The sequence below is a fragment of the Anolis sagrei genome, chromosome 6 (genome assembly GCF_037176765.1).
Source record: "Anolis sagrei isolate rAnoSag1 chromosome 6, rAnoSag1.mat, whole genome shotgun sequence".
Lineage (NCBI taxonomy): Eukaryota > Metazoa > Chordata > Lepidosauria > Squamata > Dactyloidae > Anolis > Anolis sagrei.
Window position 1 is genome coordinate 13,838,946 of NC_090026.1, and position 53,498 is coordinate 13,892,443.

Here is a 53,498-nt window from a genome sequence, read left to right on the forward strand (position 1 = left end):
CTGGAGGGGGCCTTGTGGTCTTCCCTTGTATCTGAGAGGCCCTCCAGGTTCCACCGGTCAGGCTCATGGCCTAACAAACTAGAAGTTATCAGATCTGTCCTGTTCTGGAAGCTGTGTAGTCATACTCTCTTGGCCCCGGAGCAAGGCACAGACACACTACTGGAAGTATAACTCTTCATTACGTGGCCAACTGTCTGGTTTGGGGTGGGAATCCTAGCTTCCCACCCCAAACTTCAGGCTTGTGTTTTCACCTCATGCTAGGCCATATGTTGGGCTCTTCCTGGAAGAGACTGTTTGCTTTGCTAGCACAGGTGGTGCCATTTTCCACAGTGTTTGAGAGGGCTTGGTAGGTATTGCTTGCTCAGGCTCATAGTCTAACCTCCTGAAAGGCACAGTCACACTCTCTTAGCCAGAGTGTAAGATACATACACTCAGATTAAAAATGCATCTTCATTATATTATTTATATTCATTATGGGGGATATCTTTGCAGTGTCTTTTAGGGCTGTGCTTTTGTCTTATGCCAAGCTTCTTCCATTTGGGGCAGCAGTTCTCAACCAAGGGGGTTGTTTGGCCATTTCAGAGGGGTTGCGAGGCCGCCTCCTTTGGCCCCACTCCCTTCATCTCCTAAGAATGGCTGCCTCCCTTGCCTGGCTTTTGCCATGGGGTCGCAAGGCAGGTGAGGAAGGCTTTACAAAAAGCCTGGCCTTTCATGAAGCCTCCCTCGCCTGCCTCACACTCTCGCCGGCCAGCAAGGGTGCGGGCTCCTTCACTCAAGGCCTGGCCTTGTGCAAAGTCTTCCTCGCCTGCCTCGTGCTCTCGCCAGCCAGCACACTGCACTTATCTATGCACACTGCACTGATCTTATTTGTAGTGCAAAAGACACTTAAAGACAATATAATAAAATGAAGAGCAATTTTAACAAATGTAAACTTATAAGTATTTCAATGGGAAGTGTGGGTCTGCTTTTGGCTGATGAAATAGGATTGTTGTTGTTGTTGTTGTTGTGTGCTTTCAAGTCGTTTCAGACTTAGGTTGACCCTGAGCAAGGGCCGGGTAAATGACCTTGGAGGGCCACATCTGGCCCCTGGGCCTTAGTTTGAGGACCCCTGCTCCAGAGTGTCAACTGAAGTTTATCAATGGAGCCTGGTTTCTGTCAAAGTGTATTGACACAGTTTTCAAGAGTTTCCAACAGACGTGGTATTCCTTTGTAACGATAAATTACCAATTAGCAGTCATTTTCAGTTATTTTAAGACTTGAAACTTTGTAACTAAAATAGAAGATAGATTGAACTAAGTCTATATAAAAATATAGAATGAACCATACCATTTAAATTATTTTGTGTTATGGAACTACTCTAAACAAAGTTTCAACCCCTCCCGCCATCCAAATTTGTTTTTCTGTCTATGACCCTGTCTGGAAAGCTGTATGATTTCTGCCCCGGTCATCAAGAAATGAGAATAATGGATTCTAGTTATCGCAGAAGGTATATGGTTCTGTTATCTGAGTGATTTAGAGAACAAATACAACTTCAATATACATTAAAGGAGCTCCAGGACAATATAATTTACAATTCACAGGAACCCAAGGTAATCACAATTCATGTCATCATAAAATGAACCTTTGTTCATATTATTTTTCCAAGGAATTTCTGATTGACACGTATTAAACACACATTAAAGCAATGCCAATACTTCAAGGTTCATCTCTGATTCCCTACCTTTCTGTTATTTAGAAGCAAGAAACCTTCAATTTCCTATGAAATTTACACTAGGGTTGTGCTTTTGGGGTAAACCTTGCCCCGTTTCGTGTCCTGATTTTTGTTGGGGCCCCCGATCCCTTTTATAGGACTCTCCCAAAATTGGAAGGAGAGATATTTGTTTTGGAAGCTCCACTTCCTGGTGCGTGCTTTAAGGAAGCTTCCATTCTTCTTACCTGCTACCTGCTGTTTGAACTCTAGAGTAGGAGGCACCTGGTTGTAGGCACTGGCAGGCGCATGCAGTTTCTGGGTCTGCCTGTACACCACGCCAGACACACACTTTTCTTGGAAAGAGAGTTTGTATGTGGTGTGGCGTGCAGCCAGGCCCAGAAAGCAGACGTGCCTGCCAGTGCCTGCAGCTGAGTGCCTCTTACTCTAGAGTAAGAGGCGCTCAGCTGCAGGTGCACTATGGGCCTGCCTGCACACCCCACCACACACGTACTCTCTTTCCAAGGCGAAGAGGCTTTTGGGTCAAGCAGATTTTCATGTGGGGAAGGGGCTTCCCATTTCATGCTCCCAAAGAAATGGAAGACACAAAAGAAACTGTAGAAACAGTAGGAACGAATTCCGTGCACAAACTGCAGCATCTGAATCTCCTCAGTATAGAAAGTGCAACAACAGGTGGAAACTGAGTCCCTTCTACACTGTCTTTATAGCCCAGGGTACGATCCCAGATTATCTTCTTATCCCAGATTATATAGCAGCGGAGAATCATATAATTCAGTTCAAAGCAGATAATCTGGGATCAGATCCTGGGACATAAGGTCAGTGTAGAAGGGGCCTAAAGCTGGTTCTATATTGCAATATAAAATCTAGATTATCTGCTTTGATCTGGATTATATGGCAGTGCAGACTCATATAAACGATTTTAAAGCAGATAATGTGGATTATCCGTTTTGATAATCTGGATTATATGGCAGTGTAGATCCAACCGGAGAGAATACAAGCTACCATGTTTCTGGGTTATCTGTTTGCCATCTGCCTTTCAGAGACTCAGGACTCATTGGGTTTGGATCCTATTGCTTCATCATCATCATCATCATCATCATCATCATCATCATCATATCATCATAATTTATACCCCACTTTTTCCTCCTATAAAACTCATCAAAACCAATGCAATGCAATTTAAAACCTAAAATATCCAAACAATAAAACAGAATTAAATATGAATGGTAGTAAAAAAAACCCCAGTTAAAATCCTTGAAATTTATTAAAAACGTATTCAGAAGTAAAAACCACTGCACCCCCTGACTTGATCTTTAAATCCTCCTTCTTTAAAAACCTGCCTGAATAAAAAGAAGGATTCCACCCATTGAATCCAATGCTGAACAGGGAGTTAATATTTAGGTTATTTCCATTTGTCTGATGGAAATGAATAATAGTGTTTGTCTATTCTCAAATGAGTTAGATGGTTATTTTAGCACCCCCAGTATTGTAAGTCTTCTACATTCATCTGCAGTACCTTCTGTAGAACTAGCCTGAAGGTCATTTCATAACTATGTCTCTCATTGCGTCTCCATAAATCAAAAACTTCAACTGGAATTCGGAATCTGAGTTACAAGAGTTATGCATTCATAACATATTCACATTCAAAAAGGCTGTGTGTTCACTATGATAGTGTTGTCCCTAAGATGCACTTTCCCCCTTCATAAACTGAAAGCCTACCTTGCTGTTTATCCTTTTTGGGCTGCCCTCAATTACATATTTTCTATTGCTATCTCATCCAGGGTTTTATTATTTTACCTCGTCCATTCAGCCTGCCCATTCTGTTCAATTTTATATTGTGTTAATTTGCTTTATGTATTTTATTTTGCTACTGTATATATTTTATTCTGATATAATTTTTGTTGTTTGCATTCTGTATGTTATCTTGCTGTATTGTACCTTTGGGCTTGGCCTCATGTTAGCCGTCCTGAGTCCCCTTTGGGGAGATGGTGGTAGGGTATAAATAAAGTTTATTATTTTATTATTATCATCATGACACTTGCTCATATGGTAAACATTCCCAATCCTGCTTTCTCAGGCATCAGCCACTGCAAGTGAAGAAGGTCTATTCTTCTGTCAGTCGGGGCTGATGTTTCCATCCCCCTTCTACCAGTGATTTTCAATGGGTATACATGCCAAGTTTTGACAGTGTGCTGAGTGAATTAGAACCAGACATCCTGAGGAGTGAAGTTGAATGGGCCTTAAGAAGCATTGCTAACAACAAGGCAGCAGGAGATGACGGGATCCCAGCTGAACCGTTTAAAATCTTGAAACATAATGCTGTCAAGGTGATGCATGCCATATGTCAGCAAATATGGAAAACACAAGAATGGCCATCAGACTGGAAAAAATCAACTTATATCCCCATACCAAAAAAGGGAAATGCTAAAGACTGCTCAAACTTCCATACAATGGCCCCTATTTCTCATGCCAGGAAGGTAATGCTCAAGATCCTGCAAGGAAGAGTCCAGCAATACAGGGAACGAGAGTTGTCAGATGTACAAGCTGGGTTTAGAAAAGGCAGAGGAGCAAGAGACCAGATTGCCAATATCCACTGGCTAATGGAGAAAGGCAGGGAGTATCAGAAAAACATCTATTTCTGTTACATTGACTATTCTAAAGCCTTTGACTGTGTGGATCATAATAAATTGTGGCAAGTTCTTGGTGGGATGGGCATACCAAATCACCTTGTCTCTCCTGAGGAATCTGTACAAGGACCAAGTAACAACAGTAAGAACTGACCATGGAACAACAGACTGGTTCAAGATTGGGAAAGGCGTACGGCAGGGTTGTATACTCTCACCCAGCCTATTCAACTTGTATGCAAAACAAGTGTGGGGCTTGAGGAATACAAGGCAAGGCTGGGGTGAAAATTGCTGGAAGAAACATTAACAACCTTATATATGCAGATGACACCACTTTGATGGCCGAAAGCGAAAAGGAGCCGAGGTGCCTTCTAATCAAGGTGAAAGAAGAAAGCGCAAAAGCTGGGTTGCAGTTAAACATACAAAAACCAAGATTATGGCAACAAGAATGATTGACAACTGGAAAATAGAGGGAGAAAACGTGGAGGAAGTGACAGACTTTGTATTTCTAGGTGCAAAGATTACTGCAGATGCAGACTGTGGCCAGGAAATCAGAAGACGCTTACTTCTTGGGAGAGCAATGTCCAGTCTCAAGAAAATAGTAAAGAGTAGAGACATCAGACTGTCAACCAAGATCCGTATAGTTAAAGCAATGGTATTCCCCATCGTCACCTACGGATGTGAGAGCTGGACCATAGGGAAGGCTGAGTGAAGGAAGATAGATTCTTTTGAACTGTGATGTTGGAGGAAAGTTCTGAGATTGCCTTGGACAGCGAGAAGATCCAACCAGTCCATACTTCAAGAAATAAAGCCTGACTGCTCATTGGAGGGAAGAATAGTAGAGGCCAAGATGAAGTACTTTGGCCACATCATGAGAAGAAAGGGAAAGCTTAGAGAAGACAATGATGGTGGGGAAAATGGAAGGAAAAAGGAAGAGGGGCCGACCAAGGGCAAGAGGGATGGATGGCATCCTTGAAGTGACTGGATTGACCTTGAAGGAGAAGTGGTGACGGCCGACAGGGAGCCCTGGCGTGGACTGGTCCATGAAGTCATGAAGAGTCAACAATGACTGAACAAATGAACAACAACAACAACACATGCCAAGTTTGGTCCAGATTCATCTTTCTTTGGGTTCATATTGTGCTCTGGAGGTAGGTGAACTACAACTCCTATAAATCCCTCCAAGGAAATCCAGTACTTTTTGTTGATCATGGGGGTTTTCAGTGCCAAGTTAGTTCTAGATCCATTGTTGGTGGAGTTCAGAGTGCTCTTAGATTGCAAGTGAACTATCCATCCCAGTACCTACAATTCCTATAAATCATTGTGAATTCTCCCCAAACCTCTCTAGTACGCTCAGTTGCTGATCAATTGCTCTGTTCGTTATGGGCCATAGACAAGAATAGGAAAGGGTTGTGGGAGAGGCAGTGGGTGAGACCATGCAAATTTTCACACCAATGAAGAGAGTAAGGAACACTGGGATGTCTGTGCTGGAGGAAAAACAGAAAATGTAGGATGAAATTGTCTCCGTATGAAAGCCTTCACCTGGGTGTTGGGCAGTATGTTGTATGTGGAGGACATTCGCAGGGCTCTTGGACTTGTGCATGGCCCTCTCTATAACCTGCAATGTCATTGGAGAGAGGGCCATTGGTGTTTCCGGTGTAGTGGGAGCTACAGCTATTTGGGGAAGTGGGAGCTTGTCTGTGTTCCAGAAAATCCTTATAGGGTTCAGAAATGGAAGCCGAGGTCAATCATTATTCCTTTCCCCACAGTAACAGTGTTTCGTACATCCGGACAGTTTTGTTCCAAGATATTCATGGCAGTTTGCTTTCCTTATCGTCTGGATGATTCAGAAATATGAATTACATATGAACTACAAAATCAACACAGGATATGGATTTACACTCCATTATCTGTTTAATGAGATAAATCATATTTACAACGTCACTTGCTGCCAAGAAATTCATGGCGGTGTTTGCTTTCCTTATCATCTGGGTAATTCTGGGCAATTCAGCTGTCTGAGTCTGGGGAACCAAGAAGTGAACACAAAGCCTGAGTCAGGGAGAAGACAACCGCAGTGCAAAGCTCTCAGTTTAGAAGCCTTACTGCAGATGCCTCCAAACTCTCAGATTTTGTTCAGAACCATCTTATGAGATGAAAAGAAACAGTTCCTCCATGTGAGCAGGACTCAGTCGTTGGAGTGACAGTCCCCTGATTAGAATGTATTTATTTGTTTTATGATGGTTTATTGTTCCTGTAATTTACATTGCTGTAAACTGTTCTAAGTCCCCTTGGGGAGATGATGATGATGATGATGATGATGATGATGATGATGAGTAATAGTTCTGGGTGGTCCCAGTGGTGATCGGCACACTGTGTGCAGTGCGTAAAAACCTTGTCCTGCACTTAAACACAATTGGTGCTGACAAAATTAGCGTCTGTGAGCTGCAAAAGACCACCCATCATCCTCTCCTGCCTTCCTTCTCTCTTTCCTTCTGCCTTCCCTCCCTCTTTCTCCCTCCCTCTTTCCTTCCCTTCCACCCTTTTGTCCTTCCTCCCCTCCCCTCCCCTCTTTTTCTTTTTCCTTCCTTCCTTCCTTCCTTCCTTCCTTCCTTCCTTCCTTCCTTCCTTCCTTCCTTCTTTCCTTCCTCCCTCTTTTGATTTTCCTCCCTCCCTCCCCTTCCATCCTTCTCTCTTTCCTTCCTCCTTTCTTCCTGGGGGATGTTTAGCTGGGAGAAGAGAGGATAGGGAACATGAGAACCATGTTTTCAAGATTTAAAGGGTGTTCCATTGAGGAGAGGAGGAGGGTGAAAACCGATTTTCTGCTGCTCTAGAGACCAAGGCACAAGGGAGCAATGGTTTTGCTTAGCCCACATTGGACTAGTTTCCTTGCCAGAAGGTCATGGGGGACCTTGTCGAAGGCCTTACTGAAATCCAGATACGCTACATCCACAGCATTCCCCGCATCTACCCAGCTTGTAACTCTATCGAAAAAAAGATATCAGATTAGTCTGGCATGACTTGTTTTTGATAAATCCATGATGACTATTAGCGATGACCGCATTTGTTTCTAAGTGTTTGCAGACCACTTCCTTAACAATCTTTTCCAGAATCTTGCCTGGTATCGACGTGAGGCTGACCGGATGGTAATTGTTTAGGTCATCCTTTTTTCCCTTTTTGAAGATTGGGACCACATTGGCCCTCCTCCAATCTGCTGGAACTTCTCCTGTTCTCCAAGAACTCTCAAAGATGATTGCCAATGGTTCCGAAATGACTTCCGCTAGTTCCTTGGCTAGTTCCTTCCGCTAGTTCCAACTACACTCTTGGGTGTAGTTGATCTGGCCCTGGGGACTTGAACTCATTTAGAGCGGCCAGGTATTCCTGGATGACTTGTTTCCCAATGTGGGGTTGGATGTCCTCTAATCCCTCATCCACTCCATCTTGCTGAGGTTGAAGATGACTTTCTTTTTGTGAGAAGACCGAGGCAAAGAAGGCATTAAGTAGTTCTGCCTTTTCCCCATCCCCTGTCAGCATTGCCCCATCTTCTCCTCAAAGAAGCCCTATCGCCTCCTTGTTTTTCCTTTTTCTACTGACGTAAGAAAAGAAGCCCCTTTTATTGTTTTTAATGTCCCTGGCAAGCCTGAGCTCGTTTTGTGCTTTAGCCTTGCGGACCTTTTCCCTACAGCTCTAAGATTCTATCTCAGGATTAGGCAATACAGGGTCTAACAAATACACTTTTTCTCTCCCATCCACCATCTCATCCTGACGAAATGCCAATACTTTTGGGATCCAAACATTTCCTGTCTTTCCTTCACTTTCTGCCTCCGAAAGAGAAGAGGAAGGGGAGGAAAGGGCAGGGAGGGGGCTTGGGGAAACCCTCTTCCTCCTGACCTGCCCACCCTACTCCAGCCCACCATTTGGCCCCCAAGTTAGAAAGTTTGCCCACACTTGCCCTAGATGAAGTGTGTAGTAGGCTTGGGTAACCACGGAAATTTTTTTTTTTTAGGGGGCCCTTGCGTTTCGTTTTTTAAAAGAATTCCAAAATTTTCCTTTTAAAAAGTTCGAAATATATGAAATTTCGTAAAATTACGAATCGATTCGTTAATGGCGGACGCGATTGCACAATATGCAAAAAAAACCCTCCAAATGGGACAGGGGGAACTTCTGAAGCTTCCCTCTCCCTCTGTTGTTGACTGTTGGTGTGATAATTTATTTTTTATCACTGATAAAACAAACAACAACTATAAAACTTGCACCAGACACACGGAAATAATTACGAAACAATTTCGAAACAATTTCGAAACAATACGAAATAAATTGGAAAAATTGTTTCGTTTTTTAATTACTCCTCACAGTAGTCCTGCATGGCTCAATATTGGATCGTAAGCTAATTTAAATACGAATTAATAATGAATTATGAAATTAACGAACGAAACCCCCCAAGCCTAGTGTGTAGATGAAGTTTTATAATACTAAGTAAGAAATGGGGAGAGAAAGGGGTGAATCTTGCCTTTCACATTAGGATTAGGCAAGAGCCAACTGCCACAACCTCTCCTGGCTTGTGTGTCTTTCCTTGTTTATAAATTCAGCCATCTTGACCTAAGGTTCTAGGGTCACATGGCTATGTGTCTTAGTTGTCACTAAGGAAATGTTGAAATGTGTGACTTCATATTTTAAAAAGGCGTCTCTCTAGTCCAAAACTACTTTGAGTTCACAAAAATGTGACAGGCTTGCTCTTCTGTGACTGCTAGCAGGTCCTGGGGAGACATTTGGGAGTAATGGTTTTTTATGACTTTGTGGGTACTGCTCTGCATGGGTTTCCAAAATAGATAGCACTTTCTGATAGCGCTTATATGATGCATTTTCTCCACCTATGATTAACCCAAGTTAATCATAGTTCCCTTCCTCAGAAAAGGAGCCTTTGTACATCGTCCCTTCCAAAGAATTCAGAATAGACCATAAAATACCCTATTATCTGTATGTTATTTGCATAGTTTAGAGCATATACATAACTGCAGGAATAGTAATAAAAGATTAGATAGGCACCCAACCTCACACCCCTTTCCCATTAATGTAGGAAAAATATTTTTTTCTGCACGCAAGGTTATTTGCTCTGTGGCAATTTTCGTGTTCTGCGTCGTCTGAATCTCCTTTGCCAAAAAGGGGGCACAGAGGCCAAAGTGTAGGAATGATTTTATTCATGCAAATCAACAAAATATCTCAGGATACTTTTGACTATGTACTAACAAGGAGTGTAGAGTCATTTCTGTCCAAGGTACTATGATAGGGAAGCTTCATCTGGGTTTAACAGAGCAGGCTAAACCGCTGTGCTGCAGAAAAATCCTGCAGATCAGAAAGTCAACAGTTTGAGCCCGGGTCGGAGTGAGTACCTGCCGTTAGCCCCAGCTCACTTGCCCACTTAGCAGGTCAAAAGCAGAAAATTGAGTAGATAAAATAGGTCCTGCTTTTAGTGAGTAATTTTAGTTTTTAGTGAAGTAATAAAGGTGCCCTCAAGGACATTGACTGGATTAAAGCTCCTGGGCATCGAAGATGGAGCAGCAGCACCCCTGGTGGCTGGAGTTGAGCACAGCCTCCAAGATGCCGGAAATAAGATGGGAAAAATCACCTTTACTTTTGTTTTGTGTTGTGTGTCCTTGTTAACTGCACAATTGGCAATGAATGTTTGCCATAATGCATGTTCTCTAAAGCTGACATGGGCGGGCTATAAATACTGTAAGTAAATAAATAATAGAATTGACTCAGGAGGCTTCAAATGGTTTGATAGTCAATTTAGAATCACAGAAGGGCAAGAAAAAAATGCTGAGAGACCTCCAAAATATTTTGTTATTAACAGTCCTGCTCTGGTCTTGCAAATTTGGAGTTATGGCTTCATTTATTGGGTCAACTCCATGCTCCTATTACTATGTGTAGCTTCAGCCTTTCCTTTTGCAGTTGATGGAAACAGTGGCTGAACACTCACCTACAGTTGCATCATTAGACATATCACTACTTATACTTACCCTTTGCTATTCCTCAGTGGTTGGTTGAGTACCTTCTGACCCAAGAGGTCTTATCTTCTAGCAGTACCTCTTCTTTTTTTTTGACTTGTCTCTGCTTTCATAGGATTTTGAGGTACTGTTTTTTTTGCACAGTACTAACAAAAACTCCATTCTGAAAGACAGTATGACCCTATAGTGTAGTGATTTGAGCATTGGAGAGGGATACCAGGAAACAAAGGTCTTACTGCAGGCATATCAGTTCTACACTCCAGGCTGGAATACAGTTTGGCAGCCCAGTAAGTGGGGACTGTGCACCTGGTAAATGGGGACTGACCCCAGACTACCTGGGAGTCAGTCCCCACAGGCCCAATACCCCATTAGACCCTGGCCTTTTAGGAAGGCCCTGGTCTAATGGAGTATTTAATTAACATGGAATAACCACGGTTATACTGAATTAATTTACTGGATGTCTCCGATAAAAGTCAGACAGATCCCGCATTTTGGGGCCTGTCTGGAAAGGCCCTCAGTTGTCATCAGCGAAAAGTTGGAGGGGTGACTTCATATATTTTTAAAAGGCAGTTCCTTGGCTCAAATATTCCTAGAAACCCAACTAAATGTGGCAGAATTTCCATCCTGTGAGTATTAGGGGGTATTGGGTGACATTTTGGTAGAATTTTGTTCTGATGGCATTTAAATAAAAGGTTTTTGGGGTATTACTCTCCTTTGGATTCGAAAATGTCATTGGTCTCTACTAAACATGTCAGAAGCAACTTGAGAAACTACAAATTGCTTCTGGTGTGAGAAAATTGGCCGTCTGCAGAGACATTGCCCATGAAATGCCAGGATGTGTTACCATCCTGTGAGAGGCTTCTCTAATGTCCCTTATGAGAAGCTGGAGCTGACAGATGAGAGCTCACCCCATCTTGCGGATTTGAACCACTGACCTTCAGGTAAGCAGTTCAGCCGGCACAAAGGTTTAACCCACTGTACCACCAGGGCTCCTAATGGCATGGTAGAAAGCTTCCTTTTTCCCACCCCTGATATATATATAGACAGGAACCCATGTTAACCATAGTTCAATTTCTCAGAAGCCCTGTTTACATATTTCTTTTCCAAATAATTCAAGATAGACCATGTGGTTCTCTGCTTTTTGCGTAGTTTAGCACATATAAATAATATGCAGTAAGGTAAACAGAACAGCTCTCACACTTTCTCATTTATCATATTGTCAGTGTTTCAACAAAATGTCGTTCTGTATACAAGGCCACTTGTTCTCTGTGCCAATATTTGATTTCTGTATTGTCAGACTCTGCTTTGCCAAGAAGGAGACACAGAGGCCAAAATGTGGGAATGATTTTAATCATGCAAATCAACAAAAACATCTAAGGCTACTTTCAGATATATGCTAACAAGAAGCCAAGATCTCATATATTTATTTATTGGGGTTTTTTGGGGAAAAGTTGAAATAATGACTGATTAGTCAATCAATCTGTTATCAAGAATTTTGATTATTTTAAACACAGGAAATCAATTATCACCTTTAATTTTCATCAGAACTATTTCCAGAAAGCAAGACATTAACATAAAATTGCGTGTTGCTATTTCTACATAAAATAAGCCCTTTCACCTAGATACTGTATTTTTCTAACCTTCCGACAGTGTGTTTTAAATTTTTACGAGTCTTCAAGACAAAAATTCCAATTCTATCTAAAATGCATATTTTTCTCTTCATTTTTTTATTCTAAGCAGCTGCTGCTCCTCTGTTTTGCTTTTGAGTGTCTCAAAGAACGTAATGCATAATATGCCTTTCTCTGTGTATGTTATGTTTTCTAATCTCTAAAGTGTTTTCCAGAAGCAGCACAAAGGATCATCTTGCCCAGCTTCCATTTCTACCAAGCACAGCGCTATCAAATCTGTTAATTGCTATCAGTGGCACGACATATTTCTCTGTTCCAAAACAACACTGTTGTGAGTGCTGTATAAGCCAATTTGTATATTTCCCACAGGGCAGGAATCCTTGTGATTGAATACTGGACCTATTTTGAGAAATCGCAGGTCACAGGTTTGAATTTGGGGAGAGGCGGATGAGCTCCCTCTATCAGTTCCAGCTCCTCATGTGGAGAAGAAGCCTCCCACATGAGAGAAGCCTCCCACAAGGATGATAAAAACATCAAATCATCCGGGCGTCCCCTGGGCAAACGTCCTTGCAGACGGCCAATTCTCTCACACCAGAAGGGACTTGCAGTTTCTCAAGTCGCTCCTGACACGACCAGAATTTTGAGAGATGAACCAAAGTTTCTTACAAGGCTGTGGGGAAAGTGAACTCTTTCTTGTTTTTATTGTATCTTCAGGGTGGATGAGAACCTATTTGCAGGTTGATTCTTCACTACTACGCACTATTTGGTGCGGATTTTGTAGTGGCCAATTTGTCTTGTATAAGAAAGTTTGGGGATTTATGATGTGTGCAAAATGCGGTTTTATGATGTATACTTTTCCTTCTAGAGCAGCGTTTCTCAACCTGGGGGTCAGGACCCCTGGGGGGGGGGTGAGGGGTGTCAGAGTGGTCAGCAAAGACAATCAGAAACCACAATATTTTCTGTTGGTCATAGGGGTTCTGTGTGGGAAGTTTGGGCCAATTCTATCATTGGTAGGGTTCAGAATGTTCTTTGATTGTAGGTGAACATAAATCCCAGCAACTACAACTCCCAGATGTCAAGATCTATTTTCCTCAAACTCCACCAGTGTTCACATTTGGGCATATTGAGTATCCATTCTAAGTTTGGTCCAGATCCATCATTGTTTGAGTCCACAAACTCTCTCTGGATGTAGGTGAACTACAACTTCAGAACTCAAGGTCAATGCCCACCAAACCCTTCCAGTATTTTCTGTTGGCCATGGAAGTTCTGTGTGCCAAATTTGGTTCAATTTCATCACTGGTAGAGTTCAGAATGTTCTTTGATTGTAGGTGAACTATAAATCCCAGCAACTACAATTCCCAGATGACATAATCAATCTCCCGCTCCAATCCCACCCATACTCAAATTTGGGCGTATCAGGTATTTGTGCCAAATTTGATCCAGTGAATGAAAATACATCCTGCCTATCGGATATTTACATTACAATTCTTAACAGTAGCAAAATTCCAGTTATGAAGTAGCAATGAAAATAATTTTATGGTTGAGGGTCACCACAACATGAGTAAGTGTATTAAGGGGTATGAGTATGTGTATTAAGGGGTCGCGGTATTAGGAAGATTGAGAAACACTGCTCTAGCGTTCATGCTTGCATATGTATGCTTTCGGTTTCTTGCAAACAGCATCAATCCATCCTTTATGTTCTGTGATGGGAAAGAAAACAGTTTCCAATCAAATATCTCAAAATACCTCAATATTCAAATTGATTTTAAACAGATGCGTCTTCACTTCTCAATTTGTTTAATATGCTTTTAATCTACCATATTTCTTTGATTCTAAGATGCTATGAATTGTAAGATACACTTATTTCAGTACCATAAGCAGAAAAATGCTTTGTTTGTATATATATTTAAAAGAGCACACATGATTCTAAGATGCATCCTGGTTTTACAGGTGTTTATGGGGGGAGGAGTGCATCTTAAAACTGAAGAGATGAAGCATTTGCATTATATTTTTGAATGGTTTTTAACTTCTGCAGATAAATAGAGATAGATAGATAGATAGATAGATAGATAGATAGATAGGATGCCCGACCGCTGGACTGGGATACCTGAGAGATCTACCTAACTTCATGACTGCATTTCTGTCTATGCACCTGCACAATCACATTGGTCATCGGGGGGTGGACCTCCTTTTGCTCCCACCTCTGTTGCAAGTGCAACTTGTGGGGATGAGGGAGAGGGCCTTCTCTGTGGTAGCCCCTAGACTTTGGAACTCACTACCTGGTGATATTAGGCAAGCACTCACTTTGGCAGCATTCAGGGAGAGCCTAAAACTGTTCCAGTGTGCCTTCGAGGATTGAACAACAAGTCTCCTATCTTGACCAACTCAGTATATAATGTCTCTCATCCTTCAGTGAATTAAATCCCATTGTTTGTCCCATCCGAACTTCCCACCAGATACATTGCCCTACTCATCCATCTCACCCAGTGTTTTAAAATTCTATTTGTTGTATTTGACCCTGGCCACTTGGTTCAATCTTTTGTTATTTATGTTATACTCTGTGTCAGTTTGTATTATCTTCTTTGATTTATTGTACTTTATTTTATGTATTATCTTATGCTTTTTTGTTGTATTATTTTGCTCTGTTGTAATTTGTTGGGCTTGGCCACCCCGAGTCCCCTTGGGGAGATAGAGGAGGGGTAGAAATAAAGATTATTATTATTATTATTATTATTATTATTATTATTATTATATTCCAGCTCAAAGCAGGAAATGTGAGATTTTATTCAGCTGTATGGAAGGGCCTCAGTCCATGATTTCTTGTGACACAGTAGTCACCATGAAGGCTGTCACATACATAACACTATGTAACCCATTTTTGGTTCTGGGTTGTGAATGTTATGTCCTAATTGGTTCTATCATAAAAACACCGAAAAGGTTCATTATATCACATAAACTTTGTTTTTGCAGAACATCCTGCAGCACATCTTGCTATAGTTTTCCAATGAATATATCATCAAGTCTCAACCAATTTAACATAGTTTGTGGCAGCCACAAAAAAGAAGTTTCTGGAGTATAACAACTACTTTCAAAGTAAGCATTGGACCATTAAACAGGAAATAACACTTTCAAACCAGGAACAGATTCCCCCCCCCCCCCCCCCGAATTTTGTTAAATAGTGTAATCCAGAGAATTAACCATAAAGCAAACCCCGGATTAGCTTCTCAGGGGACACACAAGACAGGAGTCTCATACCAGGGTGACAAATCAGAGCAAGCAGACTCTTTCTTTACTTGCTCAGCTGTTCCAATAGGAATGGGAGCTTTGCCTGCTTTCCACCAGCATGTTGCTCTGTCCTTGACAAGAGAGAATCCTCTTGAATTCTGGCTTGTTGTGATGTTGGATGTGGCTATAGTAGGCATGTGTACACATCCAAATAATTGTTTACTTCCTTAAAAGATTGGTGCCTTTTGCAAGAGAAAACCCTGGCAGCTACTGACCCTAATATCAAATGGATGCTGTATTTTCTCCTGCTTTTAGTTTGGAGTTATCCAGAATATTGGACCCTGCCAGCAGACTATATTCAGCACCTTGGACAGATGCTTCAAAATTCAGATTAAGTTCCACTAAGATTTTCACCACCAATTTTGTCTGGCAGAGCGAGGGAGACAACAATAAATCACTCTCCATTTGGTCTCAACTCAACTCTTTCTCTTACATCTGTTCTCTTTGCAGAGAATGCCATTACTATTACTGTATTCCTTAAGACTATGCGAGTTCCTATCAGGGGCTCACCTGTTGAGGCTCTTAGGGCTACGCAGTATTCAGAATTCCACAGATTGTTGGGTTCCCCCCGCATCCAGTTACTGTAGTTATATGTTGATTCATCGGACCACCTCCAGATCCCAGTCTATAATAACAGGGAAAATAGATTAGAACACAAGATCCACTGAGTGAAGTGTTTTGTTACCAAGGTCACGTGTTTTGATCTTCACACACAAGTTGTGCTGGTACGGCTGTACCAGGAGCTCCAACTTCTTTTCCTTTCTATTGAGTGTTTGCATGTATTCCAAAGTTCCATGCATTTTGCAATAAGGTGGCTTCCTTAGTTTGCAATAATAGGGCCAATGACCCATCAATTATCATTATGTTCTTTAGTTCAGCCCCTTTTTCTGGGTTTAGGAGGGGAAAAGGGGACCTCTAGTTCAGTTCACTCAGAGAAGCCTTTCGTACAGAATGTGAATCAGTTCCACCTGTAGAAAACTTCGTCTTTTACAGCTTTTCTGGGGAGGGGGGGATCCAGTCCCACAGCTCTACAGAGAACTACAGCATAGCCTTTGTTGGGAAATTTAGTTCCACAACTCTACAGTCAGCCTTCGCTGAGAATTGAAAGCCTTCTTTCCTCTTGGAAATCTACTAAAGGACTCTGTTTGGTAAGGACCACTCACGGCAGCCATAATGCAATTTGGACTGGGTCTAGGGGCCCATGCCAGCAGAGCATAAGTTAGATTGCCCAGTTTTGGCCAAGGGGTCAAGGATTTCCCTTGCAGAAGGAAGAAACAGTTTATGAAGAAGGTTGCCTGTCCCTTGTGGGCAAGATTTAAGCAAGCCACCAGTTGATTCAAAGCCTTGAAGTATTTGTTTGATTTATTGAAGATTTAAGCAACAATAAAAACTTTGTTGAACTTTCTAAGTCTTTAAAAGAACTTTGTGTGAGGAAATCCAGAAGGCCTCTCAGCCGAGGCACTCCCGGCATCCCGTTGGGCATTCAGAAAACACGTCCTATCTACAGACTCTTTACAGGCCCAGCGCATGACAGCACACAAGTCATGAAGGCAGTACCATTTCCCTCATTTGTCTCCAAAGTTATTAAGCTATATAGGGGCCTTCCACACAGCCATATAACCCAGAATATCGAGACAGAAAATCCCACAATATCTGAACTGGATTATCTGAGTCCACACTGCCATATATTACAGTTCAAAGCAACTAATGTGGGATTTTATTCAGTTGTGTTTGAAGGGGTCATAGAGGGAGACTTTCTTGGAAAATGAGTACAGTTTGACCCCCACATTCACTAGTTTCCTTTTCATGGATTTGATTATTCACATGTTTGTAGCTGTTCATTAACTAGCTTGACTGACTTGCCCCAGACCTTCTGCTCTCCCCTGCCTGTCCTTCTGGAAATAAGGGAGTTACACATTGGGGCTTGATTTCAATATCCAGGGAGGCCAAGACTTACATGGCGAGTGTCATGGAGTCCAATCCAGACATCCACTTGGTTTTCTTTCTTGTAAGCAGAGATGTGCTTGGATACAATGAGGGTTTCTGTCCAAGTAAGTATAGATGCAAGGTGGGTCCCACGGCCATAGCTTTGACAGTCAATCTGGGGGGGAAACACACAAAGTATAGTATTGCCCTTGACAATTCCATCACACACAAGCTATCACTTCCAGTCTTACCTCAGCTTCGTGCCAACTCAGCAACTTGTGGAAAAACCCATAGCAGTTGCCCTGATATTGCAGCCATCCCCTTGCACAGGTATCAGCTTCTGTGGCTATTAGATAGGAAGAAAAGATCGAAAGAAAGGGGGTTCAGGGAGGTGATATATTTTGAGAAAAGGGCATTGTCTCTGGAGCCTCCAATTATCCAATTATCCCTTGTAGAGAGAAATAAGGAGACTCAATTTATGGGGTAAGGGATTACATAGGGGGTTTCCCACTCTTTTCCCTAACCTCCAGCTGGTCTCTTTTGAACCCTTACCTTTACATCCCTATAAAGGTAAGTTTTCTTCTGGCATCGAGATGCAAGAACAGAACACACTACAGCTATTGGTTTTGCTATTTGTTTAGTACAGGAAGCCTCTGCTTATCTGAGGGTTAGGGACTGGACTGGGGACATGACTGCTGTCAGAAAAAAAGAATTGGTTGAAAAGTGAAACCCAAAGTGTTTTGTTAGCTTGCAAGTGCAAGAATAAACACTGGATGGCACCAAGTTGACAAGCACCATGATAAAAAGCAACTGGAATGCTTCACAGGGGACTAAAGGGTGGAACATGGCTATAATACAGATCTGTCAAAATAACAACAACAACAACTTGGGAAGTGTCCAATGTGTGATCCAATACAACACCCAGCAGAGTGATCTTGTCTTCTGTGGACTCATCTTGTTGTGTTTCAAATAATAATAATAATAATAATAATAATAATAATAATAATGTGGCAAACAGACTACAAGCAGACAGACTACAAGCAGAGGCATAACACCGTTGGTCAGATGACTCATTGGAACTTGTGCCAGAAATACCATCTGCCTGCGACAAAAAACTGGTGGGATCACAAGCCAGAAAAAGTTACAGAAAATGAACATGTCAAGCTACTCTGGGACTTCCGAATTCAGGCAGAGTTTTGGAGTACAGTACTCCTGACCTCACAATTGTGTTAAAACACAAAGTATAGATCGTCGAGGTTGCAATGCCAGGTGACAGCAGGATTGAAGAGAAACAACTGGAAAAGCTGACACGATATGAGGATTTAAAGATCGAACTGCAAAGACTCTGGCACAAACCAGATGATGATTGGCACACTGGGTGCAGTGCCTAAAGACCTTGGCCTGCACTTAAACATAATCGACACTGAAAAAATTACCATCTGCCAGCTGCAGAAGGCCACCTTACTGGAATTTGCACGCATTATTTGCCGATACATCATACAGTCCTAGACACTTGGGAAGTGTCCGATGTGTGATCCAGTACAACAGCCAGCAGAGTGATCTTGTCTGCTGTGGACTCATCTTGTTGAGTTTCAAATAACAATAACAATAACAATAATAATAATTATTATTATTTAAAATTATTTATAATCTGCCCTATCTCCTCGAGGGGACTCGGGGTGGATTCCAACATAACAATGGCAAACATTCAATGCCTACATAAAACACATGATAATAACATAAAATCCCAGAAAAACCCCATACATCAAATTAACACCAAAAAAAGTGGAACATCCAAAAATAAATGATGAAATAAAGGGGGATACCTGTAGTTTAGTAGGAATTGCATTGCACACAGTTCCTGTGTAATCTTTCAAGCAAGAAATAAATATTCCAATATTTTATTCTTCTTCTTCAATATCATCACCATTTATGAATGTGAGATCAGTGCAAAGTCACTGAGCTCAGAACCCAGAAATCTGAATGAGATCTCTGGACATTTATATTGTGTAGCTCACATAGGGCCCTTCCACACAGTCACAAAACCCAGAATATCAAGGCAGATAATCCTCAATATCTGCTTTGAACGGGATGATCTGAGTCCACACTGCCATATAATCCAGTACAATGTATTTATTTATTTTATTATTTAGAAATTTTGTATACCGGTCTTCTCACCTCCATCGAGGGACTCAGGCCGGTTTCCAACAACAATATCACAAACAATCATTAAAACATCATATTACATATTAGACCAAAACATTAAAAGAGCAAAATACAATCATATAATTACAATGTGGATATTATAGAGCTGTGTGGAAGGGGCCTGAGGTTTTAGAAGGGGTACTTTCCCTTTGGGTAATGGAGATGATGGATGAGGAAACTACACCCTTCTGCAGTCAGAACATGTGTAGTGCTACTGAACGCTGGTCCTTGACAACCTATCCTTTCCATGAGGTGTATTGCATTCAGTAATCACGTATTACTTAGCAGGCTATTTTTATGTTCTCTTCTTGCTGATGTGTGTCTTCAAGTCATGTCTGAGTTTTGCAACCTCTGGGTAATTCTACCATGGGGTATTTTTTGGAAAGATTTGTTTTAAGAGCAAGTTTGTCATAGCTTTCCCCTGAGACTGAGAAAATGGGATTTCACCATGACATGACCGCCCATTGGGTTATAATGGTTGAGCAGGGGTTCAAACCTTGGTCTAAGAGAGTCTAAGCCAGGCATGGGCCAACTTGGGCCCTCCAGGTGTTTTGGACTTCAACTCCCACAATTCTTAACAGCTGGTAGGCTGTTAGGAATTGTGGGAGTTGAAGTTCAAAACACCTGGAGGGCCAAAGTTTGCCCATGCATGGTCTAAGCCCAACACTTATACTATTGCACTGCACTGACACTCTTTCATCTGCTTGGCATTTCTGTTTCATGTCATCTTATATACCAAGGTGTTAAACCATCAGATGAATAGGAGCCCCCGGTGGTGCAATGGGTTAAACCCTTGTGCCAGCAGGACTGAAGACTGACAGGTCAGAGGTTTGAATCTGGGAGAGCGTGTATGAGCTCCCTCTGTCAGCTCTGGATCCCCATGCAGGACATGAGAGAAGCCTCCCACAAGGATGATAAAGCATCAAAACATCTGGGCGTCCCCTGGGCAATGTCCTTGCAGATGGCCAATTCTCTCACACCAGAAGCGACTTGCAGTTTTTCAAGTCACTCCTGACACGAGAAAAAAAAATCAGATGAATGCCTTTCCAAAAATCCCAGCAAGAACTCACCTCTCATGAAGATGCCAAGCAGGCAAAGACTGACACAAACCAAAGGTCCCATTTCCTTTCTTCACCTAAAGAGGAAAAAAAGGAAGAAAAGAAATCAAGTGACATGATGAAAAAATAGGGAAGTTAGCAAGAAGTGCTAGAAGCCAAGACAAACATCTTAGATCCTAGAATATGAATTAGACATTCAAAGAATGAGGTTCTTATTTCTGTTGTTCAGGAACAAGTACCTACCCAAATACAACAAAAATAGTGTCATTTGTGCACGAGATGAAGATAATGGCACGTACCCTGGCTCTTTGAACAAGGCTTTGGAAATGCAGTGCAATAGACAAACACGGAATTATGAAAGTTGAAACATGGAACGGCTTAGACAATGCTAATGGAAAACAAGATTAACAGGAAGACATTGATTATTATATGGTTTAAATAGTTTTTGTATTGATTTTATAATGTTGTTTGTAAATGTTTTAATTTTACGTTGTGGATTGTTATGGCATCAAATGGCTGCCAATTTGTAAGCCCCCTTGAGTTGCCTTCGGGCTTGAGAAAGACAGGATAGAAATATCATAAATAATAAATACTAATAATATTGCATACTTTTATTATATAAAGCCTTTGTGTGGGGAAAGGAGATATAAAATAGCCCTACTGAGGACTGAATATGTTCATAAGATACTATTCTGACCGTGATAGGGGTGCAGAGAATATGTAAGCACCATTATCACCACCATGGAGTCCCTGGTGGTGCAATGGGTTAAACACTTGTGCCAGCAGGACTGATGACCAACAGGTCAGTGGTTCAAATCTGGGGAGAGCAGTTTGAGCTCCCTCTATCAGTTCCAGCTCCCCATACGGGGACATTGAGAAGCCTCCCACAAGGATGGTAAAACATCAAAAAATCCAGACATCCCCTGGGCAACATCCTTGCAGACTGCCAATTCTCTCACACCAGAAGCAACTTGCAGTTTCTCAAGTTGCCCCTGACATGAAAAAAAAATCACCATCATTATCGTGATCTTTAATATATTCTGTCATAAAAGATGACTGGGCATATAAGACGACTCCCAACTTTTCCAGTTAAAATATAGAGTTTGGGATATATTCACCATATAAGACTACCCCTCTTCCAATGCACACCAAATAAAAATTTAAAAAGCATCAGATTTGATTTCAATATGGTAATTTTCTATTACTGTACCTCCTTCTCTGCTTCTCAGATCTTGCACATGCGCACCTGCACCGCTTCACTGCAGTCTTCAGGAGCGAGATCTGATTGGCAGAGTAGGCGTTACGGCAATAGGATACAAGGGTGGGCCAGACAGGTAAAAGAGGTGCATTTGTCTGGGTCCAGAGCCACTCGATTTTTTTCCCCATACCCTGGGCACCCCAGACGCCTGCAGCTTGCTCCACCCTTCACTTTGAGCCGCCGCAAACTAGCTTCTTGGGAGAGCAAACTGTGCCAGCACGAACGATGACGCCGAAGACTCCGCCTCTTTCTCCGCCTATTTCTCCGCGGCCACGTGGTTTTCCCTTTGCTAGGGCAGCGATGCGAGCATACTCTCAATTCAACAGGCAGAGCAGTCACGCTAGCAAGAGAGAGAGGATAAAAAATGGACGACTGCGTTAACGACAAAAAAGTTGAAAAAGAAATTATAGAATGTTATCAATGTAAATAAATTACATGATTTATAGATTCCATATTAAAAATAAAATAGTATAAATGTTGTATATAAATAGTTTTTGGCTGGTAACCCCTCCAAGCCGAAAACTATCCATGTTTTGGCACGTTCTTCCCATGCTGTTTTGGAACGAAAACAGACCGATTAATATTATAGGTTATTCAGATCTAGCAATAAAAATGATTAAAAATCATACTTATAAAAAGCAATAGATCGAAAGACTATCATTGTGCAGAGGTAACAATGTGGGAACAAAGTGTTTTGTGAAGTTGTTCTATCCAGAGATAAATCATTTAAAAATATTAGATTTTCACAAAATTAGATGGAAATAGGTTTTCTATTAATAATATATTCAGTGAGAGATAATAAAATCTTTGTTCTACAGTCAATCCACATCTGTGGAATCCAAATCATGTGGACTATTACAAAAAGAACAGGAGGGATTCCACATTGACAGTGTTAAGAGACCTTTTAGCTTCTGAACATGGTATCAACATCACTTGTAAGTAGACTATGGATATCTATGATGTAGTAGGCTATAATCTGTTCCATCATATCCCAATTATAAAAGTGACAATAACAACTTGAACATTTCCATTATAATTTACGGCAAACAAGATTCTTATTTTATTTATTATTTATTTGCTTTACTTCTATACCGCATTTTTCAGCCTAAGTCGGTGACTCAATGCGGTTTACACAGTGCAATTTATCACAACAATAACAAGTGGTTAAAACACATCATAAACAACAGACAAACAACAATCAATTATCCTATCAACACCTCAATAGAATCAGAATCCGTTCTCAAAATCCTTATACCATTCCAGTGTTCGATTATGCCATCTTCCTGAGTTTAGTTGCACCGTTAACCGAATGCTTGTTCATAGAGCCACGTCTTGACCTTCTTTCTGAATGCCAGCAATGAAGGGGCCTGTCTGATGTCTACGGGTAGGGCATTCCATAGCCGAGGGGCCACCACCGAGAAGGCCCTGTCCCTCGTTCCCGCCAACCGCGCTTGTGACGCAAGCGGGACCGAGAGCAGGGCCTCTCCGGACGATCTTAATGTCCTAGTCTTAGTAAAAAAAAATTAAAAATATGAAGGATGCATACAAGAGGGAACTGTCAAAGCTGCAAAAATCAAAGTTCTCTGGAGTGGGTACCAATAATGTGCACAAAATCAGATTTCCGTACTTAGGAGATGGATTTCCTTAGGGACTCCATGCAGGCAGATGAAAGTGAGGATACCATCAACCTCAGCATCTCCCTTGAAAATGTAAGTGCGAACATATCGGCTACATAACTGTATGGTGTGATGGTGGTAACACTATAGTTGCTTACCTAGAACACTGATTGTCTCTTTGGACCAGTTATGGATGATTTGATGTACAAATATCACATTCTAACATGTGCATTAGCCATGTACACCACAACATGTCTAATGCAGTGCTGGTATTGATTTCAGGACAAGTGCAGTCGACCCATAGTTACAGAAGAAAGAGAGGACTTGATGTGCACTGAAGCAAGTGAGTTCCAAGAGTTATCTTTTACCATAATTCAAACCACAAAGCCAAATACCCCGTCATGTAGCCATGACACAATGAACGCAGTAAGTAATTCAGTAACGGCAACAGTCAGTGGTCAAGTCCTCATCCGAGGGACAATGGAGATACAGTCGACAGACAGGAGAATAAAAGAAAGCGACAGAAGACATCACTTGTGTCATCTCCCTCTCCTCAGTTTGAGCTATATAAGAAGGCTGTGGACTACCTGGCAAACAAGCAAAGCAACACTCCAACATGTGTAGAACAAAATTTCGGTAACCACGTCGCTCTCAGCTTAATGAATATTAGTGAAGACTTGCGGGAAGAAGCAAAATATGAAATACAGGGTATCTTGTTTATTTATTTATTATTTATTTATTTCGAGGTTTTATATACCGACCCTCTCACCTTCAAAGAGGGATTCGGACCGGTTCACAACATGTGTTAACATACAAAAAATATACAATAACAACACAATGCCACTTCATTACACGATTAAAATATCAGCACCATACACATTAAAACATTATCATCCCAGTTAAAAGAGCCAAATCGTCCGACACCATCGCAATCCCATTCATATTACAACATATTGACATATTACAAACAGTCAAGGACCAATAAGCAATAAATTAGCATTTTGTTGGCAATAAAGTAGACTACTGTAACATGTTATGTTTAATAAAGGTTTGTTTTATTATCAATATGTACAGTTACATTAAAAAAATATAAAATAACTGCTATACAAAATGATGTTGTCAGTACACCGCACCAACATCAGATGTAAAAAATGCTTTAAAATTCTTCCTCACAGCTTTGGCCTCTGTGCTGTAATAATTGGAGTAGGTGGTGGCCACTTGTGGAAGATGCAGATCTGTTCCGGGCTGTATAGGAATCTCAGTCCTCCAGGCACCAGGCACAGTGGTACCAGTTTCCACATCTTCTCTGTCCACATAATTGACTGGCCATGATTCTGTGCTTTCATGGCACCTTAAAAAGTTGTGAAGTGCACAACCAGCAAGTACTAATGTGCGCACTTTGTCTGGCTGTAGCAGGATGGGATTTAGAAATACTCTTAATCTATTAGCAAAAATTCCAAAAGCTATCTCCACAACTTGGCGGCCACGTGAAATTCTTTAGAAGAAAATAATCAAAAGATACATTAAATACAACTATTACTATATCAATTTTCCAAGGTCAAAGGTTTCCTTATTATACTATTTCACTGGTATAATGCTGCAAGATACAACTGCATTACCCACTGAATGCTTACCTGTAATTGCATATCCGTTCTTCCAGAGTCAAATCATTCCCCCCATACGGCTTGAGGATACATGGTTTTAATCCAAAAGCGTCATCTGCTAAGAAGACGTATGGAGTGGGTATGTCTTGACCTGGAAGTGGATGGGCTGGAGGCATGTCAAGAGCGTTAACATCTATAAGCTCTTTTAAATTACATTTGTTCCACACACCTCCATCACTGATCCTTCCTTGTGTGCCAACATCAATATATCTAGAAAATCAAAATGAAGAACATGCTTCAAGCCCTTGGTATAATTAAATTAATTCTTACCTACTGCACTTCAACGAAATTTATAATTAGCATCCACAACTGCTAAAAGGACAATAGATTATGTTCCTTTATAATTGTGGTAATGGGAACCACTGTTGATCGGCTTCCTCATCACAATATGTTTTCCATCAATGGCCCCCAAACAATGTGGCACATTCCACCGATCTAGAAATTGCTTGGAAACAGCTCTCCAATGCTCTTTTGATGTTGGCACTTCAAATGTGTACTTCAAGAATTCATAAAGAGCTGCACATGTTTCCAAGATGATATATGATACGGTTCTTTCGCCAATTCGAAACTCCCACGATAAGTCTCTGAATGTATTTCCTGTGGCTAGATACCAGAGCGTAATGGTGAGCCTCTCAGCTGCAGATATTGGTTCCCCAAACGTTGTCTTTTGCTTCTGAATTCGGGGAGAGATTTCGTGCAAAAGATGGTTAAAGTGTTCTTCTGTTACACGCAGCCACCTCCTAGAAATAAACATGCAATTTGTTAATTAGATTTGTGCAGTTAGTACATTTAAGAGCATCAAACTCCCTACGTCCTGTTAATTGCAACGTACTTGTATGAAGTTGGATCCTCGCCTCTCAACTCCTGATTTAAATTTAAGAAGGCTCCTTTATGTGCTCGCCTTTTTATCCATCTTCTGGTAGGCCCCCACTTTCTTTGCCGTTTGTTTTCCTCTTCTTTTTCCTGCGACGCTAATATAATGGCACACACTGCATAATCCGTTTTATCTTCACAATCGCCCATTCTTTTCGTCTAATAACTAATACACGATAGAATTAATGATCTGACAGCACGCCTACTCAAAGGAAAGAACACAATGACACGGCTTCACATAGGTCGTAGTTTGCGGCTGCGTCATGCAGCATTGTTTCTCGAGCAAAACTGGCTCGTAGCCTTGGGGGGAAAAAGGCGGGGCTTTGGAGCGAGCTCGAGCGCAAGCTCGCTCCCGCTGCCTGTAGTTTGCAATGGGTCTTTCACCTTCCCGGTGAGGCGCCCCTTCACCTCACCATCGGGATCGCATTAAGTCCACGAATCCTGATGGATGGATTTTCTTCTACCGTACTTGTACAGTGTCTCCCTTAATGCTTTCATACAGTCGCTGCATACAGCAGGGATGCAGCTATTGCCATTTTTGAGCTCCCCTCACCTTATGCGGCAACCATAGATTCTCCAGTCCAGATTGAAAGTTTCAGCACCCGCTCTATAAGATGACTCCCAGCATATAAGACTACTCCCGCATATAAGATGACTCCTGTGCATAAGACGACTCCCGTGTATAAGACGACCCCTGGCTTTTGAGAATATTTTCTTGGGTTAAAAAATAGTCTTATACGGCAGAATATATGGTGCATTCTGCCTCTTGCCCAAGATTGGGATTCAAAGCAGCTTACAAACTAAAGGTAAACTAAAAATCAACATTAACACAGAATTAAACTCAGAATGTAAAAAATGCTTTCTATTGCCATGGGTTTATAAACCCTGTAGAAGGATTAATAATAAGCTCACTGACCTGCACATTGCATGAAAGTAAGCAAAAGTATCTGACACTCACCTAAGCCCCCAACTCCAAAACTTGTCATTTGTTGCTGAATGTCTTTACTGTGTCCTGCTGAAGCTGACTGTGACAGAACAACATTTATCTGGTCTCAGATTGGATTGTGGCTGAAATCTGGGAAAAGGCAAAGGCAGACTGTGATAGATTAGTTCCCTCATTGCACAAGATAAGGGCAAGTTACAGTTAGCCCGGGGGTATTTTAAAAAAACAGAGGCCGTCGGAGCAGGCAAATCTGGTTTTAAAAAACATCCCTCAGAATAAGTTTTCAAAAACAACATGAAGATGCTTAAAATGATCCCAAATTCTGATTAATTTCACCTTAGTACTTTATAAGAATGGCAGATGTCATTCGTCGACCTTGGGTTTTTCTCCTTGACTAGGTGTCAAGGGCATGTCAACATCATTGACAAGCAGCCTCATCACACCAGAGCATGGATCCATTTTAAATCCAGTTTCTGCCTCCTGAAGAATTCTGAGGTTTGCAGTTTAGTGAGGCTCAGGACCTATCCTCCTTAAACTACAAGCCCCAGAATTCTGCAGGAGGCAGAAATTGGATTTAAAGTGGATCCATGCTCTAGTGTGACGAGGTCCTTTAGGTGTCAGTTCCTGGAGGTGTTAACATCATGAGGAATTCTTGTTATGACAGATAATCTAGTGTCTCAAAATGTCATTAGGGCCAAGTGTCAGTCAAATCAAATCATTTATTTCGGTCATTGACCAGCACAGGAAATAGAGTCACATTTTCATACCTTTGGCTTAGTCTGCCTCAAATCGCAAGAGACTGCAGGTACAACAAATAGATGTAGCCAAGAGCGAGCCAAGTAAAAAGAAGTATCTGCTAAAAGTCATATGAAACTGACCCTGTAGTTGAACTGGAACATGATAGCTGAGGAGAAGAAGCCTAAACTGGTTTGGAGAGTTCACATTCTTATCCCACAAAGTCACAACTTTCAACTCCCCCCAAAAGTTCATTGGTGACCTTTCAGACTGACCTACTTCACAGAGCTGTTGTAAGGACAAAACCGGATGGTGGAAGATAGCCAAGGTGAGATATAAATGCAATGTGCAAAGAAAGCAATAAATACTAATAGCAAGGATGGTGGACACAGCTGTCTCATCTTTCACATTGATGCCTACCATCTTGAAAGATTATGGAGTTTAAGGATGGCTTTACCATTAGGCAGCATGAGGCATGATGTCAGATGCTGGACAGAGACCATCAAAAGATCCTGTTATTAATAGCCTTGCTCTGGTCCTGCAAATTCAGGGCTCTTGTCCTGAGTCAATAGCGCCATATTCCTATTGTGTGTTGTGTATCTTCAGGCTTTCCTTTTGCATATGACCATATCAGCAGCTGAACATCCACTTCCATCTTTTGTTCAATTGCATCCTTGGGCAGAACACAATAGTTATGCTTTTCTTTTCCCCAGTAACTGGTTGAGTGCCTTCTGACACCATTTTTATCTGCCAGCAGTGCCTCTTACTGCTGGTTTAGGGCCGGCCTTTAGGACAGCTGGTTAACCACCAGCAGCAGTAGATCTTTCCCAACCCAAATGTTGGCAATTTGAGCCAAGGTTGGGGTGAGCACCTGACCCTCAACCTATCTTACTGTCCACCTAAGCAGTTTGAAAACAGCTGTGAGCTGTGAGTAGAGAAATAAGGCTTTGCTTAAGTGGGGAGGTATGGCATCATAAGAAGCTGACAATCAAAGAATAGGAGGAAAGTCTGTGATCATAAAAGGCTCGTCGTCATAGAGCAACAGCATCACCCTGTGGCTGGAATCGAGCATAACCTCCAGGACGCCGAATGTGTTCTGTGAGCCACCTTGTGTCCCCTTTGGGGTGAGAAGTGTGGAATAAAAATGTAAATAAATAAATATATATTTTTTCAATTGTCTATTCATAGGCTTTTCAATATACGAGACACTCAAAGGTAGTTTACTATGCTACAAGAGTTAGTAACTAACAAGAATTGCACTATGAGAGCCATCACGGTGCAATTTCAAAGTGGTCTTATGGTGTACTGGTTTGAGTGTTGGAAAGGGATGTGAGGAGACAAGGGTCTTAGCCATGCACATTCACTGAATGAAAGGCAAAGTGAAAGGCACTCGTAGGCTACAAGGAAGCAAATTACAATTTCCTTGTCATATACTTCACTCTTCAAGACTAGGCTGCCAACTGTCGCCAAGAAAATGTTTCCTTCAGCTGCTTCCCAATGAAACAATATTGCTGGAATAGATTTGACAGCTGAACATACACTGTTTGAATTTAAAAGAGCTTTGAAAACCACCAGGCCTATCCATATGATTTTTAAATTACAAGTTTTAAAGTAAAGACTGATTGTTATAACATGTATTGGCCTTCTATGTTTTTAAACTGATATTTTGTTTTCAACTGAAGTTATGTCTTATTTTATAATTTGTTGTTCCCTGCCTTGATCCAAAGTGAAAGGCACGCATGAAATGATGATAATGATAGTCAATGGAAGTGGAAGAAGGTCAAATTTCAGTTTCTCTCTCTCTTGCAGGTGTGAGTGGATGAATTGATATTATTTATGCTTATTTGTTCAATATGTTATATGTTCTAAATCAATATGAAGCAGTAGTTTGAGTGCTGAACTCCAAGAGACTAGGATTAAATATTAGGCCTGGGTAACAACACAAAAATTTGTTTCTAAAATCGATTCGTTTTTGGGGGGTTTTTGCGTTTCGTTATTTAAAAGAATTACAAAATTTTCCTTTAAAAAAGTTCGGTATTTACGAAATTTCGTTATTATTAACGAATCGATTCGTTAAGATGGCGGACCCCCCGCGCATGCGCAAATCACTTCCGAAACTTCGTTATTGAAACCGGGTCGATTCGTTAAGTTGATAACGAATCGATTCGTTAAAATGGCGGATGCCATTCTTTTTTTAGAATATTTTTTGAATTTTTTAAAGAATAAAAGAAATATATTTATCAGAAATATTTAAAAATGGAAAATTAACAAAATACTTGCCCTGTTGTGGAGTGAACACAGCCACAGGACAGGGACAAACACACACACAGGCACACAAGTTTTTTTTCTTTTTTTAGAATATTTTTTGAATTTTTTAAAGAATAAAAGAAATATATTTATTAGAAATATTTAAAAATGGAAAATTAACAAAATACTTGCCCTGTTGTGGAGTGAACACAGCCACAGGACAGGGACAAACACACACACAGGCACACAAGTTTTTTTTCTTTTTTTAGAATATTTTTTGAATTTTTTAAAGAATAAAAGAAATATATTTATCAGAAATATTTAAAAATGGAAAATTAACAAAATACTTGCCCTGTTGTGGAGTGAACACAGCCACAGGACAGGGACAAACACACACACAGGCACACAAGTTTTTTTTCTTTTTTTAGAATATTTTTTGAATTTTTTAAAGAATAAAAGAAATATATTTATCAGAAATATTTAAAAATGGAAAATTAACAAAATGCTTGCCCTGCCCTGTTGTGGGGTGAAAACAGGGCAAAGCCTCCCCACTGCTCCCAGCAATGAATGAATGAATGAATGCAAGCACAAGCAATGAATGAATGAATGCAAGCAATGAATGAATGAATGAATGAATGCAAGCAAGCAGCCAAGAGCCAACCAAGCCTCCCTCCCGCACCTCCTGTCTCCTTCGCAATGAGCAATGCGGCCACGCGGAGCCGCTTTTAAAGGGCAGCCCGCCCAATCACAATGAGCCACGGTGCTTGGGAGCGCCGGATTGGCTCCTGGCGCACCCAGCATCCTCCATCCCTAAAACGTCATTTCCGAAATGGGCGGAAGCTCGTAAAAAAGATGGAGGATGCCGTTTCGATATTTAAAAACACTTCCGGGTTTGAAAATAAGTTTTGTAATCGTTTTGTAATTGTTAAAAATAACGAATATTTAACGAATTACAAAATTAACGAACGAAACCGCCCAGGCCTATTAAATATCACTCTGTGATTTTGGGCAAGTCCAACTTTCTGAACCTCATGGAAAGGTAATAACAAGCCCGCTCTGAACAAATCTTACCAAGAAAATTCCATGATAGTTTTGCCTTGGGCTTGCCCTAGGTCAGATACAATTTGGCCAAACTTCCCACACAGAACCCCCATGATCAACAGAAAATGCTGTGTTTTCCTGATGGTCTTTTGTGACGCTACTGACACCCCCCTTGAGACCCTCCCAGGGGTTCCAATCCCCAAGTTGAGAAACACTGCTCTAGAACATTTCCCAGAAAAAACTGTAAGCTTTCAGAAGATGTTCTGAAAGCTTACAGTTTTTGCAGAGATGCATGAGGGCTGGGAAGAAGGAGTAGTTTTTCTTGCAGAGTTAAGAGAGGTTGCAGTTGATTTAAACCCCCTCTTTTGTGCTACTATTCACAACAAGCAGCACCTCCTGGTAACCCTTATAGGAGTGGACTGATATTTTTTTAGAATGAGAAAAAGAGAAAAAGAATATATGCATAAACAAGAGTTTATTAACTTCACATTGTAGTGCAGAAATTAACAGGGGGGCAGAAAAATAGAGCAAATGCAAATGGGACATGGTCATCTTTTATAGATTCAGATGGGGGAAAAAACATAGTGAATTATCAGCCAAAGAACTATCCATCCAATTTGCCGTGGTCGGGTCCAGTTTAATCCAGGTTCCTCTACAGTTCATGTTTGCAGATGTAGGCATTGCGAGTACTGCACTGGATATCATTCCATTGCTTGAAACCTAAAAAGTGGGAGACAAAACATGTATTATTATTTTTGGGAGGAGGGGGGGAACCTTCAATATATTGTCAAGCTGTTACCAATATCAGAGTAAGAGGAGTAAAGCCTCTAGCCCTCAGGCTTGTCAATACTGTTCAGTAGTTGAATGAGAAAAAAATGTTATAGAGCCCAGAACATCATTGGGAGGTGAAGAGGCTATTCGAATATAGAGCAGAATGTGATGTGCACCTGAACCTTCATGACGAACTATGTTGTGAGGGATGGGCACTTTTGATGGCCTCTATGGATAGAGGACAGAGTCTGCAGAGCACCAGAAAGGTGAACATGGTAGAGATGAGGCCAGAAGGTGCTTGAGGTCTGCTGCCCCTTTGCATGCCTGGTTCTACCTTCTAGAAAATGGGTGGCCAGGTAGAAACTCAATTACAGAGTTGCTTTTGTGGATCAGGGATTTCAACTAAGGGACGGTTGTGGAGGTAGTCAATTGTTGCTACCTGGCCTCAGCTGAACTATCTTCAGCTTGTGTTACCTCTGCAAGCTGAACAAGTTGGCCATTGCTAGTTTGACCCTTGCTAGAACTGTAACTGATAAAACACTGAGCACCACAAAAAACAGATACACTGGATCTTTCTCAGTCATTTCTTGGTTTGCTTACCTGTGGAAAGTCGAAGTTCTACACAGTGCTCAGAGTTAAAGTAGTTGTCGGGCTGGTTGGGCATCCATGCATTGTAGTTGTAGACTGATTCATCAGCCCACCTCCATTTCCTGGTCTGTAGAAAAGAGATAAATGTTTGAGGAATAAGTTCTATTGAACGTAGTAATACTTGCTTCTAATGCTATATCTGGGGTTAATAAAAAACTATGTGGCCCTCAATGTCACCACTAAATTGCTGGTGTAAAGGAGGAATTCTGCCAAAGGAGAGAAAAACAGAGGCATCTACTCTCCATGGATAGTTCCAGTCTAGCTTCTCAAGGAAAAGAATTCCAAAGCATGGGAACAGTCCTGTGATCCTCAAGAAGTGACCCATGGGCGTGCTAAGGTGAGGAGGAAGGCTCTATAGCAAATGTTGAAAAAATGGACCCAAATTCTGCTATCCCTCCCCTGTTTCACTAGGATTTCAATTGAAAACAATATAGAAGATCAATGTGGGACCCAGTCTACAAAACTGCTCAAATAAAGATGGAATTTCATCAATGGCAGGTCTCTACACAGTAATGAAAACTTGGATGGTAGAAGAAAGAAGCTTACATGACGAACATTATGGAGCCCAATCCAGACATTGCTTGGTTCTTGTTGGTAAGCGGAGATGTGTTCGGCCACCAGAAGGGTCTCTGCCTTGGTGAGGACAGAGGCAAGATGGGCTCCACGGCCATAGCTCTGGCACTCAATCTGAGGAGGGAGGAGAAAAATCAAGAGTGTTTCTCACTGCCATGTTTCACCAGCAGGACTGGTGCAGGACCATCTTTTAAAATCATTGAATCTATTAATTATTATAAGGAACATCGTCCAATGGAAATGATCAATAATCAAGAGATGCCTCACACATGTAGAATTCTAACCCGTCGCACACATGTATAACTCCAACTTGGCTTCCCAAACCCACTTTTCAACTTCCCCAGGTGACTATTTTATGGTCAGAGGAGAATCAGAGAAGAAGCCACGGAGAATGGGAAATAGGTGACTACTTCCCCAATAATCAAAAGAGAGTCTTACAATGGAATAAGCCCAAAATATGCCATTGAAACTCAAATATTTAATTATTCTGAAGGGCTTTCACCATTGTAACTCAGTGTCAGCCCTCATTTAGATTTGTGGTTTTCAACCTTCAGGTGATTTGGGCTTCTACTTCCCGAAGTTCCTTCCCATAAAATCAATGGTGAATGTGATGTGAAGTCCTGAACATTTAGAGGACCAAAGATTGAGAACTATACTTATAGATGATACATTAATTCCTGCTTTGGCTGAAGAGAAGTACTTCTTACCTCAGCCTCTTGCCATGTCAGCTTGTTATCGAAAAAGGCATAGCAGTTGCCCTGGTTTTGAAGCCATTCCCTGGCACAAGTGTCAGCTTTGGCTGCATAGAAGCAGGAGGTCAGAAAGAAAACAGAAAGAAAAAGAGCATGGAGTTTAGCACAACTAATAACAACATATCTGAGAAGAAAACCCAACCTGACCCATCCCCTGGTAATATGGGCTTGCAGAGTTTTCCCCCAAATGATCCTATTTTGTGAAACAAAGGGATCAGCCATTGTTCGTCCTTATTAAAGGTATGCATGCTAGCAATATTTTCTAAAGGGACTCACTTTCTGGGAAGGAACTGGAGATCAGGAAGCCAAGAACGCAAAGGCTGAAGAATTTGAGGGACCTCATCTTCTCGCTGGCCTTAAAAGTAGAAAGAAAATGAAGTTTTATGAAGTTCATTGAAACCTTCACCTTATTTTACAATGTAAAGGAAATAGGGGAGTTAGATTTTAAGCATCATATATGTCAGTCACCTCAGGGCCCTTCCACACAGCCCTATATCCCAGAATATCCAGGCAGAAAATCCCACATTATCTGAGTGTCGACTCAGATAATCCAGTTCAAAGCTGATATTGTGGGATTTATTACCTTGATATTCTGGGATATAGGGCTGTGTGGAAGAGCCCTCCGATACCTCCCATTAGATGGAAAACTACAATAAAGGCAATTTTTTTGCTACAAGTAATAGAAAACCTTCTCCATGTTTTGGTTTGACCCAGTTCTGCCACAAGTTCCTTTGTGGATTCAAGAACCCTGGTTTGGCAGAGTTTGCTGTATTTTGAGCAGTTTTCTAATTTTACCCAGGCTGGATAATTCAGACTTTGGTCCCTTCCACACAGCTGAATAAAATCTCACAATATATGTTTTGAACTGGAATATATGGCAGTGTAGACTCAGATAACACAGTTCAAAGCAGATATTGTGGCATTTTCTACCTTGATATTCTGGGTTATGTGGCTATGTGGAAGAACCCAATGAATAACTGAAACACAGAAATGGATGACACCACAGAGATATCCAATCCAACCCTGTGTTGCGGGAATACATACTTGATGCATTCCTGACAGATGGCCATCCAGGCTCTGATTGAAAAACTACAACGAAAGAGACTTCATTACCCTACCAGGCTTTGTATTCCACAGCTCTTGCCATCAGGGAGTTCTTCCTACTGTTGCAATGGAATCTCTTACTCTGAGTTTGAATCTGTTGAAGCTTGTTCCCTATTCATTTTGAGATCCTTTCAAATATTTCAACATGGCTACCTTGTTCCTTTAGATCATTTTGGCTATCCTTTTCTGTTTTTTTTGCTCCAGAGTATTGTTTCTTGGCATTTATACCCAATCTTTACAGTTTTATTTATACCCAATCTTTATAGTTTGGGTATAAATAAAACCTAATTTCTTTTCTCAATCGAGATAGCTTTGTCAAACCAGAAAGATTCTATTCTACAAACTATAGTCTGCAATAACTCCTCATTCTCAAGGCTTGTTGTTCATCTCCCTGTGGTTCTTACCTACTCACCTGGTGGCAATGTTCTCCTGAGTGGACAGGTGTGGTGGATACCTGACCGGGGACCTTGTCTGATGGTGGTCTCTCCCTTTCTAGGTGCCTCTTAAATACAGTAGTTTCCAGATAGACATGATGTAATGCAAGGACGCTTCAAGGAAATCCTGGTTCTCTCTCTTACATTTTTGCACAATCTGGGGTCAAAGTGATTGAACACAGTTTACAACACTGACCATTTTCTTTGCAGAAAGGTCATCTTGTTCCTCTCTTCACTGAAACATAGCATCATAGAATCATAGAATCAAAGAGTTGGAAGCGACCTCACGGGCCATCCAATCCAACTCCCTGCCAAGAAGCAGGAATATTGCATTCAAATCACCCCTGACAGATGGCCATCCAGCCTCTGTTTAAAAGCTTCCAAAGAAGGAGCCTCCACCACACTCCGGGGCAGAGAGTTCCACTGCTGAACGGCTCTCACAGTCAGGAAGTTCTTCCTCATGTTCAGATGGAATCTCCTTTCTTGTAGTTTGAAGCCATTGTTTCGTGTCCTAGTCTCCAAGGAAGCAAAAAACAAGCTTGCTCCCTCCTCCCTGTGGCTTCCTCTCACATATTTATACATGACTATCATATCTCCTCTCAGCCTTCTCTTCTTCAGGCTAAACATGCCCAGAATGGGAAGAGTTTGACAAGTAATGTCAAACTCTTCCCATTCTGCATCCCTGTCTTTGGATGTGGACCAATTATTGATGGCCATCCTTGAAGGTGAATGATCATTTTCCATCGTCCATTTGATTTCAGATCTAAAGAGTGGTTTGATTCTAGATGGGAACACTTTTGCCCTTCTTCTTGGTATCAAAATCCTCTCATAATAATAAGCAATAATCTCCCTCTGAATATTTTGGTCTGTTGTGACACTTTGTGAAACCCATTATGAGCCGATCTTTCAATATCCAAGAGCCTCAATAATTGAACACACACTTTCAATGATTACCAAAATGTTGTAATGCACCAATCTACACAAATAATGGAATCCACATGATTCAACATGTCTGGAGTGTTAGCAGGGCCGTAGCCAGAAAAAAATTTCAGGGAGGGTTGAAAATTTGGGGGGGGGGGGGGAGTTGAAATCTGCCTCTTAGCTCACGCTGAAGCGAAGAGCACAGCAGGGGCAGAGCAGCCTTCAATAGCCTGCAACTCTGCCCCTGTCAATCACCTCCACCAAGTCTGGCCTCCTTAATGAGGGCATTCAACACCCCCCCCCCCCAACTTGGTTGCTTCGCTACATCGGCTATTGCTGCAAGTAAGCTCTCTAGTCTCCTGCCCAACTGTGTTCCTATTGATTGCATGATTCCCACATATTGCACATAAACTGTTGTAGCTCAGCAGGCGGGGGTGATGGGTTCATTGAAGATACAGAAGGGTTTGTGGGATTTCCTGGGATTCATAATGTTGAAGATTCAGGCCAGGAAAATGAAACTGGCTCAGACAGTGCAGACCTCCAAGACCAGTCACAGGAGTCAGAAATAACATCATCATCATCATCATCATCATCATCATCATCATCATCATCATGGGTACTTTTACCCCACCCTTCTCAACCCCCGAGGGGGGACTCAGGGCGACTTACAAAAAAGGCACAATTTGATGCCTACATAGAATACATATACATATAAAAACAGCAATTATCACAGTTAAAACAGTCAGTATATAACACAATCAATAAAAATAAGAACACAATCAATAAAAACTAATCTCAAGCTCAGCGTTCATCTTTCAGAGTTCCATAATTCCATTCCACTTTGTCAATTCCTGTCCATTGTCGAAATCCTTCTTTATCTGCCCGATTGTCTGAATGCCTGGTCCCAAATCCATGTTTTCAGGTTTTTCCTGAAGGAAAGGAGGGATGTCGCTGTTCTAATTTCCCTGGGGAGTGAATTCCACAGGTGAGGGGCCACCACCGAGAAGGCCCTGCTCCTTGTCCCCGCCAATCTCACTTGTGAAAGAGGCAAGGTCGAGAGCAGGACCTCCCCAGAAGATCTTAGAATTCGAGGTGGGATGTAGGGGGAGATCCGTTCGGACAGATACACTGGGCCGAACTGGATCAGCAGCCAGTGGAGCTGACACAACAGGGAGGTGGTATGCTCCCTGTATGATGCTCCGGTGAGCAATCTGGCTGCCTCTCGCTGGACTAGTTGGAGTTTCCGAACAGTCTTCAAAGGCAACCCCACATAGAGTGCGTTGCAGTAATCTAATCGGTAAGGGGTCCATGGAAGAGCTAAGTGAAACAGAAAGCTCCCAAGGGAAAGCACCTGGAGTTACAGAGATCAGCAAAAGTTTTCATTTACGGATCAAAGCTGAGAACCATCTACGTAGGTCAGAGAGATTACACGGGAAAGAGACAGAGAAAATTTGTGGGAAATGACATGATTTCATGGGTGCTTATTAACAGCCAGTTGTTTACCTTAAAATTCGTTTAGGCAATGTTGGCTTTTGAGTGAGAAGTTAGGCCTGAGTTCCCTGGTCATTGTGTCAAGTCAAGTCCTGGTTTTGGATTCAAGTATCCTGGAAGTTATCTATATCTTTGTTTTATGATTCCTGCTTAATTTTTTTCTTAGTATACTTTTTGCATATTGGATTTATACTATGGTTGTGATTTTTGGCTATTCCTGGACTGTGTTACCTTTGGATTTTTATGAGACATTTAGCTTCCTGTGTGCTTCTCACTTATTGCTAAATCTTTTTGAATTATTCCTCTTTTTCTTTATTTTTCATATATGTTATGTGTTTTTACAATAAACTGTTTGCTTATATTCTGGACTCTTGTGTGGTGCTGTGGTCATGGGTGGCTCCAGGCCTGGGGTGCAATACAAATATTCATAGATGTCCACCACACTTTCATTTTTGTTAGCCAAGAATTCAATTACAGCTCCTAACTTCTAATGGGACTCTGCAAGAGACATAATTTTGCCAGTTAACTACACCTCTACAATCTGTTGGAATGACTTGGTACACACATGGGAGAAACATCTGATTCCAAGCATTCAAAAGTGCACTTTCTGTCTTTGTTACTGGGTGAGAAAGCAAATGTGGGGTCTTACTTTTTAATGATCCTGGGACTATGGCACAAAATATACATCAGCAATATTCAAGCATTTTCACTGTCATTGCCATGCCATGAAAATTCAATAGGGCAGTAGCATTCCTAAATGAAAAGGTGTCCTATTTTGGAGCTGCTACTCTATTGCCAGATTTTCATGGCCTGATAGTAGCAATAAAGGGAATCCCCCAGTGCATTGCACCAATGAACTCTTCCCCGCTTAAGAGTTTGGCTGAAGCTAGAGAGATCTGAGCCTATGCAGCTGGAACTGGGTCCAAACTGCCCAGAGCTCTCTCTTGAAGGTCAGCTTCAAAGACTAATCAATCAAAAGTGAAATTAGATTTGTATGCTTCATATCACAGTGTTGTGCTAATGTATTTTGCATATTCTTGATCTCTTATTGTCATGAAGAAGGAAATATCACACACATCTTCTAATGCCATCTTTTCAAGAACAAACTAAGAGGAAATGTCAAGTCATACATTTGTGTGAACATGTTCTATTGCATCTCTCTGGTTCCGACTAAATTATTCCCTATTCTGCCCCTGCTTTCCTGTTCATGTGGTCGCCTTTTGTGTGGAAAACAGTTGAGGTCTTTAATGAAATTCACAGCACGAGACACTTCATTTTTGTAAGGTTTAGGGCAGTGTTTCTCAACCTGGGGGTCGGGACCCCCAGAGGGGTCACGAGGGGGTGTCAGGGAGGTCGCCAAAGACCATCAGAAAACATAGTATTTTCTGTTGGTCATAGGGGTTCTGGGTGGGATGTTTGGCCCAATTGTATCATTGGTGGGGTTCTGAATGCTCTTTGATTGTAGGTGAACTATATATTCCAGCAACAACAATCTCAAATGTCAAGGTCTATTTTCCCCAAACCCCACCACTGTTCTCATTTGGGCCTATTGAGTATTCGTGCCAAGTTTAGTCCAGATCCATTTTTGTTTGAGTCTACAATGCTCTCTGGATGTAGGTGAACTACAACTCCAAAACTCAAGGTTAATACCCACCAAACCCTTCCAGTATTTTCTGTTGGCCATGGGAGTTTTGTTTGCCAAGTTTGGCTCAATTCCATCATTGGTGGAATTCAGAATGCTCTTTGATTGTAGATGAACTATAAATCCCAGCAACTACAACTCCCAAATGACAAAATTACTTCCCCTCTCCTAATCCCACAAGTATTCAAATTTGGGTGTATCAAGTATTTGTACCAAATTTGATCCAGTGAATGAAAATGCATCCTGCATATTAGATATTTACATTATTTTTCATAAGAGTAGCAACATTGCAGTTATGAAATGTTATGGTTGGGGGTCACCACAAAATGAGGAACTGTATTAAGGGGTCATGGCATTAAGAAGGTTGAGAAACATTGGTTTAGGGGCACAGGACCCCTGCAAAAGTGCAAATTATAAATGAAAAATAATTACAATTTACCCTCATTTGAAAACAATGCCCTAAGCAAATGCAGCTAATGATTAAGGTGTTACATTTAATGATAACATGAGTCCCGGCCTTCATGGCATTATCAGATGCTGTCTCTTGGGACAATATCACATTAGTGTTTTAAAGCCAGAGCTCTCTCTTTGCAATTGTGTGGCTGCCTCCTGCTGAATTCTGGGCCTTGTAGTTTGGAATTTTCAGCCAAAGAGGTCTTCTCTGAACAATAATAATAATAATAATAATAATAATAATAATAATAATATACTTTATTTATATTCCATTCTATCTACCCAAGGGGACTCAGAGTGGATTACAGAATACATATATGTCAAACATTCAATATTGTTATAAAATTAACAACAAAGACAGTCAGTACATAGACAGAGGCAAAGGCTTCCCTTTTTTCATCTCTGTCATCTGTGCTCAATTCCAGCCATGGGGAGGTGCTGTTGTTCAATGTTTCATGCCAAGGAGCCTGTTGTCTGTGGATGCCTTCTTGATTGAATTGCCAGAATATCTTCATAGGCACCTTTCACCTCCCTGCCAAAGCAGTACCTATTTATCTATTAAAATTACTGTTTTTGAACTGTTAGGTAAGCAGAAGCTAGGGCTGACAGCGGGAGCTTACCCCGACCCATGGCTTTGAACTGCCAACCTTCCGGTTAACAATTTTTTTCTGCAGCTGGCGGTTTAACCCGCTGTGTTGACATTACCCATGTTTGAAACTATGTTTTCCAGAACCCTGCATGTGGAAGCCACATGGTAGCAAAGAAGGTGCACCCACTTTAAAATGCTAATGTGATATTGTTTGAGTTGCATCTACACTGTAGAATTAATGCAATCTGTCATCCCTAAAACTTCCATGTCTCGACACTATGGAATCCCAGAAGTTGCAGTTTGGTGAAGCACTGGCACTTTTGGTAGAGAGTTTACATTACATTAAACCACAGCAATTAAATCTGGTAAAACTGCATTTATTCTGCAATGTAGACTCAAGTGTTGGCCACAAAATCTCAGGGCATGGGATGCTTTTGCCTGGCTAACCTTGGTGTGCCATCAAACATTGTCGAACTGCAGCTTGCAAAAGCTTCAAATAGCAAGAGCAAAGTGGAAAGGTCGTGGGGGATGCAGTCTTAAAATGTACAGCTTGTCCCCAAGTTACAAAAAACTTCTTAAACCAAATTTGTATGTAAGTTGGAACAAGTACATTTTAAAGTGTAACTCCAGCCGTGTGTGTGTATTTTGGATATATAGGGAAGAGTTAACACCCTTATGGTGTTTGTTTTGCTTTCTGTGCCCCTGTTGAGAAGATTTTACCTCACTTTCTGTACCTGTGGTAATTGGATTTGAAAATGTTCATTTCTTGTGGAAACATGGATTGGTAAAAAAAGGTTCATTGGAGACACCTTTTCCCCATGATAACTCTTTCAAAAGTGAATTTCCCTTCTGAGGGGTAGTTTTCTCTCACTTCCCGTTGTCTCACCACCATTAATAACTATGAATAATATGTAAGTTGGATGTTTGTAACTCGGGGACTGCTTGTACAAAGGGCCAAAGTTAGAATCCAACCACTCTTCATATATTTAGAGCATGTACTTCCACAAATAACCATCAGATATTGTTCCACATTCAACCACACTCGGGGATCTGGGGAAAAAGTTTGACATGACTTTTCTCAATGAAGTAAAGAACAACATGATATCTTTTCTGTAACGAAAATGGTCAGTGTTGTAAATTGAGTTCGATCACTTTGACCCCAGATTGTGCAAAAGTTGAAGAGAAAGAACCAGGATTTCCTTGAAGCATCCTTGTATTGCACCATGTCTATCTGGAGACTACAGTATATAAGAGGCACCCAGAAAGGTAAAAAACATCATCAGAAAAGGTCCCAGTTCAGGTATCTACCACACTTGTCCACTCAGGAGAACATTGCCACCAGGTGAGTAGCTGAGATGATGATCCTTAAGATGAGTATTTGAGAACCATGGGGGAATGAGCCACAAGTCTTGCCATGAAGAGTTATACCGGACTATAGTTTGTAGGATGAAATATTTTTGGTTTGATAAAGTTATCTCAGTCTGAGACCAGGAATTATGTTTTATACCCAAGATGTATAGATTGCCAGAAAAGATATGGTAGCACTAATAAGGAGCATGGGTTCAAACTAAAACTGATGCTGAGAAAAATGGCTCTGGAGCAAAGAAACAGAGAAGTCATCACACTAGAGAATGAATCCACGTTAAATCCGGTTGCTGCCTCCAGCAGAATTCTGTTGTTTGTAGTTTAGGGAGGAGACTTTAACAGCCTCATTAATCTACAAACCCCAGAATTTTGCAGGAGGCAGAAACCAGATTTTAAGTGGATTCATTCTCTAGTGTGATGAAGCAGTAAGTTAACCAAAATGGCTAAAAGTGTAGAAGCCAAGCCTTATGAGGAGCAGATTTAGGAATTGTTCATGTTTAGCCTGGAGAAGGGAAGGTTAAGAAGGGGCATGTCGACTATATGTTAAAATATTTGAAAGGGTCTCGCACAGAGGAGGGAGCAAGCTTGTTTTTTTTTTCCTGTTCTGGGACTTAGAACAAGAGATTCAAACTATAGTATAAGCGACTCTGCTGCAACAATAGGAAGAATGTCCTGATGGTAAGTGAATGGAAAGCCTTGTAGGGTAGTTTTTAGGAGTGCTTTGAATGTGTATTCCTGTAAGACAGGCATTGGATTGAATCCTTGTTGTGGTCTCTTTCGATTTTATGATTCATAGATTCTAAGTCTGAATTACCCAGCCTGGATACATTTGGAAAACTTGAAATACAACTAATTCATAGAATCATTGAGTTGGAAGAGACCTTGTGGGCCATCCAGTCCAACCCTCTGCCAAGAAGCAGGAAAATTGCATTCAAAGCACCCCCCAAAAAATGGTCATCTAGCTTCTGTTTAAAAGCCTCCAAAAAAGGAGCCCCCATTCTTTCAAGTACACACTCAATGGCATATATGAGTGAACCATGACAAAAAAAATCTAACTCACCTATTTCCTTTACATTATGAAATAAGATGAAGGATGCAATGCACATACCCCTTGAACTTCATAAAACTCTTTTTCTTTCAAGGCCAACGAGAAGATGAGGTCCCTCAAATTCTTCAGCCTTTGCGTTCTTGGCTTCCTGATCTCCAGTTCCTTCCCAGAAAGTGAGTCCCTTTAGAAAATATTGCTAGCAGGCATACCTTTAATAAGGACGAACCATTGCTGATCCTTTTGTTTCACAAAATAGGATCATTTGGGGGAAAACTCTGCAAGCCCATATTACCAGGGGATGGGTCAGGTTGGGTTTTCTTCTCAGATATGTTGTTATTAGTTGTGCTAAACTCCATGCTCTTTTTCTTTCTGTTTTCTTTCTGACCTCCTGCTTCTATGCAGCCAAAGCTGACACTTGTGCCAGGGAATGGCTTCAAAACCAGGGCAACTGCTATGCCTATTTTGATAACAAACTGACATGGCAAGAGGCTGAGGTAAGAAGTGTTTCTGTCCAGCCATGGCATGAATGAGTGTGTCATTTATAAGTATAGTTCTCAATCTTTGGTCCTCTAAATGTTCAGGACTTCACATCACATTCACCATTGGTCTTATGGGAAGGAACTTCAGGAAGTAGAAGTCCAAATCACCTGAAGGTTGAAAATCACAAATCTAAATGAGGGCTGACAGTGAGTTACAATGGTGAAAGCCCTTCAGAATAATTAAATATTTGAGTTTCAATGGCATATTTTGGGCTTATTCCATTGTAAGACTCTCTTTTGATTATTGGGGAAGTAGTCACCTATTTCCCATTCTCCGTGGCCTCTTCTCTGATTCTCCTCTGGCCATAAAATAGTCACTTGGGGAAGTTGAAAAGTGGGTTTGGGAAGCCAAGTTGGAGTTAGATATGTGTGAGATGGGTTATAATTCTACATGTGTGAGGCATCTCTTGATTCTTGATCATTTCCATTGGATGATGTTCCTTATAATAATTAATAGATTCAATGATTTTAAGAGATGGTCCTGCACCAGTCCTGCTGGTGAAACATGGCAGTGGGAAACACTCTTGATTTTTCTCCTCCCTCCTCAGATTGAGTGCCAGAGCTATGGCCGTGGAGCCCATCTTGCCTCTGTCCTCACCAAGGCAGAGACCCTTCTGGTGGCTGAACACATCTCCGCTTACCAACAAGAACCAAGCAATGTCTGGATTGGGCTCCATAATGTTCGTCATGTAAGCTTCTTTCTTCTACCATTCCGAGTTTTCATTACTGTGTAGAGACCTGCCATTGATGAGATTCCATCTTTATTTGAGCAGTTTTGTAGACTGGGTCCCACATGATCTTCTATATTGTTTTCAATTGGAGTCCTAGTGAAACAGGGGAGGGATAGCAGAATTTGGGTCCATTTTTTCAACATTTGCTATAGAGCCTTCCTCCTCACCTTAGCACTCCCATGGGTCACTTCTTGAGGATCACAGGACCGTTCCCATGCTTTGGAATTCTTTTCCTTGACAAGCTAGACTGGAACTATCCGTGGAGAGTAGATGCCTCTGTTTTTCTCTCCTTTGGCAGAATTCCTCCTTTACACCAGCAATTTAGTGGTGACATTGAGGGCCGCATAGTTTTTATTAACCCCAGATATAGCATTAGAAGCAAGTATTACTACGTTCAATAGAACTTATTCCTCAAACATTTATCTCCTTTCTACAGACCAGGAAATGGAGGTGGGCTGATGAATCAGTCTACAACTACAATGCATGGATGCCCAACCAGCCCGACAACTACTTTAACTCTGAGCACTGTGTAGAACTTCGACTTTCCTCAGGTAAGCAAACCAAGAAATGACTGAGAAAGATCCAGTGTATCTGTTTTTCGTGGTGCTCAGTGTTTTATCAGTTACAGTTCTAGCAAGAGTCAAACTAGCAATGGCCAACTTGTTCAGCTTGCAGAGGTAACACAAGCTGAAGATAGTTCAGCTGAGGCCAGGTAGCAACAATTGACTACCTCCACAACCTTCCCTTAGGTGAAATCCCTGATCCACAAAAGCCACCCATTTTCTAGAAGGTAGAACCAGGCATGCCAAGGGGCAGCAGGCCTCAAGCACATTCTGGCTTCATCTCTACCATGTTCACCTTTCTGGTGCTCTGCAGACTCTGTCCTCTATCCATAGAGGCCATCAAAAGTGCCCATCCCTCACAGCATAGTTCATCATGAAGGTTCAGGTGCACATCACATTCTGCTCTATATTAGAATAGCCTCTTCACCTCCCAATGATGTTCTGGACTCGATAACATTTTTTCTCATTCAACTACTGAAAAGTATTAACAAGCCTGAGGGCTAGAGGCTTTACTCCTCTTACTCTGATATTGGTAACAGCTTAACAATATACTGAAGGTTCCCCCCTCCTCTCAATAATAATAATACATGTTTTGTCTCCCACTTTTTAGGTTTCAAGCAATGGAATGATATCCAGTGCAGTACTCGCAATGCCTACATCTGCAAACATGAACTGTAGAGCAACCTGGATTAAACTGGACCCAACCACGACAAATTGGATGGATTGTTCTTTGGCTGATAATTCACTATGTTTTCCCCCCATCTGAATCTATAAAAGATGACCATGTCCCATTTGCATTTGCTCTATTTTTCTGCCCCCCTGTTAATTTCTGCACTACAATGTGAAGTTAATAAACTCTTGTTTATGCATATATTCTTTTTCTCTTTTTCTCATTCTAAAAAAAATATATCAGTCCACTCCTGTAAAGGTTACCAGGAGGTGCTGCTTGTTGTGAATAGTAGCACAAAAGAGGGGGTTTAAATCAACTGCAACCTCTCTTAACTCTGCAAGAAAAACTACTCCTTCTGCCCAGCCCTCATGCATCTCCGCAAGGCAGGGCAGAACCTTTCATGTTCTGAAAGCTTACAGTCTTTTCTGGGAAATGTTCTAGAGCAGTGTTTCTCAACCTGGGGGTCGGGACCCTTGGGGGGTGTCAGAGGGATCACCAAAGACCATCAGAAAACACAGCATTTTCTGTTGATCATGTGGGTTCTGTGTGGGAAGTTTGGCCCAATGCTATCATTGGTGGGGTTCAGAATGCTCTTTGGTTGTAGATGAACTATAAATCCCAGTAACCACAATTCCCAAATGTCAAGGTTTATTTTCCCCAAACTCCACCAGTGTTCACATTTGGGCATATTGAGTATTCATGCTAAGTTTGTTCCAGACCATCATTGTTTGAGTCCACAGAGCTCTCTATGTATAGGTGAACTACAACTCCAAAACTCAAAGTCAATGCCAAATGCTTCCAGTATTTTCTGTAGGTCATGGGGGTTCTATATGCCAAGTTTGGTTCAATTACATCATTGGTGGAGTTCAGAATGCTCTTTGATTGTAGGTGAACTATTAATCCCAGCAACTGCAAATCCCAAATGAAAAAATCTGTTTTAAGGGGTCGCAGCATTAGCAAAGTTGAGAAACACTGTTCTGGAGGCACATGCCAGAGGTGGGCAGAGCCTTGTAAAGAAGGGTAGGGGCATCTTCCACACTTATTCCCACACTCATATATCCGTACATACATGCACACATTCATTCATATATAGCCATGTTGTTGCGTGCCACCAAGTTGTATCTGACCTAGGGCAAGCCCAAGGCAAAACTATCATGGAATTTTCTTGGTAAGATTTGTTCAGAGCGGGCTTGCCATTGCCTTCCCATGAGGTTCAGAAAGTTGGACTTGCCCAAAATCATAGAGTGAAATTTAATCCTAGTCTTTGGGAGTTCAGCACTCAAACTACTACTTCATATTGATTTAGAACATATAACGTATCGAACACATAAGCATAAATAATATCAATTCATCCACTCACACCTGCAAGAGAGAGAGAAACTGAAATTTGACCTTCTTCCACTTCCATTGACTATCATTATCATCATTTCATGAGTGCCTTTCACTTTGGATCCAGGCAGGGAACAATGACAAATTATAAAATAAGACATAACTTCAGCTCAAAACACAATCTCAGTTTAAAGAACATATAAGGCCAATACATGTTATAATAATCAATCTATACTTTAAAACTTAAAATAATTTAAAAATCATATGGATAGGCCTGGTGGTTTTCAAAGCTCTTTTAAATTCAAACAGTTGTCAAATCTATTCCAGAAATATTGTTTCATTGGGAAGCAGCTGAAGGAAAAGTTTTCTTGGTGACAGTTGGCAGCCTAGTCTTGAAGAGTGAAGTATATGACAAGGAAATTGTAATTTGCTTCCTTGTAGCCTAAGAGGGTCACCCAATGAATGTGCACATTCATCCAGTGAATGTGCACCCAGTGAATGTGCATAGATATTGACAAGATGGAATGTGTCCAGAGGAGGGTGACTAAAATGATCAAGGGTCTTGAGAACAAGCCCTGTGAGGAGCAGCTTAAGGAGCTGGGCATGTTTAGCCTGAAGAAGAGAAGGCTGAGAGGAGATATGATAGCCATGTATAAATATGTGAGAGGAAGCCACAGGGAGGAGGGAGCAAGCTTGTTTTCTGCTTCCCTGGAGACTAGGACGCGGAACAATGGCTTCAAACTACAAGAAAGGAGATTCCATCTGAACATGAGGAAGAACTTCCTGACTGTGAAAGCCGTTCAGCAGTGGAACTCTCTGCCCTGGAATGTGGTGGAGGCTCCTTCTTTGGAAGCTTTTAAACAGAGGCTGGATGGCAATCTGTCAGGGGTAATTTAAATGCAATATTACTGCTTCTTAGCGGGGGGTTGGACTGGATGGCCCATGAGGTCTCTTCCAACTCTGTGATTCTATGATTTTATAATTCTATGACCCTTGTCTCCTGGCATCCCATTCCAACACTCAGACCAGTACGCCATAGGACCACTTTGAAATTGCACCATGATGGCTCTCATAGCGCAATTCTTGTTAGTTTATAACTCTTGTAGCACCGGTAAACTACCTTTGAGTGCCATGCAGCCCAACAAAACCTACAACAACCCATAACTATTGTGTTCTGCCCAAGGATGCAACTGAACTAAAGATGGAAGTGAGTGTTCAGCTGCTGGTGTTCACCATATGCAAAAGGAAAGTCTGTAGATACACAACACTTATAATAGGAATATGGTGCCGTTGAGAATTTGCAGGACCAGAGCAGGGCTGTTAATCCTTTAAATGATCCTCTTTGATCCTTTAAATGTTCAGAACTACAATTCTTAGAATGTCTCAACATTGTCCTTCCTGTAAGAAACCCCAGGAAATCATAGTCCAAAACATCTGAAGGTTGAGACCTACAAATATTTATTAGGGCTGGCACCTTGATAATGAGTTACAATGGTGTAAGCCTTTCGAAATAACTAAATATTTGAGTTTCAGTGTCATTTACTCCATTACTCTTTTGGTCATTGCGGAAGTATCCACCTATTTACCCATTGCTAGGGCCAAAGTAAATATAACATTCTCCAGGACCTCTTCTCTAACTCTCCACTAGCCATGGAATAGCCATTTGGGGAAGTTGAAAAGTGGGTTGGGGAGCTGGATAGGAGATGGGATTGAGATATATGAGTATGAGGCATCTCTTGAGCCTTGACCTTTTCCATTAGACCAGGGGTTCTCAACCTGTGGGTCCCCAAGTGTTTTGGCCTACAACTCACAGGAACCCCAGCCAGTTTACTAGCTGTTAGGATTTCTCAGAGTTAAAGGCCAAAACATCTGGGGACCCACATGTTGAGAACCACTGCATTAGACTATATTTCCCTCAGAAATTCATGAATTCAATGATTTCAAAAGATGGTTCTGTAGCAATCCTGCTTGTGAAATATGACAGTGGCAGACACTTTTGTTTTCCTTTTTCCTCCTCAGATTGAGTGCCAGAGTTATGGCTGTGGAGCCCATCTTGCCTCTGTCCTCAACAAGGCAGAGACCCTTCTGGTGGCTGAACACATCTCCACCGACCAACGAGAACCAAGTAATGTCTGGATTGGGCTCCATGATGTTCGTCAGGTAACGCTCTTCTACTTTTCTGAGTTTTCATTACAGTGTAGCAACCCCTTCATTGATGGAATTCCATCTGCATTTTAGTCATTTTATAAAGTCCCACATTGATCTTCTCCACTGTTTTCAATGGAAGTCTCAGTGCATTAAAAGAGAGATAGAAGAATTAGAGCTCTGCTCCTTATCCTAGTGCCCCATAGATCACATCTTGAGGAATGTAGGCTTACTCCCATGTTTTGTTATTCCTTTCCTGGAGATGTTATACTGGAGCCATCCATGGAGGTTGGCTGCTTCTGTTTCTCTCTCCTTTGACAGTATTCCTTTTTCATACTAGGAGTTTCGTGGTGACAGTTCTTTGCAAGGAGATTTCCATTTCTACTGAAAGTCTACTTTGCTGATGGTCACAGAACCTTGTGGTTAATAAAGGTTCTCTGGCTATCGGTAAGGTAGGTTTTCAATAGATGTGTCAAACTCAAGACCCAAAGGCTAAGTCCAGTCCACCATGACTTTTATTATCCTGATGTTGGGCAATGATTTCTGTTTTCCTCATCATTAGACATTATGACTAGAACTGATGGGAGTTGAGATACAGGAACATCTGGACGGCTGCAGTTTGTTCTGTTAAGTAATGGTAGTGGGGTTTGAAATTAAACCCAACTCTTGTGTTTATGATGTTTCAAATGTCCTTTAACCTTTTCCCAACCTCAGAGCCTATTGGGTGGCAATTATCCCTAGTCCACATGGAAGATCATCAAAAGTGAAAGGAGTTGTCATTTAGCAATGTCTGGGGAACCAAACTAGATGAAAACTTTAAAAAAATATAGTTGGCCTTCTGTAACCACTGGTTCAACAACCATTTGAAGGCAACCATAAGTCTTATATGGTCTTCCATGGAAGTGAATTAGACATCCCTGTTGTAGGTAGTCACACTGAACCAAACAAATGGGAGACTACCATATATTGATATTTATGTTATGATGATGACCTCACACATTGCAGAATCCATCTGCACTGCTGGGGAATTCTTATCTACCAGACAATGTTTCATGTGTCTAAGAAAGTTGTATGTAGTCATGGAATCTTCTACTGCAATGTGTGTGATATCCTTTTAAGATACTCAAATCACTAGACTAGTTCTGTAGCAACAATAAATAGGGCGTCCTCTGAGGTAACTCACTGGACTTTCCAGCAGAGCTGTGCATCTACACCATCCCAAATATCCTTCCACTTTCTCAATCATGTATCTTCTTTCCACAGACCAGAAAATGGAGGTGGACTGATGAATCTGTATACAAATACAAGGCATGGGAAAGTGGCCAGCCTGAGAACTACCATAACACTGAACACTGTGTAGAACTCAGACTTTCCACAGGTAAGGAAATGAAGACAAGACTGAGAAAGGCCAAGGTCATCTAGCTTCCATGGCTTTCTCAGCTACATTTCTAGCACAAGTTAAGACCAGAATTGGCCAACTTGTTCAGCTTCATGAAGTAACATGAGTCAGTGTGCCGTAGTTCACTAGCTTGATGCACAGGACCAGGCTTTCCATTAGACAGAGCGGAGAAGTCAGTTGTTGGGTGACAGCAGTGCTAGTTTTATGCACAATATATTTATTAATATTTTGCATGAAACAATGTTTATGTATATCAGAAAGCAAAGGTGTAACCCATGTGGACAAACTGAAATACAACATCGTCTGAGCTCTGCCAGTGCAACATATTTCCAAATGAAGCAAAGTGTTTGAGGTTTAGGACATCTGTAGGGATACCAAGATGCTTGTTTATAAAGCTATTGTTCTCCTAACCGTGTTATACGCCTGTGAAACATGGCTAGTCTACAAATATCACTCTCAACTTCTGGAATGTTTCCATCAGCACTACCTCTGAAAAATCCAGGAAATCTCTCGTGAAGACAGGTGGACAAATGTCAACATTCTGGAAGAGGCAGAGACCACTAGTGCTGAAGCAATGATCCTCTATCATCAACTTAGGTGGACTGTGCACGTTGTCTGAATGCCTGATCACCATCTTCCAAAACAGTTACTCTACCCTCCACTCAAGAATGGAAAAAGGAATGTTGGTGGACAGGAAAAGAGATTTAAAGATGGGCTTATAGCTAACCTTAAAAACTGTGGCATAGACACCAAGAACTGGGAAGCTCTGACCCTCAAGTGTTCTAACCGGAGGTCAGCTGTTACCAACAATGCTGTGGAATTCAGAGAGGCATGAATGGAGGCAAAACGTGTCAAGAGGAAGGTGCATCAAACTAACCCATCTGGAAATGGATGTCCTCACTGTGAAAGAACATGTGAATCCAGAACAGGTCTCTACAGACCCACTGCCAAGACTCTACACTTGGAAGGCAATTATTGGCCTCGAGTGATAGCCTAAGATGATGATGATACATATGATTTTTAAGCCAGATTAATAACTGGGGCTAGTTACAGGGAGTGGTCGACCCCCCTGTTTAAGGAGCTCCACTGGCTACTGTTTATTTTCTGGGCCCAATTCAAGGTGCAGGTTATCACCTATAAAGCCCTAAAAGGTTTGGACCTGCCTTCCTTTGTGACCATATCTCTCTCCACGAACCAACCAGGGCCCTTCAATCTTCGGGGGAGGCCCTCCTTTCGCCCCTGCCAGTTTCACAAGCTCATCTTGTGGGCACAAGGGAGAGAGCCTTCTCCTCTGTGGTCCCCTGACTCTGGAACTCATTACTTGGAGAGATCAGAAAAGCCCCTACTCTAGAAACCTTTAAAAAGAACCTTGAAACTTGGCTCTTCTGCTGCACCTTTGGTGAGTCGGTACACAACATGACACGACTGCTCCCCTCAATGCTTCTGTCACTGGAGTACACATCTCCCCACCCCCACCCCCACGTGGGAAAGCTTGGTTCCACAACCCTGTTTTTATGAGCTCCCTCTTGCAAATAATTTGCTCTTTTATCTCAACATTTCATCCTGCACATGTGGCCCGCTAACTGTCATTGTGATTGTGTTTATTGTAATGTTATGTTGCTAATGTAGTCATATGTTTTAATGTAATTATGATGTTGTTGCTTCTTGCTTATGTTTTGGTTTTATTTTGCTGTAATATATTGTTTGGGCTTGGCTCATGTACGCCGCCCTGAGTCCCCGTTGGGGGAGACGGTGGCGGGGTATAAATAAAGATTATTATTATTAGTAGTAGTAGTAGTAGTTATTAATTTTAAAGTATTGACTGATTGCTCTAATATTTAGTGGTCTCACACATTCTTTTAAAATAATGTTCTGTATTTTTAACATTTAAGTATTGTAGTTTAATCTGTGATGGTTGTGTTGTCGCACCCTGGGCCTGAAATAATGTCTGTTTACATGACGTGCCTTCTGTACACCCAACAGGACGCTGGGGTGCCTCAGCTGAAGGGCCCCTTAGATTTCCCAACACAAAGTTTGATTGAGGCTCAAAATAAGTTCAACAAAGTTCTTTATTTTGGCTTAAATCTTCAAACAAACGAATTAAACATTTTATAACCTTGGAAACCAGGTAGCTTCCTCAATCTGCCAACAAGGGCAGGCAACTGGTGGCAAACTGTTCCTTTCTTCCTTAGGGAAATCTTTTGACCCCTCCTTGGGCAATCTTTCTTTACCTTGCTGGTGTGAGGCCCCTACTCCCGGCTCCAAGCTACTTTATGGATAGCCCGAGTCAGGCCGGTAGCCAGGATTTCGATTCGGGGGGGGGGGGGGGTGAGGTTTTTTTCAGGGGGGTGGGGGGGCTGAGTTTCGGGGGGGGGCTGAGTCTGAGTGAAAGAGGGTCTACCCTAGCAAACCTTTTACATCATTACACCAATACCCCCATGCATATGGGATATATTGAGTATGGTGATCAGATCATGATATGAATAAACATAACAGTTTAAATAATGCACCAGTAAGGCCTTTTCGTGAACCACCATGAGAATTTCGGGGGGGGGGGGGTGAAGCCCCTCAAGCCCCCCCCCCCTCCCGGCTACATGTCTGGCCCGAGTGATCCCTTACCAGACAAGGTTCCTGTAGATCTGCCAAGCTGAAAGGTGTCAGTTAGTTTAATCCACGAAGGTTGTAGGAATTTTCCTGTTGCCCCAGCAAAGGCTGGCTGTATTCCCCCAGCAAAGGCTGTGGAACTATTCCTTTTCTCCCCCAGCAGAGCTGTGAGTAGTGAAGCCTTTGTGCAGATGGGGTAGAGAAACCCACACGTCCTGCTGTTAGGCTCCAAAAAGTGAGACTGAACAAAAGTCCTCCTTTGCCTCCAAAACCCTGGGGAAAGGGGTGGGTTTGAAGACTCTAACGATGATTGCCGGGTTGCTGGCCCTATGGCTGCAACCTGGGGAAGCTACCTGATTGCAAAATGCATGGCTTAAATAAATTCATACAAACTAGCAGTGCAAGAAAAGGAAATTCAAATCTCCTGGCACTGCTGTGCCAGCACAATGGTTCTCCACATCAAGCATAAGGGGAAGCCAATAAGAAATAACAATATTACTGGGTTCGAATCCAATTCAACCATAGAATCCTAATGAGTGGCCCTGGGCAAGTCACATTCTTTCAGTCGTAGAGAAAGTTAATGGCAGACCACTTTGAACAATTCTTGCCAATAAAAACCCATGATAGTTTTGCTTTAAGGATGCCGTAAGTCAGATACAACTTGATGGCACATGATAATGTGGATGTTTTTGAGTGATGGTGTATGTGTAAATAAGGGAGTGTGGGAATGTTTGCGATCACCTCACCATGTTTAAACAAAGTTCCCTCTGCCTCTGGCATGTGGGTATAGAACAGTGGTTCTCAACCTGTTCGTCCCCAGGTGTTTTGACCTACAACTCCCAGAAATCCCAGCCAGTTCACCAGCTATAAGGATTTCTGGGAGTTGAAGGCCAAAATAACTGGGGACCCAC

The 53,498-nt window shown here is 41.6% G+C and overlaps 2 protein-coding genes, 1 long non-coding RNA gene and 1 pseudogene across 3 annotated transcripts; 1 reads left to right on the top strand and 3 right to left on the bottom strand.

Annotated features, from left to right (window-relative positions):
• Positions 1 to 13,597: 13,597 nt before the first annotated feature.
• Positions 13,598 to 20,508, bottom strand: LOC132779334 (C-type lectin-like). Its single transcript, XM_060783027.2, has 5 exons — positions 20,452 to 20,508; positions 17,428 to 17,522; positions 17,208 to 17,351; positions 15,761 to 15,875; positions 13,598 to 13,665 (listed from the first exon to the last, which is right to left on the bottom strand). Exons 1-5 carry the CDS (start codon positions 20,501 to 20,503, stop codon positions 13,598 to 13,600), a joined length of 474 nt encoding a protein of 157 aa, XP_060639010.2. The 5' UTR covers positions 20,504 to 20,508.
• Positions 20,509 to 24,346: 3,838 nt separating this feature from the next.
• Positions 24,347 to 25,019, bottom strand: LOC137097240 (uncharacterized). The gene is made up of 2 exons (XR_010910078.1): positions 24,948 to 25,019; positions 24,347 to 24,808 (listed from the first exon to the last, which is right to left on the bottom strand). It is a non-coding gene; the product is annotated as an uncharacterized lncRNA (long non-coding RNA).
• A 6,449-nt stretch (positions 25,020 to 31,468) lies between these two features.
• On the bottom strand, positions 31,469 to 33,903 carry LOC132779337 (C-type lectin Cal-like). The gene is made up of 5 exons (XM_067469473.1): positions 33,852 to 33,903; positions 33,516 to 33,607; positions 32,782 to 32,922; positions 32,188 to 32,302; positions 31,469 to 31,536 (listed from the first exon to the last, which is right to left on the bottom strand). The coding sequence occupies exons 1-5, from the start codon at positions 33,901 to 33,903 to the stop codon at positions 31,469 to 31,471; spliced, it is 468 nt and encodes a 155-aa protein (XP_067325574.1).
• Positions 33,904 to 42,645: 8,742 nt separating this feature from the next.
• LOC132779338 (C-type lectin Cal-like) lies at positions 42,646 to 45,118 on the top strand (annotated as a pseudogene).
• The last annotated feature ends 8,380 nt before the right edge of the window (positions 45,119 to 53,498 follow it).

What these genes read in the sequence shown, in the direction of transcription:
- LOC132779334 (XM_060783027.2), bottom strand. Translation starts at nt 20,503, where the DNA reads ATGGGACCTTTGGTTTGTGTCAGTCTTTGCCTGCTTGGCATCTTCATG. An exon ending in GCTTGGCATCTTCATGAGAG is followed by an intron (nt 17,523 to 20,451) that starts GTGAGTTCTTGC and finishes CCTATCTAATAG; the next exon opens with CCACAGAAGCTGATACCTGT. An exon ending in AGCCCTAAGAGCCTCAACAG is followed by an intron (nt 13,666 to 15,760) that starts GTGAGCCCCTGA and finishes TTCCCATCACAG; the next exon opens with AACATAAAGGATGGATTGAT.
- LOC132779337 (XM_067469473.1), bottom strand. Translation starts at nt 33,903, where the DNA reads ATGAGGTCCCTCAAATTCTTCAGCCTTTGCGTTCTTGGCTTCCTGATC. An exon ending in TCTTGGCTTCCTGATCTCCA is followed by an intron (nt 33,608 to 33,851) that starts GTTCCTTCCCAG and finishes GCTTCTATGCAG; the next exon opens with CCAAAGCTGACACTTGTGCC. An exon ending in GGCTCCATAATGTTCGTCAT is followed by an intron (nt 32,303 to 32,781) that starts GTAAGCTTCTTT and finishes TCTTTTCTACAG; the next exon opens with ACCAGGAAATGGAGGTGGGC.